This window comes from Myotis lucifugus, unplaced genomic scaffold (genome assembly GCF_000147115.1).
Source record: "Myotis lucifugus unplaced genomic scaffold, Myoluc2.0 scaffold_402, whole genome shotgun sequence".
Taxonomy (NCBI): domain Eukaryota; kingdom Metazoa; phylum Chordata; class Mammalia; order Chiroptera; family Vespertilionidae; genus Myotis; species Myotis lucifugus.
Window position 1 is genome coordinate 54382 of NW_005871450.1, and position 72089 is coordinate 126470.

A 72089-nucleotide genomic window follows, 5' to 3' on the forward strand; every position below is an offset into this window, starting at 1 on the left:
TTGGCTACTGCAGATAAAGCTGCTGTGCGCATGTGTGTGTAGGTTTTTGTGTGGACATAGGTTTCCTTTTCTCTGGGATGCATGCCCAGAAGTGCAAATGCTGAGTCAGAAGGTCAGATGGTAGTTGCATATTTTCATCAGTGTTTGCATGCACTGTGTGTGTGTGTGTGTGTGTGTGACTATGAAATTGTATCCTTTGTATAGATTTGTATAGATTCCGGTAACTGTGACTGTAGTCAGAATGCAGAACTGGCCCACCTGTGTCCCTCCTTTGTACTAGTCAGATCCTTCCTCCAACCCTAACCACTGAATATGTTCTCTCTTCCTAGAATTTTGCCTGTTATAAATAGAGCTGCTGTGAACATTTGTCTATAGGCTTTTGTGTGGATACATTTTCATTTCTACAGGATGAATTCCCGGGAGCACGATGTCCAGGTCATATGGGAGTTGTATGTTTAGTTTTTAAAAAGACTCCCCAACTCTTTTCTAGAGTGACTGTACCGTTTTCACTCCTACCAGTAACTTGTAAGAGATGCAGTTGCTCCCCATTCTCACTAGCACTTAATATTGTCAGCATTTTTCTTTTTTTTTTCAAATATATTTTATTGATTTTTTACAGAGAGGAAGGGAGAGGGATAGAGAGTTAGAAACATCGATGAGAGAGAAACATCAATCAGCTGCCTCCTGCACACTCCCCACTGGGTATGTGCCCGCAACTAAGGTACATGCCCTTGACCGGAATCGAACCTGGGACCTTTCAGTCTGCAGGCCGACGCTCTATCCACTGAGCCAAACCGGTCAGGGCAGCATTTTTATTTCTTAATCCTCACCCAAAGATATGTTTCTATTGATTTTTAGAGAGAGGATGGGGGAAAGAAGAGAGAGAAACATCGATGTGAGAGAAACATCAATCCTCCCGTACATGCCCTGACCAGGGATCGAAACCGCCACCTAGGCACCTGCCGGTCACTTTTCAGTGTATGGGATGGCGCCCCACCCAACTGAGCCGCCAGGCCAGGGCAATATTGTATTTTTAAATTTTATCTATTCTGCTGGTTGGGTAGTGGTATCTTATAGCTTTAATTTGCATTTTTCTAACAGCCTCAGCTTTCCTTTGATTAATGTTCGCATGGTGTCTGATAGTGGGCACAGGTGTTATGGCCACTGTAATGAGTGAGTGCCTCCGGAATGACAAACGAAGCGGCAACTCCACAGAATATGACAGTTTATTATAAAGTAATTTACTTACAGGAAGACTGGGTTGGAGGGGAACAGAAGACCCAGCAATTTTGCCAGATTCATCTCTGCTAACAGACCTGTTACAGTACTTTTTTAATACTATAACTCAGGTACTAATGATTGACAAAGAGACAACCACCTCCTGGTGGTCTTGTGATAGATGATGGTTTATAATCAATACTTTCACCAGTTTTGATACTAGACACTAAATTGGTCCAAGGCTGCCTGTCACTACTTGAGTGCAATGAAGCACAGACAGGGCTGAATCATATCTGAGCATTTATTCCAATAATGCCACCAGTGTGGGGAGAGCAGCAGGTCATCCTGGAAATTCTGTTCTGATCCGCCCTTGTCAACTGGCTGAGGGAAAAGGGGCTGTGAGTGTGGGCTATGGGCTATGAGTGTGGGCTGTGGCTGTGAGTGGGCTATTGGCTGAGTGTGGGCTGTGGGCTGTGAGTGTGGGCTGTGGGTATAACAGGAGAGGAGGGGAGGGTCTGTAGCCTTGCCTACCTGTATCATAATTAAAGCTTCCCCTGTAAACCACATACAATTGTTTCACTTAAAAAATATGGATTCTAGCCGTACAACAAAAGGTTGCAGGTTCGATCCCTGCTTGGGGCACATACAGGAGACAAGCAATCCGTTTCTCTCATATCAATGTTTTTCTCTCAATCGTTCGCTCTCTCTAAAACCAATAAACATATACTCTGGTGAGGATTAACGTATTATATATGTATTGTGGAAATCTCCGTATTTTTTTATTATTTGTAAACACCACTTGAGGATGTTTATTGATGTGATAGGGAGGGGAGAGAAATACTGCTTTGTTGTCCCCCTTATCTTTGCATTCATTGGTTGGTTCTCATACGTATCCTGACTGGGAATCCCACCTGCTGCTTGGTGTATTGAGACAATGCTCTAACCAACTGAGGTAGCCGGCCAGGGCAGAGGTACTATGTACTCATTGTGCTGAATTATTTCTCTGCCTGGACATTTGTGGGAATGAAACTTTAAGGATGTTACACTTCAGTGTATAGGTTGATAGGAAGAAGTTTCTATTCCAGGAGGTGGTGCTGAAGCACAGCTATTTTTTTTTTCCTCTTACTTGCTCTGCTGGGGCTTCTGGGATCCCTGTGGGCGTGTTGACTCTGCCATGGAACAAGCCCCATCCTCCCTGAGGAGGGGGGTGTCCTTTTCACAATGGAGTCACCTCAGTCTAAGGTGACAACCCACCACTCCTGTGGATTGAAGTGTTGGGCTTTGGTCTCCTGTGTGTTCCCAGCACTGCCTTCCTGTTAGGCCGAAGCCACTGGCAGAGCCACACTGAGTGGACCAGGCTGCCCACCCACCACCCCGGTCTGCACCTTGACGGGTGGGGGAGGGGTTGGCAGGGGAAGAAGGATCACACATCTGCAGCTCTGTCCTTCCTAGGGTTTTAGCCACAGTGAGGACAGACCCCTTGGATGGAAAGTTTTCAGCACTTTGTCTACCCGGCAGGCTACGGGGGTGGGGTGGGTGGGTTTTCATGTCTGAAGTCCTGTCTGGTGGTGCTAGCAGGCTGTGGGACGCTACACCCTCTGCACTGCTTCTCTGATCTTGACCCTGTGCCCAGTCTCAATGTGTGCCAGCCCCCCAGGCCCCATCGTTGTCCCTGCCCCTCCGGTTTGCCCAGTGGGAGTTGACCCCCGTCCTTGAACGCCACTGTGTCTGCTGGGGGCTTCAGCAAGTGCTAGACTGGGCACAGCTTCTGTCCCTGGCCTTCACGCCCCCCACCCCTCACACCATCTCCACGGTTCACTCAGGTGTGTCCCCTCATTTCAGTGTGCAGCTCTCAGACATGAGTATGTTGAGCAGGAAATCCTTTGTGAATTATAGGGGTCCAGCATGTTGTAACTTCAAGAGGAGACCACCATCACACCACATTTCTCATGGCTGTATAATATTCAAACAAAATTTAAATATTTTACAGATACTTACTTCCTTTTATTGAATTCAGTATAAACATTGTTGTGTACGATCTAACTTTTTCTATAGTCTCCTAAGCAAAACCTCCAGTGGTAGGGTTGCTGGGTCACAGGGTATTTTGATACGTACTGACCAGCTAATGTCCACTTCGACCAAGAGAAAGCGTTGAACACGGAATGCTGTGAAAGTGACAATTTACCGAAACTGTTACAGTTAAGTGAAATTTCAATAAAAATTTAAAAAAACTTTCTTATCCTGCTTCCTCCTCCCCATTTTAGCAGGAAGAATGAGGGTGGAATGTGACAAAGTGACGTCCATGAAACCTGCCAAGGCCCCTGCCTGAAAAGTCGCAATGGATGAAGAGCTACGCATAGGCACTTTGACCTAAGTTTGCATGAAAATGAGAAGAAACTGATTACTCACAGTTCAAGTTCACTAAAACTTTCTGTCATTAGTAACTACTTTTAACATTTTCAAAGAGTTACAGTAAAACTGTACCCTAATGAATTAGGGATCAAAATTTATAATTGTATAAATTCAGGATCATGTTAGTAGATGAATAAAAACCAGTACTTTTCAGTCTATAAAATACAAACCAATGATTAAGTATTATACTGTACACACAGATAATACACTGTACAAAAAACAGGCTGAATGGGGGATAGGAGCCATTCAGAAGTCTTGTTGAAATTAATTTGTATTATTGTGGATGGCAGCATTACAGGATTCTTTTTGCATATGCTGTTATGAATTTAAGGTAGGGAACTGACTAGAATTTTCAAATACTTGTCATTATAGTGGTTTTCTCTACTTTGTTCAGTAATTGATGGGCACCTCATACAAGCCAAGCAGTTCTACAAGGTAGACATACTGGTAGTGGTGAAAAACACCTCTATTACATGGAGGTTACATTGTAGTTGGCTTAAATTTTATTTGTCCATTAAATCTGCCACATATACTTTTGTTCGAGTGCTGCACATAATCTCCATTCATACGCCCTCTCTTCTGGGTGACTCCAATGAAATGTAAGATCCTTCTGCTGTGTTCTTCGGAACCGGGACATTGAAAACTCTGGTGTCACCATTTACCATTTTATGAAACCAGTTTCTCTCATGTGAAATCTGATGTTTACAAAGAATTCATCCCCCCAACTGCGTTGTTGAGACACGTCTTATAGAGCTGCTTTCCCGCGGCCATTCCTCGAGGCTCCTGAGTTCTGAAGGAGCTTTTCACGTTCACCAGCACAGACTCTCTACTGGGGACCAAGATGTGAACTCAAACTAAAGGCCATGTCGCGCCTCGCATGCCTACAGATCCCCTCCAGTGTGGATTCTCTGATGATACACAAGATGTGATCTCTGGCTGAAGCCCTTACAACATACGTCACATATGTAAGGTCTCTCTCCAGTGTGGACCCTCTGATGTGTGTGGAAATGTGAGGCCTGACTAAAGCCCTTCCCGCACTGCTGACAGGTGTAGGGCTTCTCTCCTGTGTGGACCCGCTGGTGGGCACTGAGCCCAGCACTCCAACTGAATTCCTTCCCGCACTGCTCACATTTAAACGGCTTCTCCCCGGTGTGAATGATCTGATGGACTTGGAGATTTGACCTCTGGCTGAAGGCCTTCCCACAGGTGTCGCATTTATATGGCTTCTCTCCAGTGTGCACTCTCTGGTGGGCTTGAAGATGTGAAGACTGACTGAACCGCTTCTGACACGCTTCACATTTGAATGGCTTTTCCCCCGTGTGGACACTCTGATGAGCTTGGAGGTTTGAGGCCTGACTGAAGCCCTTGCCACACTCTTCACATTTATAGGGCTTCTCTCCCGTGTGTACTCTCTGATGATTGTGAAGATTCAAGCTCCAGTTGAAGCGCTTCCCACACACCTCACATTTGTAGGGTTTCTCTCCAGTGTGGACTCTCTGATGGGCTTGAAAATATGAACTCTGGCTGAAGCCTTTGCCACACACATTGCAGCGAAACGGTTTCTCCCCCGTGTGAACCCTCTGGTGGCTCTGGAAACTCGAGGCTGAGCTAAATCCTTTCCCGCACTCTTCACATTTATATGGTTTCTCTCCCGTGTGGACTCGCTGGTGACTGTGAAGATTGAAGCTCAAACTAAAGCACTTCCCACACTCATCGCACCTGTACGGTTTCTCCTCAGTGTGGACTCTCTGATGGGTGTGAAGGTTTGAGCTACAACTGAAGCGTTTACCGCAATCTGCACATTTGTATGGTTTCTCTCCCGTGTGGATTCTTTCGTGGGCCTGAAGATGTGATCTCTGCGTGAAGCCCTTTCCGCATATCTCGCATTTGTAAGGTTTCTCTCCAGTGTGGACTCTGCAGTGGATATTAAGATCTGTGCTACGACTGAAGCCCTTCCCACAACTTTGGCATCGATAGGGCTTCTCTCCGGTGTGAATAGGCAAGTGAGCGTACAGATGTGAGGTCTGGTTAAAGCTCTTCCCACACTCAACGCACGAATAGGGTTTCTCCCCCGTGTGGACTCTCTGATGAGTTTGCAGATTTGAGCTCTGACTAAAACACTTTCCACACTCATGACACCAATAGCGTTTTTTTCTTGCGTGAACATACTGTTGAAGGGGAACGGCTGAGCTATAACTGGTATCCTCACGGGTACTACAGTGAAGGGACTTCTTTGCCAAGTGTGACTGCTGATGAACTTCAAGTCTGGAGCTATCACTGAATACTTTTCCACATTCACTACACTGGTAGGTTTTCTGTCCCGTGTGGATTATACTGAGCTGGGCAAGAGATGATACATTTGAGATGTCTTCACCACAGTCTTTGTTGCTGTGAGCTTTCTCTCTTTTGTGTACTGTACTATCATCATCATGGTGGTGTGAATTACAACTGAAGATGTTAGCACATGGAGCAAATACACATAACTTGTTTTTCACTGGCATCTGCTTACAACTGCTCTGATAATTCTGTGTCTCGTTCAGATATATGTTACTCTGAGAATTCTGAGCTCTCCCTGTTGTAAACGCTTGACTTTCATTAATACTGGAATGATTCTCCGTAAGACTCATTACACAGCTGTCTTCCTGAATGGAGATTCCTGCCCCCACCTGACCGGGGGAATTAAGTTGTTTGGGGAACTGAGAACTCTTTTCTTGAACATGTAGCATGGAGACTTGACTTTTCGTTAATTTACTCACAACATGTCTCCTGATCTGCCAGCATGAGAGCTCTCCCAAAGAAAGGCACCTTCCTCCCGCTTCATCAAGAGTCTCCATCTCATTTTCATTCCTGCCTCCTGAAAAAATCAGGGACAGATAGTGACATCAGCAAGAAAGCGGGCTGGGAAGCTCCCAGTCCTCATTTCCCCCACTGAAATATAAAAACACTACTCGAGACCAGCAAAAACAACTGCGAGATTCCTGAAAAATGGTCAGAGCAAACAAGAGAGCAAAAGCCACACTTAAAATGGCATTAAATTTGGTACCACCTCAGGCTGAGCATTGATGAGATTCATTTAGAACCACAGGTCTAATAGGGTAGGAGGTAGATATCAGCCAGCTGCAGAGCAACATAAAAACAAACCTGGAAGTTTTCAGAAAAGGAGAAACTGATTTTCTTGCCTATAAAAATGGTAAATTAAAAGTCTCCTCTTCAGCTATAGCTACTGATTCAGAGTAGTATCTACACAAATCAGCTAAATATATGCCTCAACTACAGTCCTTCACTGTACAACTTGCACACCTGGAATTGGTGTGCAAATTCACTTTCTCAATAAATAGCAAAATAAGTAGAAACTGAGTGAAGATATAGAAAACTTGAACAATACTATCAACCAACATCAGATAACACTCTTTTCAGGTGCACATGGAACCTATTCCAAAAGATACCATATTCTGGGTCATGAAACGAGTTGTAACAATTGCAAAAGGACTCAAGTCATACAAATTATGCTCTAACCACAACTGAATTAAGTCAGAATTAAGACACTACTAAATAAACTGCATCACAAAACAAAGAGACATTATAAAGGGCATTTTGAACTAAATGATAATGAATTTGTGACTTGCTACTAAAAGAGTACTTAAAGGGACATTTATACACAACACGGGTCTCCAAGAAACTAGAAAAACAAGAGCACATTAAACCAAAGTAAACGGAAAACACACACACACACACACACACACACACACACACACACACACCCACCCAGAGTCAGGCATCACTTAAAGGCATATATTTTGAGATATGGGTATGTCACTATATAAACATCATAGAGTGCACTTACAGAAATCTAGCTAGGCTGTATGGCCTATTGCTCCTATGCCACTAACCTGCACAGCATGTTCTTGTACTGAACAGTGTAGGTAATTATAATACAACTAGAGGCCCAGTGCATGAAAATTCATGCACTCAGGGGGTCCCTCAGCTTGGCCTGCACACTCTTGCAGTCCAGGACCCCCTGGGGGATGTCTGACTGATGGGTTAGGCCCGCTCCCCCCAGGGGCCTAAACTGGCAGTCAGACATCCCTCTGGCAGTCCGGAAGCCTTCGGGGGATGTCCAACTAATGGCTTAGGTGAGTTAAGGATGTGGAGAGTAAAGAGAAGACAGTATTTTATTTTATTTTTAAAATATATTTTTATTGATTTGAGAGACAGGAAGGGAGAGGGAAGGAGAGAAACATCGGTGTGAGAGACATCAATAGGTTGCTTCCCAGTCTGGGGATCGAACCAACAACTGGGGTATGTGCCCTGACTGGGAATCGAACTGGGAGGATGACACTCAACCAACTGAGTCACACCGGCCAGGATGGAACACGGGAAGTGAGTGGTCACAGAAGGACTTGGATGAAATGACTTCTGAGCAGAGACGTGAGTGAGTAAGAGAGTGGTTGGGGGTTTATGGGAAAGCAGCATTCCAGCCAAAGAAAAGGAAGTAAAAGACCCTGATGCAGAAGCATAATCACCAAATGTCAGGAACAAGTCAAGTTGGCAGCATCAAAGGGAGGGAAATGAAAGGAGAAAAATGTACAGTGGTACAGCCAGGTGAATGGGCCGACACGACAGGGCCTTCCTGGCCCCTTCAATACGTTGGGTGCTGTTTGGAGGGAAATGGAAGCCAGTGGAGGCTGTGAAGCAGAGGAGAGACATAATGTGACTGATGTTTGTTTGTTTTTTATTTATTGATTTTAGAGAGAGACAGAGAGAGAGAGGGACATCAATTTGTTATTCCACTCATGTTGACATTCATGGGTTGATTCTTACATATGCTCTGACCTGGGATTGAACCCACAGCCTTGGTGTTTCCGGCCGATACTCTAACCAGCTGAGCTACCTGGCCAGGGTCTGTGACTGGTGTTTTCAAAGGGTCTCTCAGGTCGCCTTGTGGAGAACAGATCACCCAGAAGAGAGACAGAATAATGGGCTCTTACCTTCAAGGACTCTGGCTGCACAATTCTCCGCTGAATGCCTACCTCTTTGAGTTTGTATCTCCGTCATCCAAAGCTGCTCCTCTCTCTCCAACTGGGATATCACATCTGGTTTAGAGAAGAGATGCCCTGTGAAAAGACAAGATTTAAGTGGGACATTAAAGGTAAAAAGTACTAAAACAAATTGGGGTTCCAATCCTATGATGGAAGGCTCTACCCCTCCTCCAACACAGTGTTTATCAAACATTTTGATGCAACTTACTAAATTAATTTCATAACTCAGCAGCGGGTCATGACCCACAAGTTTAAAAAAGATGTATGAGCCCTGGCCGGTGGAGTGTCGTCCTGTACGGGTTCGATTCTTGGTCAGGGCGTTACCAAGACTGTGCATACGGGGGTGGGGAGGGTGCAACCGATGTTTCTCTCCTCTCTCCCCCTCTTGCTTCTTCTCTCCCTAAAATCAATAAAAACATGTCCTCTGGTAAGGATTAAAAAAAAGATATGTGAAATAAGGAGCCAGGTACAGACAAGCTCAACTGTTCATTTATAATTAATTACAAAAGACAAGTGTTTGCCTTGGAACAAAGACTAGAAACCTCTTGTCTCTATGTTCCTAATAGACTGGAAAACTGGTCTCTACAGGGTCCTGAAGCCGTGAAGTAGTGGGCAGAGGCCAGGGATGCTAACAAACATCCTACAATGCACAGACAGTCCCTACAATTACCTGGCCCACAGTGTCAACAGTGTCAACTGAGAAACCCTGCTCAATGGACAAAGCCATGTTACAGAGGGCACCCGTCCTCACCCACTGAGACCAGGTTCTGGAAGTTCTCCAGGGTCACGTCTCGGTACAGCTTCCTCTGGACAGAGTCCAGCAGCCCCAGCTCCTCCTCGCTGAAGACCACAGCCACGTCCTTGAACGTCACCGGCTCCTACAACACCGAACACACGTAACCTCTGTTTTACATCTGGGAGGAGGGTAGCACTGAGAAGGTGGAGGAGATAGTAGGATGTTGTTCCAGACTCTACCGGACCCAGAACTCATTTTAGTAGAGTTTCTCCTCCTCCCCTGCCACAATCACACCATAAAGGGAGGGAGAGGAAGAAACTAAGAGAAACATAAAAAAATCTTGTGCACATTTAACACGGTGCCCTTTATGTCCTTAAATGAAGCCTCTAGAGCCCAGGCCGGGTAGCTCAGTTGGTTAGAGCATCACCCCAAAAAGCCAAGGTTGCAGGTTCAATCCCTGGTCAAGGCACATACAAGAATCAACCAGTGAGTGCATAAATAAGTGGAACAAGTTGATGTTTCTTTCTCTCTTTCTCTCCCCCCACCCCCAAATCAATAATAAATAAATAAAGCCTCTAGAACAGTCACTGTTAAATCATGGCATACACGTTTTACAATTAGACTGACAGTGCCAGATATTGTACGAAACTGAGTTAATTTTGATCCAACGGTACGTAATAGAGCCTATCTCCTCCTCTCCCTGGTAGTACCACCATTTCGTCAATGTCTGCCAGTCGCACAGGCTTCCAGGACCCCTCTGGAGCAGGTATGTAACGCATTCTCCGTCCTTGGGAACACGCTGTGCCTGCCAACAGCAGCAGCGTTCCTGGCAAGGTTAAGGGCACAGGCTCTGGAGACGAACTGCCTCAGTTCACACTCCAAGGCTCTGTCCACTACTAGCTCTGTCACCTTGGACAAGCCACCTCACTTCTCAGTTTCCTCATGTGTATAACAGGACATCACAGGGCACTGGAAGGATTAATGAGAATATGCACAGGATTTAGGACGGTACCCGACACATATGAAGTACACGGTAAATGTCAGCCATCACTATTATTACTATCAGTAGTCAGGGCTGCCAGGTGTTTCATAAAAGTGATGATCTATAATATATTTAACCATAACAAATAACCAAATAATGCAATAATGTAAAATTTTAAATGATTGATAATGCTGCACACAACATATTTTTACATAGATCTCAGCCAGCTGGTCTGGTCTTCCCTTAGGACAGTGGTTCTCAACCTTCTGGCCCTTTAAATACAGTTCCTCATGTTGTGACCCAACCATAAAATTATTTTCGTTGCTACTTCATAACTGTAATGTTGCTACTGTTATGAATCGTAATGTAAATATCTGATATGCAAGATGGTCTTAGGCGACTTCTGTGAAAGGGTCGTTCGACCACCAAAGGAGTCGCGACCCACAGGTTGAGAACCGCTGCCTTAGGATCAGTTCCAAGAAGTGGCCATTGTGTTGCAAAAAAATATGCACCTTTGTTTTGCTAGTATAATGCAATTATCCCAATTAACCTTTCCTTTGAGAGGTTAAAAGTGCTCCGAGTCTCCATACTCCAGCCAAAATTCAACATTATCTTATTTTTTAAATCTTGGGTAATTTAGTCAATGGTAAAAACAGTTCTTTTTTAAATTCCCATTTATTTAACTTTTTTAAAAGATTATCTTTGGCTGTAGCTGGTTTGGCTCAGTGGATAGAGCATCAGTCTGTAGACTGAAGGGTGCTGGGTTCGATTCCAGTCAAGGGCACATGCCTGGGTTGTGGGCTCGATCCCCAGTGGGGGGTGTGCAGGAGGCAGCCAGTCAATGATTGTCTCTCATCATTGATGTTTCTATCTTTCCCTTCCTCTCTGAAATCAATTTTTTAAAAAAAGATCATCTTTGGATATGTTTTTCACATATTGCCTGTTCACTTCATTTGCTCATATCCTCATGCATCAGGAAGATTCCTATTGCGAACATTTAAGCCTTTTTCTTGCATTTATAAATCCTCAGCTTCACCCCCATTCCTATTTCCTATTTGTCTCATAACTTTGTGTACATCATTTTACTTTTTCTTCATATTTTCAAAAATAGATTTCAGAGAGAGGAAGGGAGAGGGAGAGAGAGATAGAAACACTGATGAGAGAGAAAATCGATCGGCTGCCTCCTGCACAGGCCCCTATTGGGGATGGATCCCACAACCCAGGCATGTGCCCTGACAGGGAATCAAACTGTGACCTCCTCATTCATGGGTCAATGCTCAACCACTGAGCCACACTGGCCGGGCTTTTATTCTTTTTTAACCCTCACCCGAGAACATGCTTAGAGAAAGGAATGGAGAGAGAGGGAGGGAGGGAGAATAGGAGTGGGGATGGAGAGAGAGAAGCATCAGTGTGAGAAACATCTACTTGTTGCCTTCCGTACATGCCCCGACCAGGGATGGAACCTGTAAACTGGGTACGTGCCCTGACCTGGAATCAAACTGGTGCACAGGACGATGCTCAACCGAGATACTCCAGCCGGCCTATGGCATTTTTCTTTATGGAAATTAAAATTATGTATCTGAAGACTTTGCTCATCTCTGTATTTCATTTGACTGGAGTTCTGAGCATCTGTGTACTGAACAACCCGTTGACACATGTGGGGAAGAGACAGGTGCTAAGAAAGCTGCCCCAAGGGAGGGGCAATGTTATTTTTGGAGCCCTTCATCCACCAGGCATACCAGGTATACACGCAGCGTGGCCTCGGGCCCTCAATATAGTAGTCTCGTTTCGCCTGCGTCTCTCCATTTACCTTAGCTGGATTCCTGAAACTCCTGGCTCAGGTAACTGAACCTTTAGTGTGTAAAAATAACTTAAACAGATCCACTTCAGAATGGAATCCGAGCAGCCATCAGAGGAACTGCTTTGTAAGTTTTGCTTCTCAAGCCTTTGGGATGTAACAGGAGGCAACATAACCTTTGCGCTGGGCCAAACGCAGCACTGCATCTCAACATCTGTTTGCAAAGCTAGCAGGAAAGCAGACATTCTTTTTTATTTTTTATTGATTTGAGAGAGAGAAGCATCGATTTGTTCCACTTATTTATACATTCATTAGTTGCTTCTTATATGTGCCCTGACTGGGGATTGAACGGGAAACCTCGGTGAATCGGGACTACACTCTAACCGCCTGAACTAACTGGCCAGCCCAGACATTCTTTACAATTAGTATCACTGCGTTATCCTATCTGCACCTGCAGACATCTATCCTTAGCTTATTAACACCCATAGGAACTCCTTCCTTCTATTCGTGTAATTATTCCCCTTCCTTTCTCATAAATATCCCTTCCCTTGGTCTCCTAATGGGAACAATATTTGGGATTCTGCCTGAATCTCTGCTTCCCCAATACCTATTTCTTTTGGATCTCAAACGAAAGTTTGCTGCCTCTCACTTTGGCCTTTTATTTTTAGGTTAACAGGTGTCACCCGGGGTCTGAGTGGACTTCAGTAGGTATGTGAATGTTCACAAATCTGTTTATGTTAAAATATGAATAAACCCTGGCCAGGTAGCTCAGTTGGTTAGAGTGCTCCCCCCCTACCCCCCAATACACTAAAGTTGCAGGTTCAATCCCCAATCAGGGCAGATACAAGAATCAACCAATGAATGCATAAGTAAGTGGAACAACAAATCAATGTTTTCTCTATCTCCTCCTCTCTCTAAAATCAATCAATAAAAATAGAATGCAAACAAGACCATCTATATCCTCACACAGCTATTCCACAGAATAAAGGCCTGGCAAGTCCCTGGTGGTGCTAGACCAAGGATGTACTTCTTTAAAATATACTAACATGTCAATGAAAAAAAAACAGAAACTTAACTATAATGCATACATGGTTTAACTTAGAATTAAAGAAAGAATGTAGCTCTTCTTGTTTGAAAACAACTAAAATTCTTTTCTCTGAGTTCAGTATCATCTGGACTTGGTTGCACCAAGATATACTTTAGATATTTTTTCCCACAAAATGTGAGGCACCATGTATCAGAAAACAGTCCCTACAACTTTAAGGAGAGAAAAAAAATTGAATTCTCAGAATTTCTGTTTGGGGGAAAAAGGGTTTTATGTTAGAAAACTGTCATTGCAAACAACTTTAAAGTAAAATTCATAAAACACAAAAATAGAGGAAAATATTAGGTGCAGACAAAAAGAGGCCACATACTAAACCTGACAAGCTCAGGGGAGGCCTGCATGGCAGCCTTAAAAACTCAGAGACCGAAAGCAACCTCAAAGGATGGTCTCCCTAAAATTAAAACTTTTTAACTAAAAGCAGTTTATGGCAGGTAGTCATGTCCTAGGCTAGAATCTTCCCTGACAAAAGTCAACCTTTACCTTAATTGAGCCTGTCTACTGTCTTTTTGCATCTGTAATAACACACCTTTGCAATGTCAAAGCACAGGCACTGCACCAGATCGGACACCACAAATCCCCTCATTGCTATTAACCGCTGACCATTAACTATGCTGCACCCACCTACGTAAAAGAAGTATGTGTCTATCATTTTACTTCTTATCCAATCCCAGAGGTTCCCCCCACTGCCCCCCCACTTTACTTTCTCCCACCTCCCTAAACTGTCACCAGTGGCTTTCATGTAACCCACTTATGTCTTCTCTTTTTCTTGTAATGTATAAAATAAGGTGCAGCCCTAGCCTCTTTGGCTCAGTGGATAGAGCATCAGCCTGCGGACTCAAGGGTCCCAGGTTCAATTCCGGTCAAGGGCATGTACTTTGGTTGTGGGCACATCCCCAGTGGGAGGTGTGCAGGAGGCAGCTGATCCATGTGTCTCTCTCATTGCTGTTTCTAACAATCTACACCTCTCCCTTCCTCTCTGTAAAAAATCAATAATATATATATATATTTAAAAAAAAAATAAGGTGCAAAACTGCCATTCTCTAGAGCAGCAGTTCTCAACCTGTGGGTAGCGACCCCTTTGGCAGTCAAACGACCCTTTCACAGGGGTCGCCTAAGACCATCCTGCATATCAGATATTGACATGACGATTCATAACAGTAGCAACATGACAGTGATGAAGTAGCAACGAAAATAATTTTATGGTTGGGTCACAACATGAGGAACTGTATTTAAAGGGCCAGAAGGTTGAGAACCACTGCTCTAGAGCATTTTCTCAATCTGTTGAGATTTTACTTCCCAGCAATTGTCGACAGGTTTGACTCAAACACAAAAATTCTTCAGAGGCTTGAATGTTTCTTACATTGACTTAGGTATACTGTGGAAAATGATGTGGCCATTTAAGTCACAGGTGATATAAAATTAAACTTTAAAAAAATCCAAAATGGTAAGCTGAGATTACAAATATATATGTGTAAATAAAAATGAAAAAGATATGTGCAAAAATAAACAACAAATTAGTAAACATGTTTATAGAGTGGGAGTTGTTGTTTTTTTATTTAAAATAAATACCTATTGGGAGATTCCAAAATGGTGGCGGAGTAAGTGGATGCTACACTGACACACTCCCAGGAAGAAACTGGAATAACAACTAAAACACAGAAAACCATCCTGAATAATCAACTGAAGATTAGCTGGAGAGATCCCTATAACCATGGACAGAAAGTGGAGACCACATGGAGACTGATAGGAAGTGCAGAGGAGCGAAAGGCTGGCCGGGCTCCCACAGACAGCAGCTGAAGTTCTGGAGAGATATCTCGGCTCTGGAGGTTCCCATTGAGAATTCTGGAGTCTAAACCCCAAGCTGGGTTCCCCAGTCCAGAGCACCAGAACTGAGAAAGGTGCTCACAGAACATCTGGCTGTGAAAAGCTTTAGGGATGATGTCTGCCAAGGAGAGATGGCTGGAAATGCAGGCACCTCTTAAAGGACCAATGCACAAAATTTTGTGTACAGACACTCACCTTGGGTTCCAGCAGAGGGAGGGCAGAGTGGACTGGAGCTGCATGAGCAAAAGCCAGGGTTGGGAGTTCTGGGGTTAGACCTTGGAAAGTAGACACCCCAGGTTCCTATTCTGAGTCATTCCCTCACACTGCAGAAGACATCTTTCTCTGAGGGACCTTTGCTATCCAGGCAGTTTTTGCCGGGGGTGGGGGTGGGGGGTGGGGGGAGGAGGCAGTTGCCCCACCCTATTGGAAAACCCCTTGGCCCACCCTGGGGAGTTTCTGAGGCCCATTAAAAGACTAAGAATAGCCCTAACCGGTTTGGCTCAGTGGATAGAGCGTCGGCCTGCGGACTGAAGGGTCCCAAGTTCGATTCCAGTCAAGGGCATGTATCTTGGTTGTGGGCACATCCCCAGTGGGGAGTGTGCAGGAGGCAGCTGATCGATGTTTCTCTCTCATCAATGTTTCTAACTCTCTATCCCTCTCCCTTCCTCTCTGTAAAAAATCAATAAAATATATTTTTTTTAAAAAAGAGAGAGACTGAGAATAACAATAAGCCTGCAGGCAGAAGCAATTGCCCCACCACGTTGGAAAACTTCTTGCCCCCACACGGTGGTTGACAGCCTGAGGCTAATCAAGACCAAATACAATCAGACTGCAGGCAGAGGCAGGTTTCTAGAGACTTTGAGTCTTTGCCTGGTCTAATTCAGGGCCTGGGGCTAGAAAAAGCAGAACTTGGTCCTTTCCAAAGGCACCCAGCCCCAACAGAGGGAGCCACAAGCTGTGGATTGCTGAATGCTCCAAAGAGGGTATGCTGGGCCAATCAGAAACAGCATCTGACACTGTCCTATACTAGAGATTGGGAGACACAGCAGATCTATCTAATAGAGTCACAAACCCAAACAGGCAGTCAAAATGGGGAGACAAGAAAACAAGCCTCAAATAACAAGAGAATTCTCCAGTAGAAGAGCTAAATGAAATGGAGATAAGAAATTTACCAAAATGGACAAAGGACCTAAACAGACACTTCTCCAAAGCGGACGTACAGATGACCAAGAGACATATGAAAAAAAATGCTCAAAGTCACTGATCATCAAAGAGATGCAAATTTAAATGACAATGAGGTATCACCTCACACCTATCAGACTGACTACCTAAAACAAATCAACAAATGACAAATGTTGGTGAGCATGTGGAGAAAAGGGAACCCTAGTACACTGCTGGTGGGAATGCAGACTGGTGCAGCCATTATGGAAAACAGTATAGAGTTTCCTCAAAAAATTCAATATGGAACTGCCATTTGACCCAGTGATTCCACTTCTAAGAAACCCAAAACACTAATCAGAAAGAATGTATTCAACCCTATGTTCATAGCGACACAACTTACGAAAGCTAAGATCTGGAAACAGCCCAAGTGCCCATCAGTAGATGAGTGGGTAAAAAGGCTGTGATACAATTATACCATGGAATACTATGCAGCAGTAAAAAAGAAGGCTCTCTTACCTTTTGAGACAGCATGGAGGGGCCTGGAGAGTATTATGCTAAGTGAAATAAGCCAGTCAGAGAAAGAGAAATATCACATGATCTCACTTATATGTGGAACCTAATGAATAGAATAAATTGATGAACAAAATAGTTCCAGAGACATAGAAGCATAGAACAGACTGTGGAATCTCAGAGGGAAGGCAGGGGAGGGTGGGTGGGTGGGAAGTGATCAACTAAAGAACTTGTACGCATATATGCATAACCCATGGACACAGACAATAGGTTGATAAAAGCCTGGGGAGGGGGCAGGTGTGGGCTAGAAGGGGTCAATGGGGGACACAGGGGGGGCATGTCTAACACTTTCAATATTAAAAAGAAATTTATCACAGAGTTCAGAATAATGATGGCAAAGATGCTCAACAGCATGAGAAAAGATAGTAACTATGAAGAATGTCATAGCACTAACAGGAACACAGTGGAAGGAAAACACAGCAGATTAGGGGAAGCCGAGGATCGGATCAGTGAATTAGAAGACAGGATAGGAAAAAAAAATCACTCAATCAGAGAACCAGAAAAAAAAATTAAAAAACAGGACAGCTTAATGGAGCTATGGAACACAATGAAACATAACAATATTCACATGATAGGAGTGCCACAAGGAGAAGGAAGTGAGCAAGGGATAGAGAATGAGTTTGAAGAAATAACAGCAGAAAACTTTCCTCACCTGCTGAAGGAAAAAGTCACACAAGTTCAAGAGGCACAGAGAGTCCCAAGCAAGAAGAACCCAAACAGGCCCATCCCCAGTCAATCATAATTAAAATGCCAAAATTTAAAGACAAAGAGAGAATCTTAAAGGCAGCAAGAGAAAAGCAATTTGTTATCTATAAAGGAGCTCCCATAAAGCTGTCAGATGATTTCTCATCAGAAACTCTACAGGCCAGAAGGGAATGGCATGAAGTATTCAAGGTAATGAAAAGCAAAGATCTGAAACCAAGATTACTATATCCAGCAAGGCTATCATTCAAAATAGATGGTGAAATAAAGAGCTTTCCAGACAAAAAAGGCTAAAGGAGATTGTCACTACCAAACCAGCACTGCAAGAAATGCTAAAGGGACTGCTGTAATGAGAAGAACATAAAGAGAATCATTGGCATAGAGAATTAAAATGGCAATAGCCCTAGCCAGTTTTTCTCAGTGGTTAGAGCGTCAGCCTGTAAACTGAAGGGTCCCAGGTTCGATTCTAGTCAAGGGCACATGCTGGGGTTGTGGGCTCGATCCCCAGTAGGGGGCGTGCAGAAGGCAGCCAATAAATGATACTCTCTCATCATTGATGTTTCTCTCTCTCTCTCCCTTCCTCTCTGAAATCAATAAAAATATATTTAAAAATAAATAAATAAAATGGCAATAAATAATTACCTATCAATAATAACCTTAAATGTAAATGGATTAAATGCTCCAATCAAAAGACACAGGGTAGCTAAAAGGATACGAAAACCTGACCCAAATATAGGCTGTCTACAAGAGACCCACCTCAGAACAAGACAAACAGGATGAGAATGAAGGGATGGAAAAAAATGTTTCCATGCAAATAGAAATGAAAAAAAAGCTGGGGTAGTAATACTCATATCTGACAAAACAGACTTCAAAATGAAGGCCATCACAAGAGACAATAAAGTTCACTACATAATACTAAAAGGGACCGATCCAACAAGAGGCTATAACCCTGGTAAACATACTATATGCACCCAATCAAGGAGCACCTAAATATATAAAAAAAACTTCTGGATCTAACAAACAAAATAAACTATTGAACAAAATAGATTCAGAGACATAGAAGCCTGGAACAGACTGTTGAATCGCAGAAGGAAGGAAAGGTGGTGGGTGAGGGGGAAGAGATCAACCAAAGAACTTATCTGCATACATGCATAACCCATGAACATAGACAACAGAGTGGTGGAGGCCTGGGGCGGGGGTTGGGGCAGGCTATAAGGGATCAATGGGGAAAAAAGGGGACATAGGTAATACTTTCAACAATAAACATTTAATTTTAAAAATGTAAAAAAAAATACCTATTCACACTATTATTTGGAAATAAGCAAATAGCAAGAGCCTGTCATACAGCAATTTGTCAAGTGCCTTTGGTTCCCTCTTACCCTTCCCAGGAAGACATGCGTGTCCGACCTTTGTGAAATGAGATGTCATTTTAAGAAACAGAAAAGCAGACCCAACTCACCTGGAACTTGATCATTTTTCTCCTCTTCCTTGTGAGGAAAGGCAGAGTTCTGGGAAGGCAACACTGGGGAAGGGAAAGACATCATGAGAGAGAGGCTACGGATGCTGCCAGTCCACAGGGCCCTTCATAGGAGCACAAAGTGGTGCCCCCTTCTCTAGGCAGAGCAGTGACCACGAAGCTAAGTGAGAAAAGGGGCTGGACTCCAGCTTCCCCTGGACCCCAGCCAGCTGCCACTGTTCATCAACATTACTTAAAACAGTCCTACCCCAAGTGCGTCTTGACGTTCCAGAATATTCCTGAACCTGGGTATTGGAGGAAATGAAAGGCAGGCAGGCAGGCAGTATAACTCAATGGGGCCAAAATGCCTGGGTTCAAATTCTGGCATGTCTGTGTATTACTTTCTACTCATCAGCAGTGTAAATCTTGAGCAAGTCATTTGTCTCTCTGCGCCTCATTCCAGTCACCTATAAGTGGGGATAATAACAACGCCGGTATTCCCTGTTTCTTGCAGCTAAAGACAAGCAGGCGTTTAGGATTCAAAAAACTCTCTAGAATGTGATTAAAAAAAAAAAAAAAAAAAAGACACAAAGTGACTTTCTAAAAAAATCATTCTTTTAAGAAACCCAGAATTCAAAGATGATTGTTCTGCCCCATTACCCTCGGAAAAATCTAATTCTGAGTGGTTGTCTCACAGATAATTCCTTGTTAGTAATGACAGTTAAAGTGCCACGGATTTTCTTCTCCTAACGCGTATAATTACTTGCAAATGTTATGAAGCTGGAAGAGTCTAGACCAGCGGTTCTCAACCTGTGACCCTTTCACAGGGGTCGCCTAAGACCATCGGAAAACACATATATAATTACATATTGTTTTTGTGATTAATCACTATGCTTTAATTATGTTCAATTTGTAACAATGAAATTGGGGGTCACCACAACATGAGGAACCGTATTAAAGGGTCGCGGCATTAGGAAGGTTGAGAACCACTGGTCTAGACAAAGTTTCTTCTCCCATAGGCAAGAAGGTAAATAATGGCTAATAAAAACCTCAGCCTGATAAATCCTGTTGCATTTAAATCAACAACACGGGCTTATTACACAACATTGCACACTGATTGGGGCCCCACCACACGTGTAGTGAGGCACGCTGCAAAGCTGAGGTCACGACTGTTTCCGTGCAATTCAGGTACATGCTGTTAATACTATTTTTCTCTCCAATTGCACGGCTGTTTCCACGGAGGACTTGCTCCAGGGTCGGCGGAAGCCCAGAGGCTAGAGAGGGTCCAGGTGCAGAAGCAACAGCCCACATCCAGGCATCATCAGTGAGCTCCGACCCCATCCCGGGCTCACAGAAGCTTCCGAATAACAGGGCGCCTTTCTGAGGCTTACAACAGAATTTATGGTTAGCAGCCAACATTTTACTATGCACGAGGCTCTATTTTTAAGCTCCTTATATACAACCTCATTTAATTCTCATAAAAACACCATTGGGAAGAAGTAATCCTTTTTTTTTTTTTTTTTGCCGTGAGGAAACTGAGGCAAGGAGAGATCAAGGAACTCGCCCAATATTTTACCAAGAGCAGGAGGCAGAGCTGGCTGTCGGGTCTTCCAGGGGAGGACCTGGGGGAGCAGAGAGAGCAGGAGACTCTCAAACTCCGATACCTCGCAAGCCCGCCCCCGACTCGGGAGGCTCAGCTGAGCGGATGCTCGCCGCCGCCGCCGCCTCCACGTCCGCCCCTCGGGGGTTGGCCGGGGCTCCCCTTACTCAGGAGGGAAGACCCAGTCACTGCTCGCCCCGCGCCAAGGCAAAGAAGGTTCGGAGAGAGCGCCAGGACGCGGAGTTAACTCACCTAAGTGCGAGAACCTCTGCCCCAACCTCGCCTTCCGAGAGCGGAAGTGCCTCGGGCTACTCACGGTTCCTGGACTACATTCCCCAGAATCCCCAAGAGGAAGCGCCTAGTTTTCACGCACTCCGGTACTACGTTTCCCAGAATGCAGCTCGCAGGGCCGCTCTTCCCACCCGTCGGCTAGTTTTGACTAGAGAGGATTCCGATGGAGTCACCTGTCTGGCGCTTAACTGTCAGATTCCTTTTTGCTTTACTCATTTCTTAAAACTTATGAGAAAATAATTGCGGGTTTTAAAAAATGCGGCCACTTAAAAGAAAAAAGGGAAAACATGGTAATGACAAGTATGTAGGAAGTCTCAATCTTCAGTGTCCAAACTGTGCAAGCCAGGAGTGGAGGGGAGGAGGGGGAGTGTAGAATAGTGTTTAATTCCTTTACCTCCTCTAATCCAAAGACACCTAAGATTTCTTGACATGTTTATTTTATTTTATTTTATTGATTTTTTTACAGAGAGGAAGGGAGAGGGATAGAGAGTTAGAAACATCGATGAGAGAGAAACATTGATCAGCTGCCTCCTACACACCTCCTACTACGGATGTGCCCACAACCAAGGTGCATGCCCTTGACTGGAATTGAACCTGGGACCTTTCAGTCCGCAGGCCGATGCTCTATCCACTGAGCCAAACCGGTTAGGGCTCTAGACTTTTGTTGATGAGCGACAGTCTTCATGCAAAGATTCGAGGAACTTACAGAATGCATACTAAAAGATCTCAAAGATTCTAACCGATGAAGAGCTTGACAGAAGCAGTGACATGTAGCGCACTCTGGAAATCAGTCTGTCTCTCTTTGGGTTTCTGTCTGAAATAATGGTTCCCGAGCTCGCTTGTCTCGATGTTACAGAGCGTCCGCCTGCCGACTCTTTGGGGTCCCAGGTTCGATTCCAGCCAAGGGCATGTACCTTGGTTGCAGGCACATACCCAGTGGGGAGTGTGTAGGAGGCAGCTGATCGATGTTTCTCTCTCATCGATGTTTCTAACTCTCTATCCCTCTCCCTTCCTCTCTGTAAAAAATAAAAATTTTTTTTAAAAAAAAGAAAATATTGTGATGTGTGCATATGTAATATCCTGAATTGAGATCACGGGAAGCACTAATTCAGACAGAAACCCAAAGAGAGACAGACTGATTTCCAGAGTGCACTGCATGGCACTGCTTCTGGGTGGCTCTTCATTGTTTTGAATAATTGAGTCCTGTTAGTATGGATTCTTGTGGTATCACTAGTCTGTTCAAATTGCCTATTGCAAATAAACAAGAGTATACAGCCCTAACTGGTTTGGCTCAGTGGATAGAGCATCGGCCTGTGGACTGAAGGGTCCCAGGTTCGATTCTGGTCAAGGGCATGTACCTTGGTTGTGGGCACATCCCTAGTAGGGGGCGTGCAGGAGGCAGCTGATCAATGTTTCTGTCTCATCGATGTTTCTAACTCTCTATCCCTCTCCCTTTCTCTCTGTAAAAAATCAATAAAATATATTTTAAAATATATATATCTATATATATATATATATATATATATATATATATATATATATATATATAAAAGAATCACTGATCCTGAGAATGAGTTGCATATACTTAAAGTAATGTGACCAGGAGTTCCTGCAACTACATTTCCCGTGGTCCCTACCTGGCTGGCTGGCCTGATCAGCCCCAGGACTGGGCAAGTTGGGCCGGACATGCCCTGGAGCCCTCCCGCGGTCCCTCCCTAGCCCCGATTGTGCACCGGTAGGGTCCCTTGGCCTGGCCTGTGCCCTCTCACAATCTGGGACCCCTCGAGGGATGTCGGAGAGCCAGTTTTGGCCCAATGCCTGCAGGTCAGGTCGAGGGATGCCACCAGTGCATGAATCCATGCACTGGGCCTCTAGTCAAATATAAAGTCTAAGAGTTCCCAAACCAGTTCCTCTTAGCTGACATGCATCACACACATGTTGATGTTCACTGTTACTCTGAAGCCAAAATGATTCCCAATGCATAATTATAAAGTTATGCTTCCTCATTTCCACCTCTCAAAAGAGAAATGTTACATCTGGGACTAATTTGGACAAATAGTAACACACTTTATGTTCATATGTTATTCTCAAAAATTCATTCCAGTGCAGGAAATGGGACAGTGAGGAAGGTATGTTTTTAGTGGTTTTGAGACCCTTCCTAAAAGGAAAGCTATATCTGTCTATGATTTTTGCTTATATACTTTGAACCATTAATAACTGTTGTCTAAGAACTGTGATTCATGTGAGTCTTCTATGACAATTGATTACTTTGTGTTACTACAGGAGGTGATAGAATTGAAATAGAGTAAATTTTGGGGTTCTCAACTTTTCATTGACATTTTAGGAGAGTGAAAAACATTCATCTGTATGAAATAAGTTTAGTAAAAATTAACACATAAACAGTAGAATACTGTGCATCCATTAAAAGAATGTAGCAACCCCGCTGGTGTGGCTCAGGTTGAGTGTCAACCTATGAACCAGGAGGTCATGGTTCAATTCCTGGTTAGGGCACAAGCCTGGGTTGCAGGCTTGATCCCCAGTGGAGGGCATGCAGGAGGCAGCTGATAAGTAATTCTCTTTCATCATTGATGTTTCTATCTCTCTCTCCCTCTCCCTTCCTCTCTGAAATCAATAAAAATATATTAAAAATAAATAAAAGTTTAAAAACACCAAATTAGAAAATAGTATGCATAGTATAATTCTAGTTTTAAAAAATATTATACAGAAATATTTGCAAACATAACATGAGGCACAGTATTCACATTATGGCCCTGGACAACATGCTCAGTGGTTAGAGCATCAGCCTGCACACCAGAGGGTCAGGGGTTGGATTCTGGTCAATGGAAGGTACCTGGGTTGCAGGTTCAAACCCCACCCCCAGTCTGGGCATATGTGGGAGGCAACCAATCGATGTGTCCCTCTCACATCAAGGTTTCTCTCTCCTCTCTCTCCACCCTCCCTTCCACTCTCTCTAAAATAAATGGAAAAATATCCTTACTCCTTGGGTGAGGATCGAAAAAAGTAGTCACAGTATGTATCTGAATGAATTTGAATTTTAAAAGATTTTCATTTACACATTGAATTTTTCTCTCCAGTTTATACATGATGTTCAGGCATTAATTTTAAGCCAGTTTATTGCAGTGTAATTTACATATGATAATATTTACTCTTCTTAGTGTACAGTTCTATGAATTTTGCTTGCCAGAGAAAACCACTGTATACATGATGGTGAGTAATCTTTCACACATTATCTATTAAACATGTATTTGAATATATATGTGTACAGACTTAAATGAACTGGTTATTATGATCCCCATTTTCACTAAACAATATGCATGATTCTTTCCTATCATTTTAGGTCTCTTATATACTATCTCTTACATACATATTATAGATAGAGAAATTTATCTAAACTCCTATGTATTTCTAGTTTAAAAAATTACCCTCATTGTACACATCCTTTCTATATTATCATAAATTACTTTATTATTTCCAGATGGGTATGCATATTTGACATTTTTTAAAAGTTTTTTAATTTTTTTATTTATTTTAGAGGTAGAGGAAGGGAAATATCAATTTGTTGTTCCAGTTATTTCTGCATTCATTGGTTGCTTTTAAAAAATCCTCACCCAAGGATTTTTCCCATTGATTTTTAAAGAAAGTGGGAGGGAGTGAGGGGAGGGAAAAGGGGGAGAGAGAGAGAAATATGATATGAAAAACATTAATTGGTTGCCTCCTGCAGGTACCCGACTGGGGTTGGGGATTGAACCTGCAACCAAGGTACATGCCTTGACTGGGAATCAAACCCAGGACATTACAGGGCACAGGACTGTGCGAGCCACATCCTGCGTGGTTCAGGGTTCGGGATCTGGAGAAGGGCTGCGTGCAAATGACAGAGACAAGACAAGAAATAATAATTTGGAAATATTGGGGGCCAGGTGGGAAGCCCAACACAAGGGGAAGGACTTCCACTGGTGCCCAGGCCTTGCCAACCTTTTATTCAATTTTGGATACACATATAGCCCTTAGTCAGGCAGGCAATTCTGGTAACAGACAGACTATCTGAAAAGTAGACTATTTGGTCAGGAAATTGCTTGAGCCACCATTGTCTCGACTAAACAATTGGTGCATAGCTCTGGCCCTTGCCAGAGCTCAAAGTTCACCAGCGTTCCGGGCTCCTTGTTTACACTTCTCTGATAGTGAAGACAATGGGTAGCTTCCAACAAAGGATGACATTCTAACCCACTGAGCCACACTGGCCAGACAGCTGGCTGCTTCTTGTATTTGACCTGAAAGGGGATTGAGCCCACAACCTTGGCTTATGGAGACGACACTCTAACCAACTGAGCTACCTGGCCCGAGTACATATTTGACATATATTGTGTCACTAACTCTTCTCTAACAAGCTTATACTTTTCATTACCACCAACAATATACATTGTTCTTGAAGAGACCACCAAATAAAAGGCAATCATACCCTCATAATCAATATGTTTGATTAAATATTTCTAAAATTCAATGTTTTTCCTTTCTTTGTGTGAGTGGGAGAAGTATGGGGATGGAAAACTTGACAAAATTAAAGTCCTCCAAACTCATTACAGATCCTGCCTAAGGAGGTTAAATTGAGTAAAGGCTATAACTCAGAAACCAGTCAGATCAAAAGGCTTTGATGGAAAGATGGAGATTAAAAACAAGCATTGTAATTTTGACATTTATTAAGAAAGTATTTTTCAATAGTAACCATTTCCAACACTTTCCAAATATTACAGTAAAATTCTGCCTTAACACACAGGCAGGAGTAAAAATTCAATTATGTAAAATGCAGTGTTCCATTTTTGCAAAGTTAACCAGAAACATTACCAGTTTGCACTGTCATTTAAAGTGCACATATGTACATACTGACACACATACACACACACACACACAGCTAAAATTTTTAAACTGATAGTATATAAAAGTGACCAGATAGTAAGAAATTCAGCTCATCCCTACTTAAGATAGCATATAGGGCAGAAATAAATCCTAACAGGGTTACAACCAAATTCATGTCATTTCAGATTGAAATACTACTTGATGTTCCACGTTTCAAATACTTGATTATATTAAGGTTACTTGCAGTCTTCCAAATACATGTCTCTTTGGGGTGGGGAAATGAGCTTATTAAAAATTTCAATACACACTTTGTCATTTAGCACAAAGTACTGAGCACCTACATTGAGTTAGGCAATGATACAGTCTTAGCAGTGAATGAAGCTCCTCCCCTTAAGCTTACATTCTAGTGGATATGGATTTGGGCATGCTCATCATTGTACTTTTGTTAAATTCCTGACCGTACTTTATAAGCCCTAGTGCAACTAGTTAAAGTCATGTGCAATGACTGATGCTATACATCCCTTATGAAACCTCTCTCATTGGATATCTGCTGTGTGGTCTCCTATTGTGAATATTGTGAGGTTGGGTTAAAACATCACATTTTCATGAAAGATAATCTTTTTCTACTATAAGAACTCTAGTAAATGGGAAAATTCAGCTTCCATTTGAGGACTTCAAAACAAAGCAAAATCCCATTTTACAGGATTTCATTTGTGTATGGATTATCTGATGGATAATGCTTACCATACTGCTCACTTTTATAAAATGTATCACTGTGGACTCTTTGATGAATTAGGAGACCTGAGCTCCAACGAAAACCCTTACCACATGCATCACATTTGTATGGTTTCTCTCCTGTGTGGACTCTCTGGTGAGCCTGAAGATTTGATCTCTGACTAAAGCCTTTTCCACACACCTCACATTTATATGGCTTTTCCCCAGTGTGGACTCTGTGATGGGCTTGAAGACTTGAGAATCCACTGAAACCCTTGCCACACTGTTCACATTTATAGGCCCTCCCTTCTATGTGGATCCTCTGATGTGCTTGAAGACGTGAACTCTCACTGAAGCGCTTCGTACAAACCTCACACTTGTATGGTTTCCCTCCTGTGTGAACCCTCCGATGTGCTTCAAGGCGTGAACTCTGACTAAAGCCCTTCCCACACATCTCACATTTATATGGCTTCACTCTAGTGTGGACCCTCTGATGACCTTGAAGATATGCTCTCTGACTGAAGCCCTTCCCACACACCTCACATATGTATGGTCTCTCTCCAGTGTGGACACTCTGGTGGCTTTGAAGGTATGATCTCTGACTGAAGCTCTTACCACACTCATCACATTGGTATGGCTTCTCTCCTGTGTGAACTCTCTGATGGGCCAAAAGAGTTGAGGCCTTACTGAAGCCCTTATCACATTCTCCACATTTATAGGGTTTCTCTCCTGTGTGAACCCTCTGATGAATTTGAAGATTAAAGCTCCAACTGAATCCCTTCCCACACTCCTCACATTTGTAGGGTTTTTCTCCAGTGTGGACTCTCTGATGGCCTTGAAGGTGCGAACTCCGACTGAAGCCCTTCCCACATTCCTCACACTTATATGGTTTTTCACCAGTGTGAACTCTCTGGTGGCCTTGAAGGTATGAATTGCGACTGAAGCCCCTCCCACACTCTTCACATTTGTATGGTTTTTCTCCAGTGTGGACTCTCTGATGGGCCTGAAGGTATGAACTGCGACTGAATCCCTTATCACACTCCTCACATTTATAAGGTTTCTCTCCTGTGTGGACTCTTTGATGGACATTAAAAACTGATCTATGACTGAAGCCTTTACCACAAGCATTGCATTTGTATGGCTTCTCTCCAGTGTGGACTCTCTGGTGACCTTTAAGTTTTAAACTCCAATTGAAGCCATTTCCGCACTCCTTATATGATTTCTCTCCAATGTGAGTTTTCTGATGGCCTTGAAGATATGAATTTTGGCTGAAGTTGTTACCACATGAATAATGCTTATAGGGTTGTTCCCTAGGGTGGACTATCTGAAGGTCTTGGAAATGTGAGGGCAGACTGAAGCCATTAGCACACTCCTCAGAATTATAAGGAATCTCTTCCATGTGAACTCTATGCTGAATATTAAGATTTGAATTACAAATGAAATCTTCCTCATACTCTACATCTGTGCAGAGTTTCTCTTCAGTGTGGATTTTCTGATGGACTTGAGGATGAGAACTATGATTAAGGACATTCCCATTCTCCTTATATTCATGGGGTTCCTGCCCAGTGCTAACCCTAAAAATACCACCAAGGTCTAAGCTGTGACTGAAGGCTTTCTCACAACTATAGGATGTCTTCCCTGTGTGAATAAGTCCATCCATGTTAAGAGAGGAGCACCGATTCAAGTTCTCACCATATTCACATATACACGGCTTCTCTTCTGTATGTTCTCTCTGATGGGATTGCAGATGTGAAGTCTCCAAAATACAATCATCTCTTCTATGAACACATTGATGAATATGAAGAACTGAATTATAACTACAGCCCTTTCCACATGGACTGTATGTATGGGGTTCCCCTTCTAACTGTTGATGAACCTCAGAGCTGAAGTCATCCCTGATGACTTTTCTGTAATCATTATAGGGGCAGGGCTTTTGTCTTGTTTGAATTAAATCTTGATTATGCAGTGACACCTTCCTAATGTCTTCTCCACAGTCATGGCAGTTGTGGGTTTTTTCTGTTCTGTGTCCTCTCAGATTGTCATTGTGATGTGAGATCCAACTGACGCCATCACACTCACAGATACTATTTTTCATGGAAACTTGTTGACATCTACACTGATAATTATGTGGCTCTGCCAGACACATTTTACTGCAAGAATGCTGGGCTCTCCAATATGGAAATTCTTGATTTTTTATGTTATCGGAACCATCCTCTCCAGGAGTCAATATATAGTTCCCATCTTCAGAAATCTGCATTGGTATTCCTGCCCAAACCTGGCAGGGGGAATCACCTTGTTTTTGCAACTTAGAAATATTCCTTTGAAAATTTTTCATGGAATCTTGACACCTGGTTAACCCATTTGCACCCTGTTGCCAAGTCTGCCAGGAGGAAAGCTCTTTGGGAGAAAGGTAGCTTAATCCCACTTCTTGAAAACTCTTCACATTATGTTGGTTCTTGATTCCTATAAGGATAAAGAGAACTTAGACATATATATAGTGAATGCTTTATTCATATTTCAAGATTTTGCACTTAAGTTATAACATGAAACTTCAATGAACTGGAGGAATATTCATGTGACCACCTCTAAGAATACTTAGAAAATGGCTCTTCTGCCCGGCGGTGGGGCTTAGGGGTTGAGCGTTGACCTATGAACAAGGAGGTCATGGTTCGATTCCTGGTCAGGGCACGTGCCCGAGTTGTGGGCTCAATTCCCAGTAAGGGGCATGCAGGAGGCAGCCGATCAATGTTTGTCTCTCATCATTAATGTTTCTATTTCTCTCCCTCCCCGTTCTTCTCTTAAATCAATAAAAATATATTTTTTGCCCTAGCTGGTTTGGCTCAGAGGGTAGAGTGTCAGCCTGAGGACTGAAGGGTCCTAGGTTCGATTCCGGTCAAGGGTGCATGCCTAGGTTTCAGGCTCAATCCCCAGTAGGGGGCATGCAGGAGGCAGCCAATCAATGATCTTCTCTCATCATTGATGTTTCTATCTCTCTTCCCTCTCCCTTCCTCTCTGAAATCAATAAAATTATATTTTAAACCATATATATATATATATATATATATATATATATATATATATATATAATGTAAATACATATACATACATACTAGGGTCCCAGTGCACAAACTCGTGCACCTTGAAAGGAACTGTGGGACATGAGGCTACAGTTGGCACAGGGGCGGATCTCGGCCCATCCTCTGCGACCCCACCTGGCCCCTCCTGCCACGGCCCCCCGGTCCCGTCTGCTGGCAGCCCCACTCCCACCACGGCCGCTCCCACGTGCTGATGGCACCGGCCCACTTGCACCCACTGAAGGCGCAGAACAATTGGAGCCGGCGCCAGCATCGGGTGCGAGTGGGGCCGGCACCGTCAGCAGGTGCAAGCGGCAGCTGCTGCCCCAATCGCCCCTCAGGAGCAGGGGGAGGTGGAGAAGCCCTCAGGGGCAATCAGGGCCAGCAGCCACCGCTCTCACCCACTGATGGTGCCGAGCAATTGAGACTGGTGCCGGGCACCGGCAGTGGGTGCAAGCGGCGTCTCTGGCACCAGCAGCAGGTGCAAACGGGGCTAACGCTGGCAGGTGCAAGCACTGGGTGGGACCGCAGTGTGCAAGAGCAAAGAATTTTCAGTAACCACCGGAGGCTCGCCCCGATGACAGCGACCGATGCCCTGCCTTGGTCTGGCGCCCCTGCTCACTTGCTCCACCATCCCACCACAGCCGATGCCTGCCATGTTCCACACATGCCCCCTGGTGGTCAGCACGCATCATAGTGACCAGTTGTTTGGTTGTTCTGCCATTCGGTCTATTTGCATATTAGCCCTTTATTATATAGGGGATATATATATATATATATATATATATATATATATATAAAGAAAATGGCTGTTCTTTAGCTACATCAGGAATATAAGTAGAATTCATATAATTGGGGATACATGTTTCAAAGTCAGGGCTTTGCAACACAGCTGGATATTGAACGTGGTGGCCCTGTTCAAAGGTTTAGTAAAACCATACACATTATCATGGATTGCCTGGAGATGCCAAGGAAAAAATAGAAGGGGATAGTCTCAAATTAGAAAGAATATTTTTCAAGTGGACAAATCCTTTTTGTCCTGATAATAACTTTTTCTTTTATCTCTAGCACATTGGCATGATAATGTTTGAGTTTGTCTGTTAAATTGTGTGCAGACGATGGCAAATGTAGATCTTTAATCGATGTTTGAGGCATCATGTGGACTATCTCTCATAAGGTATTTATCATCATGAGAATAATAAGTTCTTCTAAGTCACTGTAAGCCTTTATCAGCTTTAACTCCTTTCAAAGGATATCTCACAATTACCAAGGGCCATGGTGCAGATCAGAATGTGAAACAGAGACAGAATTTCAAAGACATCAGAAAAAATGGAGGCTGAGGGAGGTAAGCAGAGCCAAATTTCATGGCAGCTGTAGGTGTCCTTTAAGGCAAGTTATCAAACAAACAAAACTCAGTGAACACTGATGTTGGCTTGCACCATTTTATTGTAAAGTTACTTTAATGTTTAGGGACTCTAAGTCACCAGAAGAGTTGAAGCCAGGAGTGTTTGGATGGAAATGGATTGTCACTTAGTTATTAAAGCTCAGATTATAAACAGACTGCAGATGTTCATAACCTGCAAGAAGTAGCCTTCCTGAGGACACCTGGTTCAACATGGTTAAAGTAATAATATGTACTCTTCTAACACGTGGCAGTACATTAATTTTCTATAGCAGCCAGAAAAGAAAGCAATAAAAGAGTATTTTTTGGGGGGGAGGGGCTAACAAATTATCTTCAAACATAATCATGTTTCCTATCTATTTGTACCTGGTGTCTCTCCACATTGGAATGTATTATCCACAAGAACAAGCACTTCGTTTTGTGCACCGTATCACCCTTAGTGCCTAAAACAGTGATGGCGAACCTATGACACGCGGGTCAGAGGTGACACGTGAACTCATTTTTTTGGTTGACTGTTCTTTGTTAAATGGCATTTAAATATATAAAATAAATATCAAAAATATAAGTCTTTGTTTTACTATGGTTGCAAATATCCAAAAATTTCTATATGTGACACGGCACCAGAGTTAAGTTAGGGTTTTTCAAAATGCTGGCATGCCGAGCTCAAAAGGTTCGCCATCACTGGCCTAAAACATTCCTAGCGAATAGTAGTTTTGTAATAAGCATAGATCATAGTTTGCATCATTCTCACTCACAGAACTAAAAGGGCATGTATATGTAAGTTATTTTTCATAGGAAAAGAACCAGTGATGGCAATTTTGCTGCAAAGCTGAAAAGACTGTATGAGAGGTAGGGCTACACAGAGGCATCTATCACCTGCTCATGAGAACAGCAAAGGTCACAAGAATGCCTTGGGGATTGAATCATTTTAATTTAAAAAATATATATATACTAGAGGCCCGATGCACAAAATTTGTGCAAGGGGCTTGGCTGTCCAGCTGTCTGGTCTAATTAGCATATTATGCTTTTATTATTATAGATATTTTAAATCTTCACTTGAGGATAAATTTTTTATTTTTGAGAGAGAGATTAATGTGAGAAACATCAATCAGTTGCCTTCTGTACCTGCCCGACCAGGGATCAAACCTTCATGTTAGGTATGTGCCATGACTTGGAATCAAACCCACCACCTTTTTTGGTGTACCAGATGACATTCTAACTAATTGAGCCACCTGGCCAGGCAAATCTTTTTCATTTTAAAAATAATCTTTAGCCCAGCCGGTGTGGTTCCGTGGTTGAATATGACCCATGAACTAGGAGGTCATGGTTCAATTCCTGGTCAGGGCACATGTCCAGCTTTTGGGCTAGATTCCCAGTAGGGGGCGTGCAGGAGACAGCCAATCAATTATTCTCACTCATCTTTGATTTTTTTTTTCTCTCTCTCCCTCTTCCTTAGTCTCTCTCAAAAAAAAAAAAATATTTTTTTAAATAACCTTTATGTTGCTATATATTTTCTCACACAAAATCTTACCTGTAGCCCCTCCCTATCTTCGAGTTAATAAAAAGGGAAAAGGAAAAGGCCATACTGATGATTGTGTGACGTTCTACTTGGAAACTACCCTGCACTGATCCCAGGGTAACACTTATGGCACATTTTTAAGATTTCAGTCCTTAAAAAAATTCTTAGTGAGGTTTCTGGCTTCTCAAAAGTAAATCTTCAGTTATTACATTAATATTTTATCACCTGAAGGTGAAATGAGGCATACTGTAGGAGGCATGCCAGATAAAGTAAACAGCTTATATGTAAAAAGTTTGGGCCTTTAGCTAGTTCATCATAATGCTTATAGTTTTGTTTTGGTATCATCAAAAAAATTCAATATTCACCCAAAAAGATACAGTTTAGTGTGTCGTGTCTTTTGGAACTGACATGGTGGCTTTAGGACCTGAAAGCAGCTTGTTACTGAAAGCTCAATTTCTTACAATTTTCAATAGAAATTTGTACAAAATTTATGACATAAGAATCTCTCAAATATACAAAAGAGATTTAAGGTTTTTTTTTGTTTGTTTGTTTGTTTACCAGCATTTTTAATGTTAAGGCATAGAGGGGGAAACTGTAATTTCATTTAGTTTCAGCCTCTCATGGAAAAGATCACATATTTAACATTAATTTTAATTAATCAACATTTTTTGATGGAGAAAATATGCACTGCAAAAAAGCACTGAAAGACATCACTTAAAGGAGAATTTACATCTTCTTAGTAATCCTCTAGAGTTTGAGAAAGTCAGCCATTCCAGTCCTGTATTAATTCATTCAATAATGAAGATGTCATACCAGGGGTACCGGTTAATAATGCGGATTTTGTAATCAAAGAAAACATGATAATTTCAAGAGAAACATCAAAAGTGCTCTATTCAAAGTAATGTCCATCACTAGCTACACATTTCCCCCATCTTTCAGGTAATTTGTGGATACCGTCCCAATAGAACTTTTCTTGTTTTGAGGCAAACCATTCAGAGACCCAATTTTCCACTTCTTCGTACGTTTTGAAGTGCTGCTGAGAAAGTGCGCGTGCCATCGATCGGAACAAGTGGTAATCTGAAGGAGCAAGGTCTGGTGAATATGGCGGGTGGGTTAATACTTCCCAGGCAAGATCTTTTAACATGTCTTTAACTGGCTTTGAAGTGTGTGATGGTGCATCATCATGAAGCAAAATTACTTTGCCGTGTCTTCTGGCCCATTCTGGTCGTTTCACGATCAAAGCGTGGTTCAAATTGATTATTTGTTGTCGATAGCGATCAGTATCAACGGTTTCACCTGGTTTTAGAAGCTCATAATACACCACACCTTCCTGATCCCACCAAACGCAGAGCATTGTCTTCTTTCCGAAGCGATTTGGCCTTGCAGTCGATGTTGATGGTTGACCTGGATCAACCCATGATTTTGTGCATTTGGGATTCTCAAAATAAATCCACTTTTCATCGCCAGTCACAATTCGATGCAAAAAAGACTTTCTTTCGTGCCGTTGAAGCAACATTTTACTGATGACTTTTCGGTTTTCCATTTGTCTTTTGTTCAGTTGATGTGGCACCCATTTTCCTTCCTTTAAAATCTTTCCCATTGCTTGTAAACGATCGGAAATTGTTTGCTGAGCAACATTTAATCTTTCTGCAAGTTGTTTTTGAGTCTGACCTGCATCTTCATCCAATAATGCTTGTAATTGTTGGTCTTGAAACTTTTTTGGTTGACCTGGACGTTCTTTGTCTTTCACATTGAAATCATCACTTTTAAACCGTTTAAACCAGCGTTCACAAGTATCTTGAGATGGAGCATGTTCACCATAAGCTTCCCGAAGTATACGATAACTTTCAGCAGCACTTTTCTTCAAAATAAAGTAATGAATTAAAACTTCCCGCAAATGCTCTTTTTTTGGCACGAATTCGACATTTTTAAGTGTAAAAATATCTATGATGTTAACACCTTCAGCAAATTTGACATATGAAGTTTTGAAGCTTGCTGTCAATACAACAAAATAGCATACATATCAAATCACATATATATCAACATATGTGTAACTCCAACTATTGAAAAAAATCCGCATTATTAACTGGTACACCTAGTAAAGCCCAACATATTAAAATTCTGCAGCATGCCAAAAAATATATTTTTTGCTGATCTGACAAAAAAACAGGTATAATTTTGATCATTCACACCAAACAGCTATTGTTGGTTGGCTGTTGTCATTTTTTTATTTGACAATTTAAGGAAAAAGAGGTCAGTGCTCCTGACTAAATAGTCAGGTGTTGCTTGTTTTAAAAATTCTTGTGGCACACTGGTTAAAAATAGCTGTTTTAACAGTTTTAAATAGTAAGAGAAATTAAGGCATTTTCTCGACAGAAGATACAGTAACAATGTTTTCATTATAGACTAATACGTAAGCTGCTGTGTGGGTTACACTGTTAACCACATCTGAGGCTTACCTTGCTTTAACAGAATATGTTTACCTTATTGGACCTTTTATGTGTTTCTACTTCTTTTTCTCACAACTGAATTAATTCTAAATTTGTTTTAGAAGGTTAACTATTGTCTCAATTTCTTTAACAGATATAGGCCTATTCATATTGTTTCATTTTTATTGTGTAAGTTTTGGCAATTTGTCTTTCAAGAAATTAGTCCATTTCATCTACGTTATTAAATTTGTGGTCAGAGAGTTTGTTCATAAGTATTATTTTTTTTTAAATCTACTTTTTTTTTTTAATCCTCACCCAATGATATTTTTCTATTGATTTTTAGAGAGAGTGGGAGAGAGGGAAAGACAGAGAGAAATATTGATGTAGAAACATCATTGATTGGTTGCCTCTTGCACGAACCCTGACCAGGGCCTGGGCCGAGAAGAAGCCTGGAACCAAGGCACGTCCCCTTGACCGGAATTGAACCCGGGACCCTTCAGTCCACAGGCCGATGCTCGAGCCACTGAGCCTAACTGGTGAGGGTCATAGTCTTCTTTTAATATCCTTTTAAAGCTCACGGGTTCTAAAGTCATGTCTCCTCTTTCATTTCTAATATTCGTAATTTGTGTCCCCTTTCTTCTTAATTAGCCTGGCTAAATTTGCATGTCAATTTTATGCAATCTTTTTCCAAGAACCAGTTTTTGGTTTCACTGGTTTTCTCTATTGATTTCCTATTTTCAATTTCATTGCTTTCTGCCCCAATTCTCATATTTTATCTGCTTATTCTGGATTTAATTTGCTCTTCTTTTTCTAGTTTCCTAAGGTAGATGCTTAGATGTTTGAATATTTCTCCTTTTCTAATGCATGGAATCAATTTCTCCTAAGTACTGCTTTTGCTGCATGACAAAATTTTGATAAGTTGTTCTCCTTTTCATTTTGTCCAAAATATCTTTTAATTTCTCAAGATTTCTTCTTTTACCCATGTGTTATTTAGAAAAGTGTTGTTTAATCTCCATGTATTGGGGGATTTTCCAGTAACTTAATTTACTAATATCTACTTAATTCCACTGTGGTCTGACAGCAGACTTTTATGATTTTTATTCTTTCAAATTTGTTAAGGAATGTTTTATGGCCCATGTTTCATGTGAGCTTGAGAAGAGTTCTATTTTCCATATTTTTAAAAATATATTTTTATTGATCTCAGAGAGAAAGGGAGAGGGAGAGATAGAAACACCAATGTTGAGAGAATCATTGATTGGCTGACTCCTGCACGCCCCCTACTGGGGATCGAGCCCACAACCCAGGCATGTGCCCTTGACCGGAAAAAAACCTGGGACCCTTCAGTCCGCAGGCCGATACACTATCCGCTGAGCCAAACTGGCTGCGGCAAGAGTTTTATTTTTCAAAGTATCCACATTAACAATGGCTCCAACTCTATGCCACAAAGCTATCATTTTAGAATTAGTTTTAACTCAGTCCACAGGGAAAAATATATAATATTATGAAAACAAAAACAAGGTTATGTGGGGCTGGGGCAGAGAAACAGCTATTTCTCTGTTTCATTGTAGGGCATGACACTCAACTTGGGACAGAAAAGGAGATCATAGTAGGAGAAACATGATCAGTATGTTTGTGCTCACATAAATGTCAAACTTGAAAGGTCTACTTCAAAATTTTAGTTAAATACAGAGACTATATAGGGCTTAGAGAATGGGAGGGGGAGACAGGATAGAATGGGAAGGTAAAGAGCTGGGCTTACGAATAAGGAAGTTATCGCCAATGCAAAACTGTCTCATTTGAAATTGTTGCATGGGAAGCCCAATTATAATGTTGGCATTGATCATGTTCGATACTTATTCTAGTTGATTAGTGATTCTTAATCTTTTAGGAATAATGGCTACCCATCTATGAATATTCAAGGACACCTAAACAGAATTAGGATAAGCATTCCTGATGACAAAATAGCATTCTGGAGTATCCTTTGATAACACTGATTTATTTTATACTGACTAGCTAGCTATCTCAGGGAGGATTGGTGACAGTGAAGACAATGTGTCTATTAACCAATTCATTCACTGAAGGCAGAGAGAAAATCTAGACAAGGAACCTGAAGCAGAAGCATGAATGATAGCCTGAGGGGCAGCAGTGGGACAGTGCAGCTGGAACAGAATGGCTGAGCCAACAAACAACAGTAGGAAGATATGGAAAGCTAGAGGGTGCAAGGGCACAGAAATCTGAAGGCCTAAGAGCCACGGTAAGTACTTTAGATTCTACCACGTGTGCAATGGGAAGCCTTCAGAGTTGAAAGCTCTGACTTGTTCGAGGAGGGGCTCTTTGGCTGCTGGGTTATTGCTGGACAGTTCTCACCTGAACACCCATCTTTCTGGGTTTCTGTCTCCACCATCAAACGCTTTTCTTCTCTCTCCAGCTGGAAGATAAGGTCTGGTTTGAAGAGCTGAGTCCCTATAAAAAGGCAAGAAGAGCAAAATTTTTAAATTTTGAAGCCCAATTTATCATTTTCTTTTCTGATTCATGCTTTTGGTGTCCCATCTAAGAATGCTTTGAAGGTCATGAATATTTTTTTCCTGTTTCCTTCTAGAAGTTTCATACTTTTAGATTTACATTAGATCTCTTACCTATTTTGGGTTAATTTTTTCTGTGAGGTGTAAGACATGCAAATAGAGGCATATAGGCGTCCAAGGTTTCTGCTCCACCTGCTGAAAAGACTGCACCTCTCCACTGAATTGCCTTGGCACCTATACTACATCTAGAATAATTTCAGCTCAGTTGATTAGTGTCATCCCCATAGGCCAATTGCTAGAAAAGGGTAAAGGGTTAATACATAGTTTTTTGTTGTTTTCTTGTTTGTTTTGTTAATACCTGAGGATATTTTTTCCATTAATTTTGTTTTAGAGTGGCAGGGAGGGAGGAAGGGGGAAAGAGAAAGAAAGAGAGATAAAGAGAGAGAGAAAGAGAGAAACATCGATGTGAGAGAGGCACATCGATTGGTTGTCTCCTGCATTCATTGGGCTGGGGAGTGAACCTGCAACCCAGGCATGTGCCCTTGACAGGAAATGGAACCCGCAACCTCTCTGAGCACGGGTTCTAACCACTAACACCGGCCAGGGCAGGTTAACACAGTTTTATTATAAACTGTCAAATTCCCCTCCTTTGTGTCTGTATCATTTTGTATTTCTACTTTCAATGTATGAAAGTTGTTTTATTTCCCACAACTTTGCCCCAAAAATGTTTTAAATTTTTTGCCAATCTCATGAGTCAGAAATGGTATTTCAAGTACATTTTAATCAATGTCTCTCTTATTTTAAATAAAACTAAACATCTACTCATATGTACATATTCACATGTAGTTTGTATGTTATGTATAAGAACAAGTATGTGCATGCACATACACACACATCCCTACTTCCTGGCTCTATCCCCTGAGACCAAGAAACAAAATGACAATGACAATTCTTAACATCCAGACCTTGAAGTTAAATACCGTTCTCTAATAAAATAAATGGTTGATTCCAGAGCTGGGGCAAAGGAAAAGATGAGCATAACATAAGGAAGTGTTAAAATAAAATGGGCATATTACAAGGGCACAAGAGTCAACTTAAAAGGTTGGCCAGATATGGGACAATTTTAGCACCAAAACAATTATAGCAGTAAATTATAAGTCATATTAAAAAATATTTCACAAACCCCTATAAATAACAAATAAATGAATCTGCTTATTGTAGAACGTCAAGTGCTGACTGCAAAATATGAGGGAAGTACTAAGTCAGAACATCATTTTGTAACTATCGTGGTAAAGACTGAATAAGGCAAGGATCATCATTGGATACTAAATATTAGTGTGGTCTTAAAAAGTGTTGCCTATGATAGCAAGAGGAAAGCAGCAGTAGTTTTACAGTGGAGAAATTGGACAGTGCCTTGACAGTGATCAAAATTAAACTCGCCCACAAGGGACAGGTGGTGCGCCTCTGGATGTGATGCCTCAAAAGGACACACCGCTCCCAATGCAGAGTGCCAGCCAGAAAGGATCACCTGGATCTAATTAGGAGGAGATGAGGAAAGTTCTATCAGAATTGGGGGACAGGTAACAAGATTCTTCAAAAACGTCACTGCCATAAAAAATAAAGAAATGCTGTGGAAAGGTTCTTAATTAAAGGAGGTCAAAGAGACATGACAGCTTGACTAGATCCTAGACTAGATCTTGCTCTGGAGGGAGAAAGAATGCTATGAGAATAGGCTCTGTTCATAAAATTAGAGCATAAATGATAGGATGGATAAAAGTATTATATCTGCACTGGGGATATGTAGGAAAATATTCTTACTTCTACAAAATATACTGTTCAGCGAAGAATTAACCTTGCCCAAAGCGAAGTATGGTCTTTGCCCTCAGCTCTCAGGAGGTGGTCTTGAAGCCCTCGGAATGTCCTACTCAGTGAGAGTGTCTTTCTTACCCAGAGGCCGTGGGCCAGACCAGATAGCCTAACAATGTGACTTATGGTGGGGGTTTGGGCCGCGTGCTATCAGCTTGATTTCCAGAGGGGCTGGAAACTAAGGTAAGCCACACAGGTGTCCACCACATCTACCTGACCAAGCCCCCAGAAAACTCTGGGCGCCACGACCCGGATGTAATACACCACGTGTACTGGCGAACACTTTGCTGGGACGTCAGTGCTGCCCACGACTCCCCTGGGAGAAGACAACTGGAAGCCTGTGCCGGAGATGCCCCTGGACTCTGCCCATGCATCTCCTCCCTTGGTTAACTATTCATCTCCATGGAATGAACTGTAACCATGAGTATAACAGCTTTCGGTGAGTTCTGAGAGGCTTTCCAGCTCATTACCAAGCCTCGGGGTATTCCTGGAGACCCCTGACTAGCAACTGGTGTCTGAGAGAGTGTAGTCTTGGGGACTCCCAAACTCTGCACATACACGGAAGTATTTGGAGATAAAGAGGGATGGAGTATGTAAGTTACCCACAAATGGTTCAGGAAAAAAGTTATGAATATACATACATTTACATGTATATACAGCCTATATAATAAAGAGGTAACATGCAAATTGACCATCACTCCAACACACAAGATGGCCACCACAAGATGGTTGGCAGGGGAGGGCAGTTGGGGGGACCAGGCCAGCAGGGGAGGGCAGTTGGGGGCAATTGGGCTGGCAGGGGAGCAGTTAGGCATCAATCAGGCTGGCAGGGGAGTGGTTAGGGGGTGATCAGGCTGGCAGGCAGAAGCGGTTAGGGGCAATCAGGCAGGCGGGCAGGCGCGTGGTTGGGAGCCAGCAGTCCCGGATTGTGAGAGGGGTGCCCACCGGGATCAGGCCTAAACGGGCAGTCGGACATCCCTCAAAGGGTCCCAGATTGGAGAGGGTGCAGGTTGGGCTGAGGGACAACCCCCCCCACCCCGTGCACAAATTTTGTGCACCTGGCCTCTAGTAAACTATAAAAGAGAAAGAATCTGAGCATAAATGATAAAGCAAAGGTGTAAAATGTTATTTCAGGGGGATCTGGGTAAAAGCTAAATGGGTGTTCTTGTTCCATACATTTACTTTTGTAAATGTTCTATAACTTTAAAGTTACTTACAAATACACTGTTAAAGCGAGAAACAAAATACCTCTGAAAAGTCCAGTTAATAAACAGTTACTGACATCCTGAGAAACAAAGAAGCTGGAGCAACTCACTAAGCTCATCTCATGACAAACCAATGGGGCAGGACCACAATGTGCTCACTGTGATGTGTTCAAAGGACAGACACATCTTGCCTTGGTCACACAGGGATTATTAGGACTCCTAGATGCCCACGCTCAGAGAATGCCTGCAGGAGTCCCAGAGCTTTAAACAGCTGAGCACATAAAGACACTCAAGAGGCTGACACTGACTTTACAGAAGGCACCCATCCTCACCCACTGAGACCAGGTTCCGGAAGTTCTCCAGAGTCACATCTCGGTACAGTTTCCTCTGGGACGGGTTCAGCAGCCCCAGCTCCTCCTCCGTGAAGATCACAGCCACATCCTTGAACGTCACCGGCTCCTACAACCCAAACACACACAGACTATGTTTATGGAAGAAGAGCAGCAATGAGAAAGTCTAAGTAGGGAAAGTGTTCTGGTTTCTGAGGCACCTGATTCACATTTAAGGAGCTGCTTTCTATTTGCCTTCCACACGGCTAATTCCATCCATCAAAAGGGCTGCAAGAAAAGAAATCCTAATACTTAAAATTGCTACCTTTTGGTAGCACACCTAGAGGGAAGTCCCTGAACTCTGCTGCATCACAAGCTAATATTTTATTTATTTTTTTAAATTAATTATTTTTTTTAATCCTAATTGATTTTTAGAGTGAAAGGGAGAGGGAGAGACAGAGAAATACCGATGTGAGAGAGACACATCAACTGGTTGCCTCCCCCATGCCCCCAACCAGGGCCGGGAGGCACGTGCCCTTGACCGGAATCTAACCCAGGACCCTTCAGTCTGCAGGCCAACGCTCTATCCACTGAGCCAAACCGGCTAGGGCCATGAGCTAATATTTGAAATTTTATCAATAATGTCACCTAACAATTGTGACATTATTGCAGCTAAAAGTCCTAATAATCCCCGTGTGACAAAGGCAAGATGTTTCGGTCCTTTGAACTATAAATGAGCACATTGTGGTCCTGCAGCATTGGTTTGTCATGAGATCAGTTTAGTGAGTTGCTGATATTTTAAATTTTATCAATAATGCTCCAGAAAAGATTTAGTTCTCCCCTGTGTGATGTGATGAGTCTGTTTTCCCTTTTACACAAACACTCTACTTATTTGTTAACTTACAGGGCACCAGTCACCCTGATGGTTTAAGTACATAGACCAAACTCTGTAGCCATCTACAGTGTGCAGCGTTCATGGTGTGTGGCTCAGGCCCAGCTCTGCCTGTGTTCACACTGGAATGTGATGCTGGCTGTATGACCTCAGACAAGTTCCTCATGCGCTTCTCATGCCTATACCCTAGGGCACTGGTAATAAAATGAGTGACTATAGGCAGAGTACTTAGGAACGGTGTTTGGCACATAGTAAATACCCAATAAGTGTCAGCTATTATTGTGATTATTGTTATCATCATCTGTCATCTCATTTCAAGGCTGCATAGTCATTCAAGGATTTGATGATCTAGAAAAGATGCTGATATATACAAATAATGCATGCCTACTTAGTGTTAGATTATCTATTATAGACAATTTGCAAAAAAAAAAAACACCGTTTCACAGAAAACTCAGTTCCTGGAAATCTGTTATCTCCTTAAAATAAATTCCAAAAAGTAGAAATTGGTAATTTTGAAGAATCATCTTTAAAGTTTTAAAATCTTGCCCTAACCAGTTTGGCTCAGTGGATAGAGCGTCACCCTGCGGACTGAAGGGTCCCAGGTTCGATTCCGGTCAAGGGCATGTACCTTGGTTGCGGGCACATCCCCAGGAGGGGGTGTGCAAGAGGCAACTGATCGATGTTTCTCTCTCATTGATGTTTCTAACTCTCTATCCCTCTCCCTTCCTCTCTGTAAAAAATCAATAAAATATATTAAATAAATAAATAAATAAATAAAATAAAAATAAAATCTTAACAGCAGGTTTTTCCTTCAAAAAGGTTTTTCCAGCCCTGGCCGGTTTGACTCAGTGGATGGAGCATCGGCCTACAGCCTGAAGGGTCCTGGGTTCGATTCCGGTTGGGGGCACATGCCAGGGTTGTGGGCCGATCCCCACTGGGGGGCACACGGGAGGAAGCTGATCGATGATTCTCTCTCATCATTGATGTTTCTATCTCTCTCTCCCTCTCCCTTCCTCTCTGAAATCAATTAAAAAAAAAAAAAAAAAAGGTTTTTCCAACTTATTCTTCTTCCAAAAAAGTGTAAATTCCTAAACCTCTATACCCTGGCCAACACTGGACACAAATACTTAAAAAAAAAATCTTTGATAATATCAGAAGTAAATTTGGGAAGTAAAAAGCAGTCATCTCATAACATTTTCACAAAATTTATTAGTAATGAAGATCATTCTTTTTTCATTTATTTGCTGGTCATCTCTAGTTCTTGTTTTGTAATAATGCTAATTTGGGGTACATTAAGGCCTTTTTGTCCATGTTTGCTATAAATATTTTTCATTTTACTTTGCTATTTGTCTTGTAACTTTTTGCTATAGGGAAAGTTAAAGATTTGTTTTCTTTAATTTTCACTCAAGGGTGTTTTTATTGATTTTTGGAGAGTGGAACGGAGAGACAGGGAGAAAGAAACATCGATATGAGAAACAGCAATCGGTTGCCTTCCTATGTGCCCTGACAGGGGATTGAACCCACAACCTAGGTATGTGCCCTGACCAGGAATCAAACCGGCAACCTTTTGGTATGTAGGACGACGCTCCAAATAAATGAGCCACCTGGCCAGGAAAGGAAAGTTAAATGTTTTCAACAGAGACCTGTTCAATTCTGCATTTCTGGCTGGAGCTCCAAACATCACAAATTCAGGTCTTGGTCTCTGAATGAGAACTGTGGATGGTTTTAAAAGTTTCTGCTTCTCTTTTCACCAATTAGTATGTCTGATGTTCTTGATCCAGATGAGAAAGGCTTTGGAGTGGGCCGAATGCTTGTCTTCTTTAAGAACCTGAGGAGGACCTGAACATACATGCACCTCTATGTTCATGATAATAGTACAGATGATTCTAAGTCCCCGTCAAAGCAGTGAGTAAAGTGTAGGTGGAAAGTACCTACATCCTATAGCATGACTAAAGTTTTTAAATTAAGTACCTATATTACTCAAATAAAATAAACTAATATATGAATGATGAAACACATTAAGGCATGCAAGCAGACATACACATAGAGCCTCAGGTCCTGGGTGGAAAGGGTCTAGCTAGCTCTTTTTGTATGAAAACATCTAACACTATTTTTTCTGAGTTCAGCTTCATTCAGTATGATCCTGTGAGACAAAACCATTTTTAAGTATTCTTTTTACAAACTACCTCAGGGACAAAAAAAAACCCCACATGCTTTTTAGTTTTAAGTCCCTGGAACTAAGGACAAATTATACTAGAATTCTCTCAGAACTCAGAATTATTTTTTTAGCAAACATTATATGTAGAAAACTGATACTGCTGTGCAAAACTGCAAGAATCCTCGAGAACTTAAAAATTTATGAGCCCTAACCAGTTTGGCTCAGTGAATAGAGCGTCGGCCTGCGGACTTAAGGGTCCCAGGTTCGATTCCGGCCAAGGGCATGTACCTTGATTGCAGGCACATCCCCAGTAGGAGGTGTGCAGGAGGCAGCTGATCGATGTTTCTCTCTCATCAATGTTTCTAACTCTCTATCCCTCTCCCTTCCTCTCTGTAAAAAAATCAATAAAATATATTAAAAAAAGAAATATATTTAAAAAAAAAATTTATGAATGGGAAATAGTTAAAGAGCGGGGGGTAGAACATTCATTGAAGTAATACTAGATAACAAAAACTACGTGCTATAATTTTAACTGAAAATAAAAACCAATTCAAAATTGTATCTATTATTTCAAGTACAGTTATGAATGCACATAAAAAATGACCATAGGGAGCGGGGTGGGGAGGGAGAAAAAGATGATTTGTAAGCAGGGTAATAGCTTGTTGGTTTTTCTTTTCTTTTTTTAAAAAATTTCTAGCCTCTTTTATGCTATTATTTGTGAAATAAAATGATTTAAAAAACTAAAAGAAAAAAATTTCAAATGAAAGAAAAAGCATGCCTTATAAATGGTATTAAGTGTCTAGTGTCATTCTTTACACTGGTCGAGGAAGAGAAAAAAGGTATCCACATACTGAGAAGTGAAATAACATGTTAAGTGACAAATAAAAATGCCACTCACCTGGAACTTGGTCATTTTCTCCTTCTTTTCCTAGGGAAACGCTTCCCCCAGGCAGACGCTGCCACATACACCTTAGCAGGCAGAGTGTGTGCTGGGTTCCAGCTACCATTAGGCTATTCGGAAGGATGCCTGAGTGCATGAGACAGCCTCCACGCCGTATCCAGAACTCCTCACACAACTTGTGGCTCCTGAGGTATTCTCTCTGATCCTGAGAAATGTGGGAAAGAAGTGGAGGAATGTACTGGTTAAGAGTGGACTCTGGCCTGGCCGGTGTGGCTCAGTGGTAACATGTCAACCTGCAGACCAGGAAGTCACGATTCTATTCCGGTCAGGGCACATGCCCAGGTTGTGGGCTTGATCCCCAGTGGCGGGCATGTAGGAGGCAGCCGATCAATGATTCTCTCTCATCATTGATGTCGATGTTTCTCTCTCTCTCTCTTTCTCTCCCTCTCCCTTCCTCTCTGAAGTCAATAAAAATATATTAATAAAAAAATTAAAAGTGGACTCTATTGCCCTAAGCCAGCATTTCCCAATGGTTAGAGTGTCAGCCCAAGAACTTAAGGGTCTCGGGTTCGATTCTGATCAAGGACACGTACCTGGGTTGCTGGTTCCCCACCCCGGTTGGGGCACGTGCAGGAGACGACCACTTGATGTGGCTCTCTCACATGGATGTTTCTCTCTCCCCTCTCCCCAGCCCTCTTCCTTTCACTCTCTCTAAAATTAATGGGAAAAATATCCTCCAGTGAGGGTTAACAACAACAAAAAAAGTGGACTCTGTTGACAATTCCTTTTAAGATCTGACATTGCTACATATTGGCTGTATATACTATCTATTGACACTGCTATAGATATTTAAATACATGGCTAAATTAATAAACCACTCTATGCTTCATGTCTGTGATCCACAACATTAGGAGAGTAGCCCCAACATTATGATTGTTGTTAGGAATATATGCGTGAAAAGTGGAAAACATGCCAATGTTTCCTATTATCTTGTAGCTGCAGAAAAGCAGATACTACTCTACATCATAAAACTGTCCTTGCAATTGTTCTTGTAAGACATCTAGGTGGCAGGGATTATGGCTTCTTACTTAATAATTTGGTTTGTGGCCTGAGTAATAATATGTTTAAACACTGAGACCATCCTTTGAAAGGTTTAATGGCGGGTGAATATACTTCCTAAAGTGGGAGGAGGCTCAAATAGCACACCCTCTTCCCACAAGGATATCATGAAAGATTTAAAAAGCCCATGATGCTACTATATTTCTCATCTCTGAAAAGTGCTGGCTCAGCGCACAACTCATGGAGGGACTTGGAAACCAGGAGTTAAATTTCTTGGGTTCTTCCTCAAAATAATTCACTGTTCTCAACAGATATTTACTATTGTTGACCTTATTTACTGTTCCCAGGCAATGACAAGATCATCTGTGAAAAACAGAGAACTAAAAAAATGGGCTACGAATAAGGCAGAGCCTTTTATTTATTTTTCTTATTTTTATTTTTTATTGATTTCAGAGAAGAAGGGAGAGGGAGAGAGAGAAACATCAATGATGAGAGAGAATCCTGCATGCCCCACACTGGGGATCAAACCCACAACCGGGGCATGTGTCCTGACTGGGAATCGAACCGTGACCTCCTGGTTTGTAGGTCGTCACTCAACTACTGAGCCACACTGGCCGGGCAAGACAGAGCCTTTTAGCACCACTGTAGGAGGCTTTCTGCTTCTCTAGTAGAGTACCCCCACCTCCCAGTCCATGCCCACAGGCCCTGCTATAGAAGCCACAAAATGTATGCACAACTACTAAGTATTAACTTGGCCACATAATTAGCAATGAGAGAGTTGTTTGCTTTCACTTACCCAACATTTATGGATCACCTTCTAAAAGGGCTATAAATCCCAGATCTTTATTTGCTCAGAGCCTAGGGTGAGAGAACAATTAGATAATTAGCAATTATCCCACACACTGATAGGTGACAGAGGAGAGCTTAAGTAGGGTCCTTAGGAGAACATGGAAGGGGCCCTCAAACCCAGACTGGATAAGGGAGGGGGCTGGAGTGGGCTCAATGGAGAAAATGTGGCTTGGTGTTAGCCCTGGAGGATGACAGAGCTGTACTAGCTACTAAGAGCTAATCAGAGCACGCCAACAGAATGCGGGTCAGAGGGCACCTGGGGCAAATGAGGAAGCAGAAAGGTGGTGAGAAGTCAAGAGCCAAATCCTATGCTTTAGAGCAGGGGTCCTCAAACTTTTTAAACAGGGGGCCAGTTCACTGTCCCTTAGACTGTTGGAGGGCCGGACTATAGTTTTAAAAAAAACTATGAACAAATTCCTATACACACTGCACATATCTTATTTTGAAGTAAAAAAACAAAACGGGAACAAATACAATATTTGTATTTGCATGTGGCCCGCGGGCCGTAGTTTGAGGACCCCTGCTTTAGAGGAATTGCCTCATTTAATCCTCACAACAACCCGAGAGATTGGGACAGTTTTTACAGCTAGGAATATCGGCAAAAAAGCTGAAGAGAAAATATATCTGCTGGACATCACTAATCATTAGGGAAATGGACATTATAAAGAAATACCAATACACACCTATTAGAATGTCTAAAATTAAAAAAGACAATAATTGCTGACAAGGATGTGGAACAATTGGAACTCTCAAAAGTCATTACACGGTTTGGCTGGTTCTTATAAAGTTAAACATACACTTTCCATATTACCCAGCCATCCCATTCCTGATTATGTATTTTGGGGAAATAAGCACAAAAACTTGTACACATATGTTTACAGCAGCCTATTCATAACTGCCAAAAAGTGGATACAACGCAAATAGTCTTCAATGGGTGAATGGATAAACTATTGTATGTCCATCCTATATAATAATCCTATATAATAAAAGGCTAATATGCAAATCGACCAAACGGTGGAACGACCAGTCTCTGTGACGTGCACTTGACCATCAGGGGGCAGAAGCTCAACACAGGAGCTGCCCCTGGTGGTCATTGTGCTCCCACAGGGGGCGCGCCGCTCAGCCAGAAGCTGGGCTCACGGCTGGCGAGTGCAGCGGTGGTGGTGGGAGCCTCCGTGGCAGCGCTAAGGATGCCTGACTGCTGGCTTAGGCCCACTCCCCATCAGTCAGACATCCCCCAAGGGCTCCCGGACTGCGAGAGGGCTCAGGCCGGGCTGAGGGACACCCCCACCCCTACCCCAGTGCATGAATTTCGTGCACCAGGCCTCTAGTAATTACTATATTAACCAGTAATAAAAATAAATGAAGTACTAATATATACAACTTGGATGAATTTCAAAGACATTCTACTGAAAGAATGCAGCCTGAAATGTGGAGAAAAGGGAACCCTAGTGCACTGCTGGTGGGAATGCAGACTGGTGCAGCCATTATGAAAAAAAGAATGGTGTTTCCTCAAAAAATTCAATATGGAACTGCCATTTGACCCAGTGATCCCACTTCTAGGAATATATCCTAAGAAACCTGAAGCACCAATCAGAGAGAATGTATGCACCCCTATGTTCATAGCAGCACAATTTACAATAGCTAAGATCTGAAAACAGCTCAAGTGCCCATCAGTAGATGAGTGGGAAAAAAAGCTGTGGTGCATTTACACCATGGAATACTATGGAGGAGTAAAAAAGAAGAATCTCTTATCCTTTGAGACAGCATGGAGGGACCTGGAGAGTATTATGCTAAGAGAAATAAGCCAGTCAAAGACAAGTATCACACGATCTCACTCATATGTGGAATCTAATGAACCAAATAAACTGATGATCAAAAATAGACTCAGAGTCATAGAAACATGAACAGACTGTTGAACCTCAGAGGGAAGGTAGGGGAGGGTGGGTGGGGAGAGATCAACCAAAGAACTTGTATACAACCCATGGACACAAACAATAGGGTGGGGCAGGGGTGGGGATGAGTTAGAAGGGGTCAATGGGGGGAAAAGGGGGACATATGTAATACTTTCAACAATAAAGATTTAATTAAAAAATAAATAAAACAACTCACCAGGAAAAAAAAAAAAAAAGAATGCAGCCTCAAAAGGTTCTATCTGGCCTGGCCAGTGTGGCTCAGTTGGTTGAGCATCGTCCCATGAATCAGAAGGTCACCAGTTCAATTCCAGATCAGGGCCCATGCCCAGGTTGTGGGTTTGCTCCCCAGTAGGAGGCGTGCAGGAGGCAGTGAATCCATGTTTCTCTCTCCTTCCTCTGAAATCAATAAAAAAAAATTAAAAAAAAAAAAAGGTTCTGCCCAGCTGGTGTGACTCAGTGACTGAGTAGCGAACCATGAACCAAGAGGTTACCTGGTCAGGGCCCATGCCCAGGTTGTGGGTTTGAGCCCAGGGGAGGTGTGCAGGAGGCAGCCGATCGATGTTTCTATCTCTCTATCCCTCTCCCTTCCCTTCTCTCTAAAAAAATTAATAATATATTTTAAAACAGTTTTAAAGAATGTGATTGACAAAAACTGGGTGCTGTTTCCTTTAAAAAAAAAAAAGGGTTCGGTCTGACAGAAGTCCATTTACAAGACATTCTCAAAAAGACAAAACTCTAGTGTTATAGTGGTTGCTGGTGGTTGGTTACAAGGTGGCGAGGGGTGATTATAAAAGGAAAATAGGAGGGAAGTTTTGAGGGGTTATGGAACTGTTATGTATGCGATGCTGGTGGTAACTACATAAATCTGCAACTGTGTCAAAATTAATAAATTTTTATATAAAACAAAAAAGAGAGTCAATTTTACTATACGATACTTGTTTTTTAAAAATAACACCCTTTTTTTTCACCTGTAGAATGAAGGTAAGAGCAGGTTTTTATGAGAAGTAAATTAATATCTGTAAACCATTGGAAACACTGCCTCACTCATAAAACACAATATTATGGTAGCTGTTCTCATTTCTACCAATGTGGTTCTGAGGAAATTTGTTTTAAATCATCAAAATAATTGCTCATGAACCTTTTAATTCTCTGAAATAGTTGGTGAATCCCAGAGCTCATTAATATTATGGGAGATTAAGGAACATCTCCAAGGGTCATTTCTATTCTGCTTTGCCACTTAATTCCAATTTCAGAAACTGAACTGCAGACCCCTCATGCCAGCTGCCTTGAGTACCTGCTCTAACTGCAAACCCTTGCCAGCTGCCAGCCTTGTACTTCGTGCCGGCACACAGAGGACGATATGGCAAGTTCCCAGCAACAGAACTGTCAGTGTGTGGAAGGAGAGAAATAAGAAACAAAGAGCCCAAGACACAGGCAAGTCCAACTGGGTATGAGATAACAAGATCCCTCACCATCCCTCACCAAAGTGCACGACTCTTGTGCCCCTTCGCCTTCTCAAGCTGCAAAGACCGAACACCCAGCGTATCCTTTTCTTAGTCTTGGGTAGAAACAAAGTATGATAACCCATTTTTAACAATTATGGCAATAAATCAATCACTACCATACTCACTCAACGTTGGGGATTTGCTTTAAAATACATGAAAATGTGGAGGGGAGGGGTTGATGCAAGACTGACATGTTAACAAGGGTTGAATTTGGGTGACGGCCCCACAGGGGTTCATCATTCTATTACTACATTTGGCTGTGATTATAAATTTCCATCTCAAAATACCTTTAATAATAAGGTGGACGCGCTCACACCGACTTAAAGAGGAAACGCAGTCAGAGACACGACGATGGGACAGGAAAACATTAAAGGATTACTATTATCTCTGTATTCTGTGGTCCTGAATAATTAAATCTTTTTCTTTATACCTGTGGGTCGCGACCCCTTTGGCGGTCGAACGACCCTTTCACAGGGGCCGCCTAAGACCATCCTGCATATCAGATATTTACATTACGATTCATAACAGTAGCAACATTACAGTGATGAAGTAGCAACGAAAATAATTTTATGGTTGGGTCACAACATGAGGAACTGTATTTAAAGGGCCAGAAGGTTGAGAACCACTTTGGGAAAGTACCGAACGGGGAGGCCCTGCATCCCAGCGCCGATGACCCGGCTGGGCCTGAAGCGGGGATGCGCGAACCGCCCACAGTCCCGCAGGCTCATTCAAAGGGAACACCAGCCCGCCCTTCGCCGCAGGCGGGCTCTCTTCCTCGCGGTGGACCGCCTGCTCGCCACTGGCCCGCGGCAACGCGAAGGAAGGACAGTGTGGGCGCGGGGGAGAGGCGCACGGGGAGGTGAGGGCTCACCTTTCCGAGAGGAATGAAGGCCGCGGCCTCGAGTACCTGGGGCGGAAGTGACTCTGCCTGCAGAGACCTCCTGGACTACGCTTCCCAGAATTCCCGACGGGAGCAGGAACTCAGCCTCAGCCTCCTGGAGCGGAAATTATCCAACTACACTGTTCCCAGACTACACTTCCCAGAATTCCCAGGCCATTTCGTCGCCTTCCAAGGGCTAAAGTGCCAGCTGCTATACCAAGAGTCTGGATTGTATTTCACAGTTTACGGATTTAGAACGAATTCCATGACCCCGCTTTCCTGGAGCCGAAATGCTTCCAAACATAGCTGTATTGTACTGTGTATGCATGCTTTAAAGGCGGCTGTTCGGGAGTGTGAGGGCCTCACCCTGTGGACTACACTTCCCAGTCTCCTGCGGGCAGCCCTTTCTGCCAAGCTGCCTTTGTTCTTTTGCGCAGTCAGTATTTGGGTAGTCCTAACTCTCTAGGAAAATCAGTCTGAATTCTATACTGTTAGGTGGGCGTGGTCACCTTCTCCCTTTTTTTCTCGAAAAAAAGTTTTTTCTGCAAACTTGACGGGGGTGAGGGGGAGATGGAAGGTTTAGCTCCAACAAGATTAGCAAATATTGACGAGGGTAAAAGCTTGGTGAGGGTTCTATGGAATGTTATCCTATTCTTAGAGCATTTGACCATACTAGTAAATTTCCAAAGTAAAAAAGAAAAGGAGGGGGGAAATATGACACCTTTAAAAAATATATATACTTTTATTGATTTCAGAGAGGAAAGGAGAGGGAGAAATAGAAACATCAATGAGAGTGTCATTGATCGGCTGCCTCCTGCACGCCCCCTACTGGGGATTGAGCCCGCACATGTGACCTCTTGGTTCATAGGTCCAAGTGACACCAGCTGGGCATGACACCTGTTTTGTAAAATGTAGGTAAATAAACATAAAAACCTGGAAAAAACACACATTAAAATTCATATCCTGGGAATATGAATAATTCAAAATTTCTTCAAATTTCATATAGTCTCAATAATCAAAATATCAACTAAGTATTACTTGAAATAAAATACAATTAAATAATGAAAGATGCCTTTAAAAGCTTATTCACACCTTGCTGACCGGCTATTTCGAGCCAGATCTCGCCCGTGCAGCCGGCTACTTTTCTTTTCATAGTTTGGTAACCCACAGTTCTCCCCTATTGTTCCACAGACCAGTGTTTTGTTCTTCAGTAATAGTTCAGCTGTAGAAACGCTAGTAATTATCTTGGTAACTAGGATGCCAAGAACCAAGAAAAGGCCCTAAGACAGATAATATAGTCTGTTGTAACTTTTTGCCTTCACCCCTTATATATCTTGAAGTTGCAAACATAGCCACTCTCACTTTCACAAAGCATCTTTACTAAAATACCATATTTTATTATTTTTGCCAGATTATACATCTTGAATCTGATGCATCCTCTCCGTGGAATCATTGCTTCATCGAGTGATAGCTGCTGCTTTGGTGTATGTAGAGAGATTTAAATTTTGAGATAAAGTAATCCAAAAGAGGTCTGATGATCTATGTTACATGTTGTTCCTGAATTATCTTTCAAGTGAAAGAATATAAGTATTTGCTCGGACCTCTTTTCAGTCACAGTTTTTGGGAACATGGGTGATTCGAATAAAGGATTGGCAGTCTTTCCATTCTGGCTTCTTCGTTAGTCCCATCGATATAGTTAAACCAAGAAACTTCTTTATAACCATGTAAGTGACATCCGTCCATGGTGAAGTTTTAGCAGAGGTTTCGTGGTATTTTTCCATTTGGTGATGCTATAAATTGGTTTGAAAAGTAATGAGATTTAAAAAAATCCTTATCAAAAAATAAATTGGTTACTTCACTTATACTTTGGGTCTTCAAACAGAAGAGATGCCTGAAATATTTGTATAATCCTCCAAGGTAAAATGTCTTTTTCTGCCAAGTCTTCTTCAGAATCACTTGCACTGTCGGATACTATCACATTTCTCTTTTGCCTTCATGATGGTTTAATGTCATTACTGTCTCCCGACAAAGTACTGTCTTCCAGCTGACTACCAAAGTCACTCGGCCAATCAAATGAAGTGTCTGCACATAATTCACTCAAACGTTCTTCTCTGCCAGGACAGGTCTTTTTTAAAAACGTTTGCCAGAATAGAAGATGGATGGAAAGAATTAGATATATTGCTCGTCACGTCTCTGGAAATACTGACTGACAAGTTGAAGAAAAGACATGCACAACAGAAAGAAAAACTAGGGATGGCCAAAATAAGTGCTGAGCAGTGAAGTAGCTTATATCTCGCACTTCTTCTAATCTGAGCTTAAACAAAGATAACTAAGAAAATAGTCTAGAGCGCTCTTTTAAAACTCTACATTGCTTTCAGACTTTAAAATTACTTATATTAATGTTGTAAGTAATGTTAGTGGAAACAAGAGTTAACTCGTGACTGGTCAGCAAGGTGTTAACAGCCCAACTGGTGTGACTCACTGGTTGAGCATCGACCTATGAACCAGGAGTTCATTGTTCAATGCCCCATCAGGGCACATGCCCGGGTTGCAGGCTCTATCCCCAGTAGGGGGAGTGCAAAAGGCAGCCGATCAATGATTCTCTCTCATCATTGATGTATCTATCTCTCTCTCCCTCTCCGTTCCTCTCTGAAATCAATAAAAAAAAATATTTATTTTAAAAGCTTATTAGCATAGCTTTCATAGTCCTTAACAAACTATTCCTTCCAAACCTGACAACAAACAGATTAAGGAATAAGGGTGGAGACTGAGAGTAGCTCAGTTCAGTTCTCAACTCAGCTTCTTAGTAGTTGGATGACCTCGGTTAGGGAACTTTTGCTCTGCGTCTCAATTTCCTCCTCTTTAAATGAGTAAATAACTTCATTAGGCTACTGTGAGGATTAAATTATTTCTAGAAAGCCCTTAAAATAGTACTACTTAGCACTACATATTAACTATCATAATTATGCTTAAGTATTCCTCCCACCTACTCCCACATTTATTCAACAAACTTTTGAACACATAGCACTGGGGTGGGCAACATCTGCTCGCAGGCTGAATAAGGTCCACGAAATCACTTGGTCTGGCCCTGCCAAGGCATTAGGGATGACTTAAATGTTTGACCAAATATAGCAGGCTAATTTTTAAGTTGATAATTTTGTATGGCCCTTGAATAATATTATAAACTAGAAGCCCAGTGCATGAAATTTGTGCACTTGGGGAGGGGTCCCTCAGCCTGGCCTGCGCCCTCTTGCAGTCCAGGACCCCTCGGGGGATGTCCACCTGCTGGCTTAGGTCTGGGAGCGGGCCTAAGCCGGCAGTCAGACATCCCTCTCGCAGTCTGGGACCCCTCGCTCCTTACTGCCCGCCTGCTCGCTGCTCCTTACTGCTCGGCTTGCTGCTCCTTAGTGCTGCTGTGGAGGCAGGAGAGGGTCCCGCCACGGCTGCTGCGCTCGCCAGCCATGAGCCCAGCTTCTGGCTGAGTGGCGCTCCCCATGTGGGAGCGCACTGACCACCAGGGGGCAGCTCCTGCATTGAGCGTCTGCCCCCTGATGGTTAGTGCACATCATAGCGACCGGTCGTTCTGGTTGTTTCGCTTTAATGGTCGCTTAGGCTTTTATCATATAGACTAGAGGCCCAGTGCACGAAATTCATGCACTGTGGGGGGGGGGGTGTCCCTCAGCCCAGCCTGTACCCTCTCCAATCTGGGATCCCTCTCATAATCCGTGACTGCTGGCTGTTCACCTGCCTGCCTGCCTGATTGCCCCTAACCGCTTCTGCCTGCCAGCTTGATCACCCCCTAACCACTCCCCCGCTGGCCTGATCGACGCCTAACTGCTCCCCGGCTGACCCGATTGCCCCCAACTGCCCTCCCCTGCTGGCCCGGTCGCCCCCAACTGCCCTCCCTTGCCAGCCTAGTCACCCCCAACTGCCCTCTCCTGCAGGCCTGGTCACCCCTAACGGCCCTCCCCTGGAGGCCTGGTTGCCCCCAACTGCCCTACCCTGTAGGCCTGGTCCCCCCAATTACCCTCCCCTACAGGCCTGTTCGCCCCCAGCTGCCCTCCCCTGAAGGCCTGGTCGCTCCCAACTGCCCTCCCCTGCAGGCCTGGTTCCCCCCAACTGCCCTCCTCTGCTGGCCTGATCACCCACAACTGCCCTCCCCTGCCGGCCATCTTGTGGTGGCCATCTTTGACCACATGGGGGCAGCCATCTTGTGCGAGGGTGCGATGGTCAATTTTCATATTACCTCTTTATTATATAGGATATCCAAGTGAACCTTGGCAGAAAAAAGGTTCCCACCCCTGATGTAGCAGAATGTGCTGGTTATAATTATTAAAGGCAATTTCTTCTCCCCTGAAAAGAGAGATTACATGGCAGGAAAGGTGGTAAATCCTACCCAGGCAAGGTTTTGATGCTAGCAGCCAAAGACTCATTCCCTCCTCCTTACTGCAGCCCTCTGCAAGAAGTCAGAGCTGGGGGAGCAAAGGAGGCTGGGAGAAATTAGAGCTGTGGTTCCCTTCTGCATGGATCACAGAGGACATCACCATATACTACCCTGGAATGACACACACTTCCCACCCCCACTTCTTAAAGTGGAGAATGGAGAGGGAGAGGGAGAGAGCAGAAGGAAGCCAAGATGAGCCCAGATTCCTCCAGGGATTAGGCGGGGAAAGGCCAGTAGCATTGTGGGTGGAACTCTGATCCCTTCCTGGGCTCATACAAACTTTTAGGGCATTTCTCAGGAAATTAAAACAGATTAATTAAAATAAACCCATCTTGCTTGGTCGGGCGTGGCTCAGTGGTTGAGTGTCGACCTATGAACCAGGAGATTGAGGTTCAATTCCTGGTCAGGGCACATGCCTGGGTTGTGGGCTCGATCCCCAGTGTGGGGCATGCAGGAGGTAGCCGATCAATGATTTTCTCTCTCATCCATGTTTCTATCCCTCTCTCCCTCTCCCTTCCTCTCTCTAAAAATCAATAAAAACATATTTTAATAAATAAATAAGTAAATAAAATAAACCCATCTTTACCACTTGTTTTAAACCTTTTATTTGTGACTATCTCATTTAAATATCCAAACAACTCTATTAGGCAAGTACTTTTATTCCCCTGGTTATACAAAAAAAGAATGTGAGGCACAAACAGCTTGTTACTTGCCCAATCTTATACCCCTAGGAGGTGACAGCTGTCCGGTCAGTCCAGGAATAGGGACAGAGAGCACAGAACACTGGAGACCCTCAACCCGCCGACCAGTGGGGCCCAAACCCAGCCTCTGCCACTGGCTACAGATTCTCTTCCAGAAGGCCAAGGACGTGTGGCAGGTGGTCCTATGCCAAACAAAAAAGCATTGCTGTCCTGTGCCTGACTCAACTTCCTCATAAGGGTGAATGCCACCACCTCACTTCCCTGGAGCAGAAGTGACTCTGTTCAAAATTCTTGGATTACACTTCTAGAATTCCCAGAGCAATAATTTGTCACAACCCACTCCCCTGCAATGGAAGTTCACCAACTCCACAGAGCTCTTAGACTACACCTCCAAAAACCCTCAGGAAGAATTGGCACGTCATTGCCTTAGCAGAGCAGAGGCTCAGCTATTGCCCACAATGCTTGGATTATATTTCACATGATTCCTGAGTAGAGCACAAACTTCTTAGCCCTGTACTCTTTGAACGAAAATACATTAAAAAGTACAGGATTGCCCTGGCTGGTTTGGCTCAGTGGATAGAGTTTCGGCTTGTGGGCTGAAGGGTCCCGGGTTTGATTCTGGTCGAGGGCACATGCCTAGGTTCAGGCTTGATCCCAAGTGGGGGACATGTGGGAGGCAGCCCATCAGTGATTCTCTCTTATCATTGATGTTTCTATCTCTCTCTCCCTCTCCCTTCCTCCCTGAAGTCAATAAAGATATATTTTTTTAAAAAATACAGGATTCTCCCTATGGCTGGTATGGCTCAGTTGTTAGAGTGTGGCCCTGCACACCAAGGGTGGCAGGTTCGATTCCTGGTCAGGGCACCTACCTAGTAGGCTGCCAATTCAATCCCCAGTTGGGGCGCATACAAGAGGCAAAGATCTATGTTTCTCTCTCACACTGATGTTTCTTTCTCCCTTGCTCTCTCTAAAAAAATCAACAAACATATTCTTGGGTGAGGATTTTTTTTAAAAAGGAATGAAGTAATGATACATGCTACAAAATGTTGAAAACATTACATCAAATTAAAGAGGCCAGTCATAAAAGACCACATATTGTATGATTCCATATAGTTCCCCTTAAAGGGCCAATACACAAACATACATGGTCCCACTCCCTCTGAGCTCCAGTGGCTTAGGGGGATCCAGGGATATAAGGGGAGGAACTGGATTGTCTGGAATTGAAGCAAGAACTCAGGGACGGCTTTCTTCCAGACAGGAAGCTCGCAGGGGTCATTGTTCCTATGCTGAGACCTCCCCTGTTGCAGAGTTGACTGGCAGCCATATCTGAGTTTCCATCAGCCTGGTTCACACTGTTTGCTCAGCCCTGGTAATCCCTGAGACTGAGCCCCATCCAATTTGCAGCTGTACCAAGCTGTTTGAAGCACCATTTCCATATGAATAACCTGTCCTGGCTCAGGCTTTAGACCTTCCTAAAATCTCCCAAACAAGCACCAGCTGGATTCACCAAGACCTGGCACTAGCAGTAGCCTGCCTTATTTCACAGCTTGGCCTCACCTGGGCACTTCCAATCCCAACACAAGTAGCAGCCATCTGCAGATTGCTCTGTAGTTCCTGCTTAGATGGAGCCAGGCAGTGGCTGACTTTGCACCTCCCAAGAGGCTCCAGAGCCAGTGCACCCGGGGCACAGCTTCAGACTATACCAGATTACAATGCTACATACCCATGAGTGACATAATCAAGGGGCAGACTCAGTGAATACCAAAGCCCCACTGAAGCAAGTCCTGCCCCATAGGGGTATCACTTGCATAGCAGCTTTTCGACTGTAGTCACAGCTGGTCTTCACAGCCAATTGGCCTGAAGGTCAACTCCTCCAAGTGATGCTAACAGCAATCAAGACTCAACTACAACAAGACTGTGCACATAGCCCACACAGGGGCCCACCCAGAGTGCCCAACTCAGGTGACTGGGGAGGCTGAGTCACTGGGCCCTACAGGACACCTACTACACAGGCAACTCTATCAATTCCAGGAGACATTGCAGCTCTACCTAATATTTAGAAACAAACACAGGAAAGCAGCTGAAATGCGGAGACAAAGAAACATCACAAATGGAAGAACAGAAGAAATCTCCAGGAAAAAACTAAATGAAATGGAAACAAACAAATGACTAGATACAGAGTTCAAAACAATGATTATAAAGATACTCAAAGAACTTAATGAGAGCTTCAACGGACTTAGTGAGACTTTCAAGGATCTTAGAATTTTAAAGACATGAAAAAGGATCAGTTAGAAATTAAGCATACATTAACTGAAATAAAGAATAATATAAAGGGATTCAACAGTAGAGTAGAAAATTCTGAGAATCAAATCAGCAATTCTGAATATGAGGAAGCAAAAATACCCAATCAGAAGAACAAAAAGAAAACAATCCAAAAATATGAAGATAGTGTAAGGAGCCTCTGGGATAACTTCAAGCATACAACATTCACATTATGGGAGTGCCAGAAGGAGAAGAGAGAGAGCAAGATATTGAAAACCTGTGTGAAGAAATGATGACATAAAATGTCTCCTACCTGGTGAAAGAAATACAGACTTACAAGTTCAGGAAGCTTAGGGAGTCCCAAACAAGAGGAACCCAAAGAGGCCCATCATAATTAAAGACACATCATAATTAAAATGCCAAGGGTTAAAGGCAAAGAAAGAATCTTAAAAGCAGCAAGAGAAAAGCAGTTAGTTACCTACAAGGAAGTGCCCATATGACTGTCAGCTGATTTCTCAACAGAAACTTTGCAGGCAGGAAGGGAATGGCAAGAAATATTCAAAGTGATGAAAAGCAAGAGTCTACAGCCAAGATTACTGGAGTAAAGTTATAATTTAGAATTGAAGGCCAAATAAAGAGCTTCACAGACAAGAAAAAGCTAAAGGAGTTCATCACCACTAAAGCAATATTACATGAAATGTTGAAGGATATTCTTTAAGCAGAGGAGGAGGAGGGGGGGGGAGGAAGGAGAAGAAGAAATTTGAACAATAAAATGGCAATGAATATCTATTGACAATTGAATCTAAAAGTCAAAATAAATGAAAAAGGAATCTAATGAACAAAATAAACTGATGAATAAAATAGAACCAAAGGCATGGAAACATGGAACAGACTGATGAATCTCAGAGGGAAGTGCAGGAGGGACGGGAAGAGATTAACCAAAGAACTTATATGCATGTATGCATTACCTGTGGACACAGACAATAGGGTGGTGAAGGCCTGGGGTAAGGTGGGAACTGGGTGGGAGGGCTAATAGGGGGGAAAGGGGGGGCACCTGTAATACTCTCAACAATAAGATTTAAAAATAAATAAATTAGAATAGTTATAGGTATCCAATGGTACCATATTGGATAGTACAGCTCTAGACTATTGTTTCAACTTGCACTTTTAGGCTGAGGAACTGTATGGATTGATTTGTGTGTATGGTGTGAGATAGAAGTCAAGGTTCATTTATTTCCCCCATGGGCATTTATTGATGTGATCATCTTTCCAGCAACTCCTCTGTTGTATATCAGAAGGGCTACCAGACCTGAACTCTATTGTTTCACTGGTCTGATGGCCACCATTGTGTATTACCACTGTTTTAATAACTGTAATTTTAAAATAGGTTTGACATTTGATAGCATAACACAGTGATGGCGAACCTATGACACGCGTGTCAGAGGTGATATGCGAACTCATTTTTTTGATTGATTTTTCTTTGTTAAATGGCATTTAAATATATAAAATAAATATCAAAAATATAAATCTTTGTTTTACTATGGTTGCAAATATCAAAAAATTTCTATATGTGACACGGCACCAGAGTTAAGTTAGGGTTTTTCAAAATGCTGACACGCCGAGCTTAAAAGGTTCGCCATCACTGGAACACCTCCAGTTGTGTAGTTGTTCTTGATTCTTTCTTATTCTTGGCCCTTTAAATGTCTATATACATTCTAGAATCAAAAGGCCTACCTGTGCCCTACCTGTTTTGGCTCAGTGGGTAGAGCATCAGCCTCGGGACTGAAGTGTCCGGGGTTCAATTCTGGTCAAGGGCACCGTGCCTCGGTTGCAGACTCAATCCCTGGCCCTGATCAGGGTGCATGTGGGAGGCAACCAATCAATGAGTCTCTCTCACATTGATGTTTCTCTCTGTTTCTCCTCCTCCCTTCCAATTTCTCTACACATCCATGGAAAAATATCCTCAGGTGAAGATTAACAACAACAACAAATTCCTGGTTATTTATTGAGATTGTATTGTAACTATAGATCAATCTGGAGAGATCTGATATTTTTTTAAGTCTGTCATTCATTTAGGTCTGTGATTTCCCCAGTTTTATTGTTTTCTGTGTAGAAAACATTTCTTAATTAGAATTAGTCCTGGGTATTTGATACTTGTAATTTCTTTATAAATTCTTTCACTTCCCATATTCGAATTCTTGTTCACATATAGGAATACCATTGTATGTTGTGGCCTATATTTACTAATCCCAACGTCTTATTTGTAGGTTGTTTTGGAATTTCTACATACATAATAATTTCATCTCTAAATAATGAGTTTTCTTTCTAATTCATATACCTTGTTTAATTATTGTTACTTCACACTGGCTAAGATATGTAATTATGGATAGATTGTTAGATATGCATTCTTGTGTTATTCTTGATATTAAGGGATTACCTCTGGTGTGCAACTATTAAGAAACATGTTTGGCCCAGCCCATGTGGCTCAATGGTTGAGCTTCAACCTATGCACCAAGAGGTTGCTGGTTTGATTCCCGGTCAGGGCACATGCCTGGGTTTCGGGCTGATTCCCCAGTACAGGGCATGAAGGAGGCAACCAATCAATGCTTGTCTCTCACTGATGTTTCTATGTCTCTCTGCCTCTCCCTCCCTCTCTCTCTAAAATCAATAAAAACATATTTTTTAAAAAATCATGCTTGCAGTGGCTATGTGCCTATCATCTACTAGACTGTTGAGACAAACATCTATGGACTGCTATTGTGAGCTGGGTACAGTTTCCATTGCTTGACATATATTAACTAATTTACTCATAACATACTAAAAATTAACCTCATTTTACAATGAAGAGACAGAGGCAGAAATGTTTCATTTACCTATGTAAGGACACACACTGCTAAGTGGTCACACCAGGGTCTCACCTTAGCAGTCTGATTCTATATTTATTCCCTTGGGCACCATAACCATTCTAATGGTTTCACTGGAGATTTCTACCAAACATTTAAAGAATAATGACCATTATTCTACACAACCTTGGCCAAAAAATAAGAGGCCAGTATTATACTCATACAAAAACTAGACAAAGAATAAAAAAAGGGGGGGGATGGAACATCTGAGAGTTTGCTCTGACTTCCTGGCATATGTCATCATTTTGGCTCAAATAAATCATAAAAATCCTTAACAAAATAAATTAATAAAAGGAATGGGGGGAAAGCTACAGAGTAAATAAAACAAAAACTGAAGTGATCACAAAAAATCTAATTATTAACTTCATTAGGTGTGATAATAATTTTGTGGTATTGTAAAGAAAATAGTCTGTGTTTAAGAGATGCCTATTGAAGTAAGTAGGGTGTGAAATGATGGATCAAGGATTTGCTTTAAATTATTTCAGCATTTAAGATAAAAAGGAAAAGGGGATGATAGTTTAGGCAAATGTACAAAATGTTCCTAATTGATGAATCTGGATGATGAATATATGGGGGAGGGGAACTGTATTTTCTCTTTGGGTATTTTTGAAATTGTCATAATTAAGAATTTGGAGAACCTGTTCAATTCCTGCTACTTATGTGAACTAGGGCAATGGTTTTAACCTCCCCGAGCTAATTTCCTCAGGTTACAATGGGAATATCACTTACCTCACTGAGAATGGGGGCCCTACAGTGTCCCTCAATGGATGTTAAGCTCCCCTCATGGGAGAGACGTATCCGTCTTCTGAGGATGGACAAGGTGTTTAACAAAGGAAATCTCACTTCCCTGGAATTTGTTGAACTGTCCTTTGGAACAGGAGGTGAGAAATATGAAAGAAGAGATTCATAACGTCAGGTCTGCCTGGCCTTCCTGGACTAGGCAGTCTGGGCATAACCTGGTATAGAAAGTGTAACAATTACCAGCTGCGACTATTGGTTCCTCCTTACCTGAACCACTTACTCACACACCCTTTGCCTCGGAGATACTTTACCTTTCTTTTCTCTCTCAACAGACTGCACCCAACTCTCACAATACATTCTCACCTCTCTCCTCACACATCTGAATCAAATCCTCCATGTTCTTTTCCTTCTCTAAGTCTCCCCAGTGCGGTCACACTACCTAGACCAGTGATGGCGAGCCTTTTGAGCTCGGCGCGTCAGCATTTTGAAAAACCCTAACTTAACTCTGGTGCCGTGTCACATATAGAAATTTTTGGATATTTGCAACCATCGTAAAACAAAGACGTATATTTTTGATATTTATTTTATCTATTTAAATGCCATTTAACAAAGAAAAATCAACCAAAAAAATGAGTTCGCGTGTCACCTCTGACACGCGTGTCATAGGTTCGCCATCACTGACCTAGACCCTAATTACCAGGACAGGAAGTTACAGGATAACTGATTTGAAAAGAAATCACAGGAAGGATTCCTATTGATAGAGTTATCTGATTTGACTTTTAAAAAACACATTCATGTCTAGATGAGACCTGTTGCCCAAAGGACTCCCCAAACTCATTCTCACCAGCAAGAATTTTACCCACCCGAATCTCCATGTTTCTAGAAACATTTACTGCACAGACTACACAATAAACCATGGTGGTCTCTGCCCTGGGGAATTCAAAGTCCAATGAGCTCTGCACGTTAGAGAATTAACAACATTAGCCACATCTAATCAGTTTTAAATCCCACGTATTACATTAAAAAATTTTATCACTAGATAAATATTGATTTTTAGAGAGGAAAGGAGATAGAAACATCAGTGTGAGAAACACAGTTCTTTTGCCTGTCACATGCACCCCGACCAGGGATCAAACCCAAAACGTTAGTATGGGCCCTGCAGGGGAATCGAACCCACAACATTTTGGTGTTCGGGATGATGCTCCAACCAGCTGAGCCACCTGGCCAGTGGTATGTTACATTCTTAATGAGAGGTGTTATATTTATGGAACATAAGACTATATGATTCCTTTCAACAGTTCCCTGGTGAAATTCGCCATATTTGATTGAACATATTAAAAGAAGTTATTTAAAAATCCATGTTTGGCCAAAACCGGTTTGGCTCAATGGATAGAGCGTCGGCTTGCAGACTGAAGGGTCCCAGGTTCGATTCCGGTCAAGGGCATGTACCTGGGTTGCGGGCACATCCCCAGTAGGAGATGTGCAGGAGGCAGCTGATCGATGTTTCTCTCTCATCGATGTTTCTGACTCTCTATCTCTCTCCCTTCCTCTCTGTAAAAAATCAATAAAATATATTTTTTTAAAAAATCCATGTTTGGTAACTCCAATATCTGGACCATCTGGGGGTCAGTTTCTATCATCTGTCTCTTTGTTCTGGGTCAAGTTCTTATGTCTGCTAATGACACAGTTGAGCATTGGTTCTGGATTTCTGATGGTGACATAAAACTTGAGATATCATGGATCATAAGTATCCAGTATCTGGAATGTAAAGTCTAGAAAAAAAATTTGGGTAAATATACACTTGTTTGAGTAAACCATTCAAGCAAGCAAACCTAACAACCACTGAAGCACCAGAGAAATATGGGGTGGTGTCCAAAGTGTACTGTATCTTAAAAACATAACATCCCAAATCCTGTTATATGTTCCCCCGCTTTTCACCCACACCCGTTTCTCGTGAATCTTTAGAAATTAAAATCAAGATTTCCTTTTCTCATTCTGTTTGTTTCAGTCACAAAATAAGACAGAAACTGCTTTAGCCAATTTGGTTCAGTGGATAGAGCATCAGCCTGTGGACCAAAGGGTCCCGGGTTCGATTCCGGTCAAGGGCACATACCTCGGTTGCAGGCTCCTCCCCGGCCTGGGCCCTGGTTGGGGCTCAGGCAGAAGGCAACCAATTGATGTGTTTCTCTCACATCTATGTTTCTCTCTGTCTTTCCCTCTCCCTTCCACTCTTCCTAAAAATCAATGGAAAAATATCCTCTGGTGAGGATAAACAACAACAACAACAAAAATAAGACAGAAACTTTACACAACTAATGCTAACCGGCACAGAGAAAGTCATAAATGATAAGATAAACACTTTAGCCCATTACTGCTTGAAAAGTGAAGCTTAGCAGAGCTCAGGAGCCAACTGCAAAAATCTTGCAAATTGCACACTGCATGATTTTATGTATTTATAATAAGTGATCATTTCCTTGAATTAAGGTTTCTTATAAAAATGCTTTTCCTATTACAATTTGTTATGATTAGTGGGGTTTGGGCTCAGTAAAATTTTCAAGTAGTTATCCTATTTAAAAAAATACATTATTATGGATGTCAGAGAGGAAGGGAGAGGGAAAGCAAAATAGAAACATCAGTGATGAGAGAGAATCAGTGATCGGCTGCTTCCTGCATGCCCCACACTGGGGATTGAGCCTCAACCTGGGAATCAATCATGACCTCCTGGTTCATATGTCAGTGCTGAACCACTGAGCCACACTGGCCAGGCTGTAGTTATCCTATTTAGAATGGTTTTTCCTTTCCATCAAATTAGACATTTCCGCCCTGACCAGTTTGGCTCAGTGGATAGAGCGTCGGCCTGAGGATGGAAGGGTCCCGGGTGTGATTCCGGTCAAGGGCATGTACCTTGGTTGCAGGCACATCCCCAGTGGGGGTTGTGCAGGAGGCAGCTGATCAATGTTTCTTTATCCTGTGTAGATTTTAGTGAAACTAAAGGTTCTGACCAACTTATTGTACCACTCTTATAGGCTTACTCTGTGGAGCATTCTCTTAAGAACTGTGACATTTTGAACTCTGCCAAAACACAGGCCACATTATGAACTCTGTGATGAACCAGAAGACAGGAACTCTTACTAAGCCCTTATCACATGCAAAACATGTGTAGGGTTTCCTTGCAGTAAGGAGTGTCGAATGAACTTGAAGACGTGAGGTCTGACTGAACTTCTTACCATAGGCTACATTTACAGGGTTTCTCATCCTTGTGGGTCCTCTGATGAACATGAAGGTAAGAGTTCCACATGAGGCTGTTCCCACACTCTTAACATGTATAGGATTGCTCCCCAGTGTGTACTCACTGATGAGATTGAAGATTTGAACTCTAACTGACGCTCTTCCCACACAAAGCACATTTGTAGAGTTTCTCCCCTGTGTGGACTCGCTAATCATCTTGAAGACTTGTGGTATAGCTGAAGCTCCTATCACATACAGCACATTTGTAGTATTTCTCTCCTGTGTAGATCTCTGATGAACATGACAATACCAAGATCTGCAGGGTTTCTCTGCAGTGTGGACTCACTGATAAGCTTGAAGACTTGTGGTCTTACTGAGGCTCTTACCACACACAGCACATATGTAGGGTTTCTCTCTTGGGTGTACTCACTGATAGGCTTGAAGATGTGAACTCCAACTTAAGTCCTTCTCACACGCAGCACATTTGTAGGGTTTCTCTCCAGTGTGGATTCATGGATATTCCTGAAGACGTGAACAGTGATCAAAGCCCTTACCACATGTCCACATTTGTATGTCTTGTCTCCTGTATGAATTTTCTGATGGATCTGAAGGTGGAGAAATGGGAATGAAGCTCTTACCACATCTCTCATATCTGTATGGCTTGAAGATGTGAGGTTTAACTCAAGCTCTTACCAAACACACCACATATATAGGGTTTCTCTCCTGTGTAGATCCTCTGATGAACAGGAAGACAGGAGCTCCACAAGAAGCCTTTCCCACACACAGGTTATTTGTAGGGTTTCTCTCCACTGAGGACTTATTGATGGGCTTGAAGATGAGAACTCTGAGTGAAGCTCTTTCCTCACATGTCACATTTGTATGGCTTCTCTCCCCTGTGGATCGTCTATTGAACTTGAAACACAAGTTCCACATGAAGCCTTTCCCACATGCTTAACAACTGTAGGGTTACTCCCCAGTGTGGACTCAGTATGGTCTTGAAGGCTTGAAGTATGGTTGAGGCTCTTACCACACACAGCACATCTGTAGTGTTTCTCTATGTGTGGACTCACTGATGGGCCTGAAGATTCGAGTTCTGACTGAAGCTCCTCTCACACACCACATTTATAGGATTTCTCTCCTGTGTGTATCCTCTGATGAACATGAAGATTCAAGCTCCACATGAATCTCCCACACTCTTTACATTTGTAAGGTTTCTCTCCTGTGTTAACTCTCTGATGAATTTGCACATGGGAGCTTTGAATGTCTCCCCACACATTACATATATGGGGTTTTGCTCCTAGGAGACAATGCTGATGAAGTTCAAGATTGGGCCCACAACCTGGCATGTGCCCTGACTGGGAACCGAACCCATGACCTCCTTTCATGGGCTGATGCTCAGCTATTCTCTCTCCTTTTAGAGTTTTAAAAATAATTAGCCTATTTAATATACTTGAAATTACACAGAAAGCTTTCCCAAATCAAAATGAATACTAATAGTAATAATATCATATTTATGTACACATATTTTTCAAAAAATGGATATTCTAAATATTTCACTCTGCCCTAGGGAAAAACTTGCAAACATTTAAAGCCAAGTTCAAACAGGCAACTCCCAGGAATAGCAAGTGTCCTGTCAGTGGCACAGGGAAAGCCGAGAGCAATGGTTCTCTATGGGGGCATCTGGCAGTGGTACTCTGGATATTTGTGATCCACACATTGGAAATAAATTATTTCCAATGCTCAATACACACTTCTAATAAGCCATGTGTAACTTATTTACAAAAAAATTGTTGGCTTTGACTATTGTTTCTTACAAAAACAGTGTTGTTGTTTTTTATCAATTGCATTGAAATCAAATTTATTTATTTATTTATTTATTTATTTATTTTTAAATATATTTTATTGATTTTCTACAGAGAGAAAGGGAGAGGGACAGAGAGCCAGAAACATCGATGAGAGAGAAACATCAATCAGCTGCCTCCTGCACACCCCCCACTGGGGATGTGCCCGCAACCAAGGCACATGCCCCCGACCGGAATCGAACCTGGGACCCTTCAGTCCACAGGCCGATGCTCTATCCACTGAGCCAAACCGGTCAGGGCGAAATCAAATTTATTACCACACCATTTTGTTTTGTCATTTATAGTCACTTTATTTTATACAATTACAAATATATCTTTAGAAAAATCCATAAAAAAGACTCTGACTTACTCTAAATTACAGGTTTCCAAAGAGATCATATCTTTAAATTAGATAAAAATGTATAAAATTCTGAAGACTTCTAAGACCATAACTTACAACCTGGAGATTTTTGTCCAATGGTAAAGACATTAATTAAAGACTCTCTACAACAGTGTTGGAAGATACCTTACCTAATCAGGTGCCTAACCATGAATGGACATCTGACCCTGACTCTGACACTTACCTCTATCTACAGTGGAGATCAAAGACTTTTCAAGAATAAAAAGCCCAAACATCAGAAATAGACAGCCATCCTGAGATATCAACAAGGCCTATAGACCTACAAATTAATGTTACTACTACTATTAGTAATAATAATAATAATAATAATAATAATACTTGTTCTTTAGGCTTTTCTCAAACCCTATACAATGTAAATGTAACCCAACTGTTAATAATTACTGAATGTGTATAACATCTACCTGCATGATAAATAATAATCTTTTTATGGTATCACTTTTAAAATTTATTTTAAAATGCTGTTATAAAAAGTTAAGTAAAAAGAAATATTAAGCCCAGCAGGTGTGGCTCCATGGCGGAATGTCAACCTATGAACCAGGAGGTCACGGATCGATTCCTGGTCAGGGCACATGCCCGGATTTCAGGCTTCATCCCTAGTGGGTGGTGTGCAGGAGGCGGGCAATTGATGATTCTCTCTCATCACTGATATTCCTTTCTATCCCTCTCCCTTCCTCTCTGAAGTCAATAAAAATATTTTTTTAAAGAAATATTAAACCAGGCCTGTGTAGCTCAGGGGACTGAGTGTTGTCCTATGCACCAATAGGTCGCTGATTTGATTCCTGGTCAGGGCACATGCCTGGGTTTTGGGCTTAATCCCCAGTAAAGTGTGTGCAGGAGGCAGCCAATCAATGTTTCTCTCTCATTGATATTTCTATCACTCCATTTCCCTTCCCCTCTCTCTCTAAAATCAATAAAAAATATTTTTAAAAGAGAAATATTAAGAAAGGAATTTTATATTTAAACACAAAAAAACTAACTATGAAACATATCTCACATTTGTATAACTTCTATCTTGTGTGGACTCTCTGATGAGCTTGAAGACTTGAGTTCTGACTGAAGTTTTTACCACACATGTCACATTTATAGGGTTTCTGTCCTGAGTGGATCCTCTGTTGAACATGAAGATACGAGCTCCACATGAAGCCTTTCTCACACACAGCACATTTGTAGGGTTTCTCTCTACTGTGAACTCACTGATGAACTTGCAGAAGTGAAGTCTGATTGAAGCTCTTCCCACACACGCTACATTTGTAGGGTTTCTCTCCTGTGTGGATCCTCTGATGAACATGAAGACTTGAGGTCACCATAAAGCCTTTACCACACTGTTCACATTTGTAGGGTTTCTCGCCAGTGTGGACACGTTGATGGTATTGAAGACTTGAGGTCTGACTGAAGCTCTTACCACACACAGCACAACTGTAGGGCTTCTCTCCTGTGTGGAATCGCTGATGGCCTTGAAGATGTGAACTCCGACTGAAGCTCTTACCACACACAGCACATTGGTAGGGTTTCTCTCCAGTGTGGATTCGCTGATGGGCTTGAAGATGTGAACTCTGACTGAAGCTCTTTCCACACACCCCACATTTGTAAGGTTTCTCTTCTGTGTGGATCCTCTCATGAACATGAAGATATGAGCTCCACATGAAGCCTTTCCCACACACAGTACATTTGTAGGGTTTCTCTCCAGTGTGGACTCGCCGATGAACTTGCAAATGTGACTTCTGACTAAAGCTCTTACCACACACAGTGCATTTGTAGGGTTTCTCTCCCGTGTGGATTCGCTGATGGGCTTGAAGACTTGAGGTCTGACTAAAGCTCTTACTACACACAGAACATCTGTAGGGTTTGTCTCCAGTGTGGACTTGTTGATGTTCTTGAAGATGTGAACTATGAGTAAAGCCCGTACCACATGCCTCACATTTGTAAGGCTTCTCTACAGTGTGGATTCGCTGATGGGCATGAAGCTGTGAACTCAGTCTGAAGCCCTTTTCACACACAGCACATTTGTAGGGTTTCTCTCTAGTGTGGACTCGGTGATGAACTTGAAGATGTGAACTTCGACTGAAGCCTTTCCCACACACAGCACATTTGTAGGGTTTCTCTCCAGAGTGGAACCTCTGATGACCATGAAGATATGAGCTACACATGCAGCCTTTCCCACACACAGCACATTTGTAGGGCTTCTCTCCTGTGTTGATTCTCTGATGAATTTGCAGATGTAAGCTTTGACAGAAGTCTTCACCACACTCACCATTCCTACTGAATTTCTCTTCTGTGAGAACACTTTGATGAGTACAAAGCAGCGAGCTATAACTGATGCCATCCCCACACTCACTACACATATGAGATTTTGCTCCTAGGTGTAACTGCTGATGAAGTTCAAGAGTGGGGCCCAAACTGAAGCCTTGTCCATTCTCATGAGAATTCTGCTCTCCTGCATGAACTCCATTATGCTGAAATGATGTCTTCATGAAACATTTCCCACAATGCTTGTGGCTACATGACTTCTCACCTTTATGTACTTCCTGATCATCATCATGGTCATGAGAGGTCTTTTTAATATCACAACCATCACACTTACACAGTTTACATTTCCCATCAAACTGCGGACACCTACTCTGATAATTCTGTGACTCTCTCCAGAGATCCCAGGCGGTCTTACTTGGAAAATCTTGATTTTTTATACTATTGGCACTTTGAACTTCCCCTTGAACCTTTATTACATAGTTCTCATCTTCAGAAACCTGAGTAGATTCTGTTGCCCACAACTGGCAGAAGGAATCGCCTTGGATTGGCAAATCAGACCTCTTGCCTTGTAGATTTATTATCAAGTCTTGATTTCTGGTTAACTTACTCATGATTTGTTCCCATATTGGCCAGCACACAAGGTCTTCATGAAAAAGGTCCCTTAATCCAACTTGTTGAAGAGTCTCTATCTCATTTTGATTCCGGTATCCTAAAAGGATAAGAATTCGGAGATGAAAATGAGGAAAAATGAATATTTACTCAGAAATAAAAATATTTCACCAGTCAACCACACCGGGAGACCATATTCGATCAGCTTGGACTTTGTCATTGGCTTTTTCATGCCTATGAAAACAAAGAGGTGATGAGTAGGCTCCTAGCCACTCAGTGTTAAGGAGACTCACTTGGAACTATAACAAGACTTAACTATGAAGTCAAAATTAGAAATAGATAGCTACAGAGCAGGGAACTTCCTCAGCAAAAGTAAAAAGGACATATAATATTCAACTAGTGAACAACTGGAAAAAAATAGAAAACTCATTTCCATATCTTATGGGAGTAAAATTCCTAAGATAATTGTTGCCACTTAATTTGGCTGAATTTTATGATCAATGTGAATGGCTAATATTCTCTTCCAGGCTTTGTACATATGTATTTGTACATATGAGAAGGTGCTGTGGTAGCCAGCATACAGGATGGTCCCCAATGATTCTGCCTCCTGATGTCCATCTCCTATCAAATCCCTTCTCACAATGTACCAGGATTGATCTGTGAAGCCAATAGAATATGGCAGAAGTGAGAGTACATCACTTCCAAGGTTAGGTCATAGAAGACATTGTGGCTTCTGCCTTCCACTGTCTTGGGTGTAACCAGCTGGGGGGAACGAACTGCCATGTTTGGAAGATACTCGGGAGCTCAGTGGAGAGGCCCACTGGCAAGGCCTTCTCCCAACAATCAGGTGAACGAGTGCATCTTGGAAGCTGAAACTTTAGTCCCATTAAACCTTCCAAGGCCTGAAGCTCTGCTGGACTCCTTGACAGGTTTATGAGATTCTGACCCTTATCATCCAGATAAGCTGCCACGAGATTCCTGACTCACAGACATATAAATAAATGCTTATTGTGATAAACTGCTAAGTTTAAGAATAGCCCTAGCTGGTTTGGCTCAGTGAATAGAACGTTGGACTGTGGACTGGAAGGTCCTGGGTTCAATTCCAGACAAGGGCACATGCCCGGGTTGCGGGCTCAATCCCAGGTAGGGGGCGTGCAGGAGGCAGCTGATCAATGATACTCTCTCATCATTGATGTTTCTATCTCTCTCTCCCTTTCCCTTCCTCTCTGAAATCAATAAAAATATATTTTTAAAAATAAATAAATCCTGTAGAAATACTAATATCAATCAACATAAAAAACATTTCAGAGTAGTTATACAGGTCTAAGTAGCTAATACAAGTACCATAAAAATTATTGTTCATCAGAAGCATAATAATGTTCTTAAATAATCCCTAAGTCACACTGCTCTTTTCTCCCCTCGTGAGCTGTCTCCAGGAGTGAAGACAGTGAGATCCACCTAGCACCATTCTCAATGAGCTTTTGTTTACAAGAATTCTTATGAGAGAAGAAAGCCTTTGGTTTGTGCATTATTGCAGTGAAATTAGGCCTCTAGGACATTCCTCATAGATGGAGCAGGGCAACTAGATAGACACCAAAAAATGCAAAACCTTGTGATATTCTGATGTTGCCAAAAGGAACTTTTATAAGGGAGATGTGAGCAGAATATACTGTAAGATTCGTTCAACCTTCTGAGGAGTGGGAGTT

General features: G+C 42.3%; 2 protein-coding genes across 2 annotated transcripts in view; both read right to left on the reverse strand.

The window, feature by feature from the left end:
• Positions 1 to 3272: 3272 nt before the first annotated feature.
• Positions 3273 to 51056, reverse strand: LOC102417138 (zinc finger protein 112). The gene is made up of 10 exons (XM_023743569.1): positions 50978 to 51056; positions 46633 to 46694; positions 44775 to 44982; positions 40830 to 40956; positions 37272 to 37367; positions 26467 to 28943; positions 19007 to 19069; positions 9421 to 9547; positions 8619 to 8744; positions 3273 to 6484 (listed from the first exon to the last, which is right to left on the reverse strand). Exons 3-10 carry the CDS (start codon positions 44787 to 44789, stop codon positions 4512 to 4514), a joined length of 5004 nt encoding a protein of 1667 aa, XP_023599337.1. The 5' UTR covers positions 44790 to 44982; positions 46633 to 46694; positions 50978 to 51056; the 3' UTR covers positions 3273 to 4511.
• Positions 51057 to 68136: 17080 nt separating this feature from the next.
• LOC102417453 (zinc finger protein 233) overlaps positions 68137 to 72089 on the reverse strand; it is a 23079-nt gene continuing 19126 nt past the window's right edge. The window contains 1 exon segment of the mRNA XM_023743589.1: positions 68137 to 70483. Within this exon segment, the coding sequence (XP_023599357.1) occupies positions 68451 to 70483 (2033 nt within the window). The 3' untranslated portion in view covers positions 68137 to 68450.

What these genes read in the sequence shown, in the direction of transcription:
- LOC102417138 (XM_023743569.1), bottom strand. An exon ending in CCAGAAAGATGGGTGTTCAG is followed by an intron (nt 28,944 to 37,271) that starts GTGAGAACTGTC and finishes TTATCCTTATAG; the next exon opens with GAATCAAGAACCAACATAAT. An exon ending in TGCAGCCAGAGTCCTTGAAG is followed by an intron (nt 6,485 to 8,618) that starts GTAAGAGCCCAT and finishes TGATTTTTTCAG; the next exon opens with GAGGCAGGAATGAAAATGAG.